General features: G+C 40.9%; 3 protein-coding genes and 1 long non-coding RNA gene across 4 annotated transcripts in view; 1 reads left to right on the top strand and 3 right to left on the bottom strand.

The window, feature by feature from the left end:
• Positions 1-4,254: 4,254 nt before the first annotated feature.
• LOC138978630 (N-alpha-acetyltransferase 38, NatC auxiliary subunit-like) lies at positions 4,255-10,168 on the bottom strand. Its single transcript, XM_070351395.1, has 5 exons — positions 9,972-10,168; positions 9,744-9,849; positions 9,214-9,285; positions 7,225-7,585; positions 4,255-5,468 (listed from the first exon to the last, which is right to left on the bottom strand). The coding sequence occupies exons 1-4, from the start codon at positions 9,987-9,989 to the stop codon at positions 7,482-7,484; spliced, it is 300 nt and encodes a 99-aa protein (XP_070207496.1). The 5' UTR covers positions 9,990-10,168; the 3' UTR covers positions 4,255-5,468; positions 7,225-7,481.
• Positions 10,169-10,250: 82 nt separating this feature from the next.
• On the top strand, positions 10,251-13,454 carry LOC138978627 (cytochrome b5 domain-containing protein 1-like). Its single transcript, XM_070351390.1, has 4 exons — positions 10,251-10,454; positions 11,229-11,305; positions 11,838-12,056; positions 12,614-13,454. Exons 1-4 carry the CDS (start codon positions 10,334-10,336, stop codon positions 12,842-12,844), a joined length of 648 nt encoding a protein of 215 aa, XP_070207491.1. The 5' UTR covers positions 10,251-10,333; the 3' UTR covers positions 12,845-13,454.
• Positions 13,455-13,635: 181 nt separating this feature from the next.
• LOC138978623 (uncharacterized protein C01G6.5-like) lies at positions 13,636-51,733 on the bottom strand. Its single transcript, XM_070351386.1, has 8 exons — positions 51,324-51,733; positions 42,691-42,877; positions 35,728-35,844; positions 31,045-33,377; positions 29,504-29,577; positions 29,216-29,338; positions 28,263-28,975; positions 13,636-25,408 (listed from the first exon to the last, which is right to left on the bottom strand). The coding sequence occupies exons 1-8, from the start codon at positions 51,404-51,406 to the stop codon at positions 25,301-25,303; spliced, it is 3,738 nt and encodes a 1,245-aa protein (XP_070207487.1). The 5' UTR covers positions 51,407-51,733; the 3' UTR covers positions 13,636-25,300.
• A 17,215-nt stretch (positions 51,734-68,948) lies between these two features.
• The window catches only part of LOC138978631 (uncharacterized), a 6,941-nt gene continuing 3,800 nt past the window's right edge, over positions 68,949-72,089 (bottom strand). The window contains exon 5 of the long non-coding RNA XR_011459749.1: positions 68,949-70,753. This is a non-coding gene — a long non-coding RNA (uncharacterized lncRNA). The remainder of the gene's footprint in view (positions 70,754-72,089) is intronic.

Below are 72,089 nucleotides of genomic sequence, written 5' to 3' on the forward strand. Positions count from 1 at the left end.
TCCGCACGTTCTGGGCAAAGGAGATCAGCAGCAATATCTTCACCGCTGTCCACAAGAACATCATAGAAGACATCAAATGCATGGTTCCCTCGTTTGGGTAGTATGTCCAGGATGGCCCGTAACTGGTCTGTGCCATGTTTTGCTTTCTGTGAGAAACAAGAAGAGCAAACGCTCGATCGAGTCACTTTCGCAGTTCTGAATATTATATGAGGCATCAGATGGACAGGAAGAAATTGCTATTCACAACACAATGAGTCACGTTCACATAAAATTTGAGCCCGGTCACTTTTATAGTTTCCGAGAAAAGCCCAACGTTAAGTTGTGTGTTGCCGAACAGAAAAGGCTAGTTATCTCCCTTGTTTTTCTGATAACGTTCGTAAAAGGCTACAGATGTAAATACTTTGATGTAAAGAATAATCCTACAAAGTTTCAATCACATCCGATGAACTTTGTCAAAGATATAAAATGTCTAATTTTTCCTTTGACGCTGACCTGTGACCTTGAAAAAGGTCAAAGGTCAACGAAACCATCGTTAAAGTGTAGAGGTCATTGGAGGTCACGACTAAACAAAATATGAGCCCGATCGCTTTGATAGTTTCCGAGAAAAGTCCAACGTTAAGGTGGTGTCTACGGACGGCCGGCCGGACAGACTAACACTGACCGATTACATAGAGTCACTTTTTCTCAAGTGACTCAAAAAAAGGGTGGGGAATGATTATCATGCTGTCTTGAAAATGCTGCCTCCCTTTAGTTTCATTAATGACATTACCACGAGCAACAATCTGACCGTAAAAATATATACTCAACCGAAAAAAACACCCCAGCTCAAGTGCCAACATACTGAGTGGATGAGGTAATGTGCACTCACCAGGGTTTCATTTACTACTACTAGTGCGCCTTGCGTCGTTGGCGCATAACATCTCAAAATATCCCATTGGAATTCCCTTCAGTGTGTCAAAGGGCATACTGAGATTACGTACCACTGCGCCACCCCATGTACACTTTTCACGAGAGTACAGTGTTCGAAATCACCTGAGCAAAAATGTGCGCCAAGCCGAGCAACTTGCGAGTTTGTGAAACGCGCTGTGATTGGCTTTTAAATTGTAATTCATTAGCATTCAACTAACTCTGCGAACTATCTGTGCTTGCACGTTTACCTCTGTGGAAACTGTCAACAGAAGTGATATCGAACGAAACACAGACCCACACACTAACCTCAGTGATACCCTGGCAAATTCTCATATCATCATATGGCACCAAATAGAACTACTTTGCATCTTTCGACAAGCATTTTCAGACTGCCTAGCCTGCTTTGCGCTTTTTTGCCTGTGATTATGTAATGTCCCATCAGAATTTGGTTGAGGGGGACAAATGTCCCATTGTCTTTTTCTTCCAGGCTAAGCCCTGACTCACTATAACCAAATTAAATGGGGATTCCACCATAAGATATACAGTACTAAGGGTCTGTAAATGGGGGTTCAACTGTAACCCAAGTAACACGCATATTGAATTCCCACTGGTTTCCCAGTGGTGAATAAGTGGGAAGAGGATGGGAGAGTGGGCCCACTCCCATCCCACAGAACTCCCACAGTCAAAGCTATGGGAAAAAAGTGGTGTAGACCTGGGCTGTCCCTTAGTCTCTGAGAAACAAGCTTGCACTTCGACAGAAATGGGATAAAAGTGGGAATTCCCTCTTCGTTCCCACACAGCGTGCGAGGAAAATGTTCCGACGCTGCGAGCGCGAGCCACGTCGCGAGTCTGCAAGTTGCCCCATCGAGATCGTTGACGTCACAGCACACGCTGTTTACACTAGACTCGTTTGAATCGTAGCAAACGTTGAAGAATACTATCATTCAAAATACACCGAAGTATTTTATGTGTGTGTAATTATTGCAGTTCTCTTAATAACAACTGTTGTCTCTAGAATGGTTTATTTACTCACGTGATGACTAAATATTTTCAAGGATTTTTGTTTTCACTGCGGGACTATTATTCTGCCCTGTTCAGTTCCGCGTTGGGCCTGCCGATTGAGAGTGTTTGAAATTTGCTACAATTGCCGGCGAATATTCTGTGAATACGTTCCGTGCGCGCGAGTATTGCATGTGCATGGATCAAAGATTACATCTGAAGAACACCGAGTAATATAATGGCGGCTTCATATAATGATATTCAACAAAGCGAAGACGATTAGTGGGATTACTGTCAAACTCGAAGGTTGATGAACGCATCAACACGGCTTTCCCACGTGGCTGCGCGCGCGCTCGTAATCCAGCATCAAGTTGATTTGAGTGATTAAAAACTAGTGTGTGTGTGCTTGAATATGGATCTGTGTTTATCAGTTGTTCTTGGTTGGTTTTTTTTTTATACATTGATGATTTTTAAATTCGCAGGACTCTGAGACGTTCGCAAGAACCCAGTCCTCTACGAAAGTCAGAAGAAGAAGAATTAAGAAGTCCCACACGTTTCCGATATAAACCCCACTTGTTTCCCACCTGAATCCCACTTGCTTCCCACCTGAATCCCACTCGCTTCCCACCTGAATCCCACTCGTTTTCCACCCGTGAATCCCACTCGTGCCCCACCCTGATCCCACTCGTGCCCCACCCGTTTCCCAGTCGTGTCCAACCCGTTTCCCACTGGTGTCCCATTTTCTTCCCACTGGGCTCCCACTGGAAGTCGTAATCAAATCCCACATGGCGCCCATGTGGGATTTCCCACAACGTCACCATGTGGGATCCCACTTGGGGCCCACATGGGATTCATGTGGGAAGGTTACTTGGGAATACATGCCTGACAAAGATCAAATAAGATGAAAAAAGAATCTTACACATGTACACGTTGTACTTACAACTTTCTCTTTCATGGGACCAGTCAGAACATCGGCTTGGAACAGACCATCAATGATACGGTCATACTCTGTCACATTCTCCAGGAGCTTTACCCATAACTGCTGGAGACGTTTCCGACGAGCTGGTTCCATCGCCATTTTGTCAGCTCTGTAAAAGACATAAAATAAAGATGTGTATAGCAAACAACAAATGTTTTGAACATTACAACAATAATAAGAATTTACATGCATGAGCTGCTCATTGAGAAATTATAAATTACAGTATGTGTACATTCTCATCGACAATTAACCTCCAGACAATTGAGAAACTTTATCTGTTCAAAAGAAAGCAAGTGTCAAAACTTGGAGTTGTTTTTCAGAGTTTGTCAATTGTTATAAACCTACATAGATTTGTGAGAAGTCTTTTTCATCTTGTTGTCTGGGGAACACACTGATCAAATCACCACCAACAAACATAGCCTAACATGACAGAAATAAGTCTGACAAGGAAATTAACAGATTCAGTAAACCTGTTATCACTTCAGGGGCATACTTGACAATCCTTAGAAACCATTGATTCTGCCTATTTTAGGAAGCAAACGCCAAATAGTTGGTGTAGTCAAAATTATGTGTACTCGATCTTTGCAATAATAAAAGTGACTTGTATCAAATATAACTCAGTAATGACACTGGATTGTGAGCATTGAATTTACAACGCTAAAGTTTAACATTACCAACTGGCAACATTACTCACTTGTATTGACCACTTTAGCTGGATAGGAATTTCCTTGAGGCCAGAATTAGATCGCAAGGCGAGAAATCTTGAGAATCCTCATGAGGTCAGTGACCGTAAACAGAAAGTAGCCATGTAACACGCGTTTCCTCTCGACGATTACCTGCTAGAGTCACTGTGATTATGCTAAGATCTACGATAATTCTTGCATGTTGTGAAATTGTACACGTAAACTCTTTTGTTTGAGATCAGAACTGTGTCAATCTTTTGGGTTTTTTCAGTGTCCTTCTGACATCACCCCGGAAGTGACTACCATATATATTTGATAGAAACCGTATGCGGTTTGATCCGTTTGAGAATAAGAGCCACTCATGCCTCTTAGCACACTAAACAAATAAACATGGAAAATGCAAAATGATTTGCTTTTATATGCGACTGTTTTCAAAAAACTTTTTTCATATTACAGTACTTCTTTCTGTTTTATATGAGTTCATATGTTGCTTGTACTGTACTTCATGTACTGAACATTATTGCTGTCACCTGTGGGTTTTTTTCCACAACAGATGTTTTCGTACTTTATTCTGTTGTTGATTCCATAAGCTCTCCCAAAAACAACAAATGAATTTTCAAAAAAAAGAGTGGGTTGAGAATCAGACAGAAAGTGCAGAAAAATCAAAGAAGAAAAAAGCGAGTAAAATGTTAAAAAATTTTTTTATTCAATATAATCCACAAAATTCACTTTCAGCTGACACACATGTCCATAATAACTGATCTCAGTATAAAGCACGAACTCACAAGAACCATACAAAACGTGTTATAACTCTTAGCTCTTGTAGCTGTACAAACTTATAACCAAACTTGTGTGACAGGGAGACTACCGTCGCCCTTCACAGCAGACTCTGCAGAGTTGTTCGCCTTTGAAGTAGGCAACACCTGTGGATTGTAGAGTTCTGTTTGTGATGGGGTCTGGCGGCTTTTGTCTCTCTGTATGTTCATGGATTCCTTTGCGAATGCATAACAGTTTTTATAGGGCTTAGAAATAAGCTCTAAAATTCTCAATCCTGTTTGATTGAACTTCGCCGCCAAAGGTGATTGTGGTGTTTCGGCACTCGGTTACACTTGATTACACATACATGTACACACACACAAACACACTTTCTTTCTTTCTTTATTTGGTGTTTAAGGTCGTTTTCAACCGTTCAAGGTTATATCGCGACGTGGAAAGGGGGGGGGGGGGGGGGGGGGAACACAAACACACACGCTCTCTCTCTGTCTTGTAGAAACATCCTTCATTGACACAAAATTAAACTCAATCAGTTTAGGATTTGTTTGTGCAAAGAATTAACAGGTAAGGTCATTGACAATTCTGCCACTGAGCAAAATTGTTGGTTTGTTCTATCTTTGATGATAATAATAATTAAAAACTTAAGTCTATTATAACTAGGGTCATGAGCTATCTGATGCTAACCTCTTAATGTTGCTTCCTTTTGTTTGACTAGAAGATAACAAAATCCAGGCACTATTAAAAATGCAGTCTCCATCCCGCTGGACTATGCCTCATTGTTTCCTTTGTATCCTGGATCCAAGATGTGGAATGGAAAAGAATAAGGGGGTGGGGTGGGGGTGTGTGCTTTGATTGTCCTAAATCCTGTGGTTGATCAATGCACACGGTTGGGATGAAATAATCAGGTTTATCTACCACATTTTCCAACATACAGCACAAAGGGAGGTTGTTGTTTGTTGGTGTGTTGTTGTTGTTTGTTTTGGGGTTGTTTTGGGGTGTTTTTTTTGGGGGGGGGAGTGGGTAGGAGGAGTGGGGTGGTCTACGGGGCCTGTATTAGGATTGTGTTGAATCCTGTGGCTAGTCAATGCACACGGGTGGGATGAAATGATTAGGTTTATCTACCACTGTAGGCAGGTTTCATGGTATTAGGCCATTTTGATAGTCTCAGATTTGCTTAGTCTTTTAAATCTGTGAGAATCTGCTGTATTTGTTGTATTAACATGCAAACTAGTTGTTGTTTAAATACTTTTTTGAAAATAAAAGTTGAAATTTTTGATAATGTGTTTATTTATGCGCGTGTGAATGGTGGCGATCGTCAAAATACGGACGGATGAATTTACTTTTGCCACAGCATCACTAAACAAAGAACTAAATTCCAACACATACATGCACAAGTATCAATGCTGTGGTGGTTGAGAGTGCTAGAACACATTGAAATGATTGTTTTTCAACAACATTCGATATCCATAACACAAATTCTAACTTATACTAGCTCCGCAAAAAAAATGTATGGGGATTCGGATCTGTCCGTCCGCATAGCGATATCAAGAGCATCGAAACTAATTGTGATTTCACAGGACAAAAACACAAGTTTACCTAATTTTGTATACTGTAAATACAAGTTTGTGCACCCTTGAAGTGAGTTATAATGTTGCCGAGGTCAATTTGCCCTTGATCGACGCACGGTGACCCGAGTTTCAAAGTTGCGATCCAGTCCGTCTAAACAATGTAACGATCGCCACTTTTTTCTTTTCATTCAAAAACTAACCGTTTGGGGAGGAAGTGACCTCACGTTGTTTTACGTTGACGCTCGCGCTCGACAAAAAAAGACCGCAACAGTTTTTCAGTTAAAAAAATCGCAAAGTAATTACATTTTCTGAGGTTTTCTAGTGTCCGTCTAGTAACAATCGCCACTCTAGTGATCGCCACTGAGTGTTGAAGTCACATTTAACTCCATTTTCGACTGTTTTAAGAAACTATTTTGACGCTCAATCGTCCCGTTTCAGTGTCGAAACACGTACTGTGCATTTGCAATCAGCCGGTGTGTCCAAACCTAAATGCGAGTGATGCCTCGATTTGTGGCGATCGCTCACGTGGTTGACGGACAGAAATACCTTCTTAGGGGGTAGGGGAACAGTTACTCCTCCATACAATAATGGTGTTTACAAATGATTGCAAACTTGTCTCTTTATAAACTGTTCAGACATGTCTTCTCTTCAATAATTTTCAGTTTTGCTCGGTTTGTTAATCAGGAGCACCCTGCAGATAATTTTTCATCTGTGACAATGCTCGAAATGTTGACGTAATTCCAATGCCCATATCCTTCTCTTGTTACCTCATCTAGCCAAAACCATTGAAGATAGAAAGACATTTATTGAACAAACTAGATGCACAACACCAGTCTTAACACGTTTTGTTCTTACATGTATATGAAAATATTGATGGCCATGGAATGGTTTGAAAAAAAACACGGTTTTTTCCTTCAAAACGGTCCAGGTCTGCCGGAAGTCGTATTTTTTCAAACCATTCATTTGAAGATCAATATTTTGATATACATACAAGAACAAAACTTGTTAAGAATGATGTGGGGCATATTTTTTGTTCAATAAATGTCTTTCTATCTTCAACGGTTTTGGCTATATGAGCTATATGCATGCATAGGATGACCGTATTGCTTTTTAGCGTTTTCAGGGTATGCCGCTTTGCGCCTGGTTTTTAGATATAAATAAGGACCAGGACTATAAAAAAAATTACTGTTTTTAGTTGTAACAAACTCACTTTGTTGGAAAAACATGTCCTTTGAATTGTGTGCCAACATTTATTTTGTAGAATTTGAGTGTGTAAATAGTAAATTGTTGAACACAATACTGTGAAACCTGCCTGTACAAGATACCATCTGTTTTTAAGTTCTAACATACAGCACAAAGGGAGGTTTCGGGGGAGAGGGGGTAAGAGGAGTGGGGTGGTCTAAGGGGCCTGCGTTAGGATTGTGTTGAATCCTGTGGCTGGTCAATGCACATGGGTGGGATAAGATGACCGAGTTTATCTACCATATACCATGTTTCTAAAATATAGTACAAAGGGATGTGGGGGAAGGGGGGAGGGTAGGAGGAGTGGGGTTGTCTAAAGGGCATGCGTTAGGATTGTGTTGAATCGTGCGGCTGGTCAATGCAGATGGACAGGATGTGGTGGCCAGGTACCATCGCCAGGCCCAGTACCCTTGGTTCTTCATCGTCACTCTCTGCAACAATCATCATGGCTAATGAAAAAGACGATAAATTCAAAGCATCAGATTTACACACAAAAAGGAAGAAAGAAGGAGGGAAGGAAAAAAGATGGAAGAAAAAAGACAGCCTCACATCCCAATAGCTGCAGAGTACATTGTATTGCTATCAGTAACCACCCATTCACACACCACCAGCTCCTAGCTTCCACAAGCAAAAACAAATGTGTTCAGTAAGGTAAGGTGAGGCCAAGCAACCATATATAGTGTCAGAGTGGAATCCTCTTTTTAAGACTCCCTTCATTTGAACTTTTTAGACAATATTTTCTCAGACTTTCTGTTCAGAACCTCTGTAAATTTACCCCCATTTTAAGACACCCCCCCCCCCCCCCCCTTTTAAGACCTGATTTTGTACGTGTTTTTTAGGTCTTAAAATGGGGGGTTCCACTGTATATGGTTTGACAGTGACACCACCCTTTTTTTTACTCCTTCTTTGCCTGGGTGTTTCTGTTTTCCTAGCCTTGAGACTATCGCTGTGACTGTGAGTGTAATTTTTCCCACATGCACATGTACAAACAGGGATGTTCTTCCACTGATAAGAGTCTGCACAGAAAGCTAACTCTGGGAAATAAATCCACCACCAAAACCTGAGATCAAAACAGAAAGTACCGATAAGAGCTAAGACTAAGAGGAGGTATCAACTGAGTTGTTTCCCTTGTAAGTATAACAGTTTTGACTTCCCATCATGCATCCTGCTAATGCCATAGGTGGAAGTCTACAGACTAACCAACTTTGAAGACACCAGGGTCGAGGTGCACGAGAAAGTTACCAACCGGGTGGGGACCCAGCCGTGGTGTTGGATAGGTTGAAATCATTGTTGTGATCTCAATGAATCAGACCCCACGGTTTTTTCTCTCCAGTTTGGGTGGCACCCACTTTTGCTTTGCGCACCTGCTGTACTTCATTAGGCCAAAAAAAAATAGGTCTGTTTACGGTAACATAGGCCAAAAAAATAGGGTCGGTAGGTCGGGATTTTTTTTTTCTTTCCAAAAACCCATATTTTTACGTTGTTTTGCAAAATTTTTTTTTTTCTCCCCCAAATGCCAAAAAAAAGTCTAGGGTCGCGCGAAAAAAATAGGGTCGGTCGGGTTACCGTAAACAGACTATTTTTTTTGTTGGCCTTAGGCCATTGGCATACAAGGGTATACCGTAACACAGGACTTGGCTGAACATGCAGGATTGACTAGACTCTAGAGCTAACTTCTGTTCCAATTTCTACCTCCCTCAGTTACGGCAAGTGGTAAGGTATCTTTTAAATTTAACAACATAGACATAGTTCACCAAGCCACCATACAGGTGGGATTGCAAAGCTACGGCAAGTGGTGAGGTATCTTTTGAATTTAACAACATAGACATAGTTGACCAAGCCACCATACAGGTGGGATTGCAAAGCTACGGCAAGTGGTGAGGTATCTTTTGAATTTAACAACATAGACATAGTTGACCAAGCCACCATACAGGTGGGATTGTAAAGCTACGGAAAGTGGTGAGGTATCTTTTTAACAACATAGACATAGTTGACCAAGCCACCATACAGGTGGGATTGCAAAGCTAATTGCTCCATTAGAGTGACTGCTGTATTTTACCTGGTCCATGAATGTATTCCTCACAGGTGCCTAGAATCACATTTCCATCTCTGTCAGTGCACAGGAACACACCTGAAAAAGGCGAATAGTTCACACATCATTTCATGAACACATGAATTTACAAATAAATAATGCTGAATATTTTCATGATTTTATAACCCACCCAACTCTGACATGGATTACAGGATTTTCTGGTGCATACTTGATCTTGTGTGTCCGTGTACACTTGAACTTTGAAGGGGGATAATTAAGGCACTAGCACTGAGTAGCAGCTAGATCTGTACATAATTAAGTGGACCAAGGTGATCGGGAAAATCTCCACCCTTAACCCACCAGGCGGGGCTGACCAGGATTTGAACACTAAACCTTCTGCATAGGAGACCAGCGTCTTATCTCCTGGGCCAGTGTACCCATGTGTGTGTGTGTCACTGTGTGTGTCACTGTGTGTGTCAGCGCTCTCTCTCTATCTCTCTCTGTCTCTCTCTCTCTCCAATCATCTGGACTCTGACAAGAGACGAAAGGAATGTTACCGATCAACGTTCTGCCGTCACTCATCTTGATCCTCATGCTTTTGTTGAGCCATTTCTCCAGCTTCTGACATCCCAGCAGTTTTTCAGCGGAGTCTTTTGTCTCAGCCTTAAAAAAAAATTTTAAAAAAAATCAGCGCATGAAGATGAAATCACTAAAAATGCCGTAAATGTTGGCAACCTTTAACCAAAGCTTAAGACCAGTAAATGTATCCAAAACCGAAACCTCACCTGCGTTTCTCCGGCCATTTTGTCTTGATCACTCTCTCCTTTTGAAGTCAACTTTGGTCTTTCTTTCAAGAACGATAATTCAACATTTCCGAGGTAGTTTTACGAGAATTTTGAAGAATATCGCGGAAAATATTTCCTAGAAAGTGATTTAGCACGAAAGTGGATTTGTGCTAGATATGTAGGCATGACTCCATTTTTGTATAATCAGGATTTAGATCAGTGAGATTAATCTAATCAAGAGGGATAACTCTTGTTTATTGCATTTGCATTGGAGCTTCCGGTTGTCTGTTGATATTAGCAACCGGGTCATTTCCTACTTCCAGTGTAGTTGTTCTGTGGTCGAAAGTGGACTACAATTCACAATGGCACGGCCAAAATACTTTACACCAAAGGAAGTGTCAGTTCACAACACTGCCGATGACCTTTGGGTTTCATTCCTTGGAAAGGTGTACAATTTGACACCTTTGTGTAAAAAGTACGAAGGTAGGTGTATGCTTCTCAATATGGACTGATGGATGGTCTCCTTGTTTTCAACAAGAATTACTCATACTCGTTTGGATCCACATTGTACCTGATATAATTTGCTCTATTTTTTTAGCATAAAATCGCAATGTGGATGATCATTTTTCAAAAACACTCTTTACAAAACAAAACCAGCCGTTTATAACTATAAGTACCTTCAAAATCAAGATTTCATAAAGGCTGCTCTATTAAAGATCTATATTATGGGCTTTTAACTTCAATCTAAGACAAACTGCAAACTGTACATAGTATAAATATCAAAAATTGAATTTTGCACAGAAGTCTGCTTGCAAGTTTGTATTCAGTTATGAATATGAATATATGCTTACTTATTTCATTACACACAGGAATGCTATGTATGAGTGTCCTAGAATGTGTGTGTGTGTGTTTGTGTGTGTGTGTGTGTGTGTGTGTGTGTGTGTGTAAGAGAGGAAGAGAGAGAAAATGTTTGAGTGCTCAATCTTTGTGTATATATATGCATATATGTGTATGCATGTGTAAATATATAAAATCCAAAGCATTTTCCCCCTGTTTGCAAGGCAAGTAACACATCACATTTTGTTCACAGAATTACAACCCTACCAATGTTCAAAGGCCGCCATTCCGTACTTTCATCATACTATCCTGAAGAAGGCAGTTTGTTGCTGCCAAAATATTGATAAAGAAAGTACTAATCTTGTTACTGCTGTGTCCTCGCTTTTGTTAAAATGCCCTACCCATGTTTTCATGTTTCAGGCGATGTGCTACTGAAGCCTATCATTGCTGCGGCTGGGAAAGACATATCCCACTGGTTCAATGCAAAAGCCAAAGATGTAAGTCAGTTAGTGTGCTTGTATATTTCTGTTTGTCTATGTTTATGTGTGTTTGTAGGTGACAGTTAAAGGAAAGGTTGCATTGTGTGAGTGTGTGTGTGTGTGTGCGTACGTGTGTGTATGTTTAAATGAAAAAAGCATTATATTGACCTGACACAGTGACAGTGCAGAAAGCATAGTTTGGAGGTAATTCTCACTGGGATGTCAGTCATTTGTATGATTTCTCTTGCACAGGTTGCAGAAACATGCTGCTCACTACTGATGGAATGGCCTACAATGTAACGTGTAGCTTGCCTCAGTGTTTCCAAATAAAAGCAAGAAAAGGCGACTCTTCCACAAACCAAAAAAGCTTGACAGAGTTATTTCTGAAATGTTTCTATTCAGCACTCTCCCAGTCCTGAAACACCATTCTCTATCTCTGTCTGGGCACACAAATCCAACAAATATTTTTTAATCTTTGTTATTATATCCGGGAAAAAATGATTTTGCATAGTGTGTTTGCCATTACTATAGCTATCTTACTATATTACAGATCAGAACACACATAGACCCACAGACAGGCTGTGTCATCCCATACTGCCCGAACGGCCGATTTGTGCACATCCCACCGCCCTACCCAGACACAACCTGGGCCAACGATTTTGGCAGACCGTGGTGGAAGGACGACGGCTACCTTGTGGGGATCCTGTCAGCAAAGACGCGCTCCATCAAGATCATCAACACATTGACGTCACAGGAACAAGTCATTGAGGTATATAGAGTGAATTATACTGAGTGAATTGAAGTTGGTTAAACCAGTCGTTGTAGCAGACCTGAGAAACCCTGTTTTGCACTTGGAGTATTCTCAAAGAAACTTTGTGTATTTTCAGAAACAATTAGTGTACTCCACACAGCATTCGAACATCCAAAATACTGGGTCGACTTCGGGATGCGGTTGTGAAGAAAAGTAGTCTAAGGACTTTTTTGATCGTATTTTTTTCAACGATCGTACTAATCATATTTGAGACAATAAAGCGTACAAAATACAGCAAAATCGTATTGGTTCCCAGGTCTGTTGTAGCAATAGGCCAGCTGCTTTGGAAGAAGAAATGTCGTTCTGTGATTCATAGAATATGGTCTTGTATAAACTGGTACACACACCGACTCTCTGTCTTCTCTCATTCTCCGTTACATCATTCTCAATTCCACTTGGTTGTTCGTCTGTTACGACTTGCTATCAACAGGAAATCCTTTCTTTCTTTCTCTCTTTCTGCCTCTCCCTCTCCCTCTCTCTGTCATCAATCATTTATTTCAACCTGTTAACTGCAGGTATGCTCAGAGGAGATCATGACCGAGATCAGAGATCGTTACCTGAAGTATAACGCCCATGCGGCCAGCTATACCTGGAAATACGACAAACGCAACCTGGACATGATGAAAACTCTGGCAGACAACAGCATCGCTGACGATGATGAGGAGTTTTATCAGCTGAGCATGAACGACGATTCCTACCTTCAGGCTATTCATCTCTACTTCAACGATGATTTGACGGAGGCGTAACGTCCGTCCTTAATTGAGCCCGAAGTCGACTTCGCAAAGACTTCACAAAGTCTTTTTACACAAAACCCAGTGCTAAAGCTTCGTGCGGCCAGCTTCGCGACGTACACTTCAAGCAGTCGACTTCGCCCAGTTAAGGACATGGGTAAGCTTCAGCTGTGACACCTGCAATGAACATTTACTTTTACGTCCATGTCCAAAGAAAATATAAGCTTTTTGTAAAGTTATGTGAAGACTGAAGTTTCCATGCAAAAGAACAGAATCTGAGAAAGAAAATATCACTCTCTTCTTGTGCTTTGTTGAAAATTCAGTGACACAGATAATACTGAAATAATGGAAATAGTTTAAATTGTATAAATTTGAGTGCTCTGAATGCAAAAATGACACATGCACACACACTCACAAGCAGGGACACATGCACACACACACACACGTACACGCACTGCTAAAGGTTTTCTTAGTGTTGCAACATCTGGTAGTTTTTCCATGACATTATAAAGCATAAATGTCAGGCTGTGGTGAAATGTGATACTGTACAGTACAATAATTATAATCTATGTTGTATATTTTGGTTGTGTTCAAGGTGAAGACATAATAAACTCAAACCAATGTGCTTCCTGACTGTATAGTGCACACACACACACACACACGTAATACACACACACATACACATAATCACACACACACACACACTCACACACACAAGTAATCACACAATCATGCACACACACACACCACCACCACACACACGTAATCACACACACACACACACAAACATCACTTCCAAGTAGCAATGAGATGGTGAGTATTTTAATGATTGAAATTCACTGAAGCTCAACACGAGAATAAAAGTTGTATCAAAAACAACAGTACAAAAAGGTGAAACACAGATGTTTTCATCAACTATACATGTATTATGCACATTTACATCCAAGAACACTCGCATCTCTGTAACAATCTTTCTTTATTTGGTGTTTAACGTTGTTTTCAACCACGAAGGTTATATCGCGACGGGGAAAGGGGGGGAGATGGGATAGAGCCACTTGTCAATTGTTTCTTGTTCACAAAAGCACTAATCAAAAATTTGCTCCAGGGGCTTGCAACGAAGTACAATATATTACCTTACTGGGAGAATGCAAGTTTCCAGTACAAAGGACATTTCTTACATACTGCTTGACTAAAATCTTTACAAAAATTGACTATATTCTATACAAGAAACACTTAACAAAGGTAAAAGGAGAAACAGAATCCGTTAGTCGCCTCTTACGACATGCTGGGGAGCATCAGGTAAATTCTTCCCCCTAACACGCGGGGGGTATCTCTGTAACAATGTCAAGCTACTGAAAACTTTAATTACAATCAACAGGAAATCCAAAAACAGATTGACTGCTTCGAACGTTCCAAAATTAACACATAAAAACAAGAATTGTAGGTTATTACTAGAACGTTTAATTATTGACAAAACAATATGTTACATTTACAGTACCTCGACCCAGTAGTCTTTTAAGTAGGCAGACAGACAGACAGACAGACAGACAGACAGACAAACAGACAGACAGACAAACACTAATGATACAAATAATGAACTTATCTGAAAATCGTTGACGGGCCGACGTACTATATTATATATATAAATGTAACGTTTTGTTTTGTCAATAATTCAATGTTCCAATAGCCTACATTCTTGTTTTGTGATTACGATCAAAAGGAGAATTGATGTTCTTTCTTTCTTTATTTGGTGTTTAACGTCGTTTTCAACCCGAGAATTGATGTACAGTAACAACAAGACAAGAAATGCAATGTATCACCGACATGACATTCTTTCTTTCTTTATTTGGTGTTTAACGTCGTTTTCAACCACGAAGGTTATATCGCGACGGGGGAAGGGGGGAGATGGGATAGAGCCACTTGTCAATTGTTTCTTGTTCACAAAAGCACTAATCAAAAATTTGCTCCAGGGGCTTGCAACGTAGTACAATATATTACCGTACTGGGAGAATGCAAGTTTCCAGTACAAAGGACTTAACATTTCTTACATACTGCTTGACTAAAAATCTTTACAAAAATTGACTATATTCTCTACAAGAAACACTCAACAAGGGTAAAAAGAGAAACAGAATCCGTTAGTCGCCTCTTACGACATGCTGGGGAGCATCGGGTAAATTCTTTCTCGTCCAAACCAATATGGGACTCCCCCTAACCCGCGGGGGGTCTGACATGACATGAAGAACGTGAAAAAGTAGCTTCAAATGACAATTTGATTTCAAGCAAGTTTGAAAGACAAAAAAGACATTTTGTAATTGATGCTCAAAAGTTCTTAATTCTAAAAATACCACAAAAGAGACTCTATTGCTTTAAAAAAAAGTATAGTTTCACTTTTGCAGAATAGGCTGATACATAACAGAAGCTACTGCATTGTTTTGGGGAGGGACTGGAAAGTAGATATGTGTATACAACTCTCCTGTGTTCACTTTCAAGTGAATAACTATCGTTCTGATATCATTTTAAAGTGAAGCTAAAGAAACCTGGTATCGGCACTGCTGTGCATCTCCTATGATCTCAATGGTATCAAGGCACGGGTCATAGCCCTTTGCCGCGACAAGGTTTGCCGATACCGGCACTTGTCTTGTCTAGACAGTGACGTCATTCATAGATGACGCCAATCATAAATGACGTTTGTCAAGGGAACTTATGCTTTCAAGTGTTGCTGCTTCCAGTGACAGGAAGGTATAGAGATTGATCATTGTATACACAAATTACACAAACGTCATCTTGTGAGGGACCAAAAAATATTGAAACTCTCGGATGATTTTTTTGTGTGGTATCAACCTCGACCTACGGTCTCGGTTGATACCACAAAAAAATCATCCTCGAGTTTCAATATTTTTCGGTCCCTCACTCGATGACGTTGTGTAATCTCTATGTCTCACATACCAGTTTGAGCCTTTACTTTTCCTGCATTAGTCACATTCAGCCCTCTTGAAGAATGTCAACCTTTATCAATACAAATAACAAAACAACAAAGAACAGCCTTTTTTCTGCTACCTTCTTTGTAGGGCCTTGAGTCGCCTTGTGGTGAGATATGCGCGCGTCATAAATTCTCGTATATAGTCTATGGACCATTTCGAAGCTGGGTTGGGAGAGGGGAGGAAGAGATGGCAGACTCTCTGTTTCAGCGCACCGCGTGACACCACTAGATGTGTGAAGATTTTCTAAATGGTCGCTAGGCTATATTATCATTAAAACAAATTCAGTCTTGGGTATGTGAAACAGAATTTTGTTTAATACTGTCTTAGCAATTAACCTCCTATCCCACCTGTTGCTTCTTCCAATTAAGGACAAAATCAATGAATCATTTCATAACAGCTAAAGATTACATGCAACATATGTCACACAGATTTGGGTTTTTGCAGAGGTTTGAGTAACATCAGTTTGATCGTAAGCTCACCCATTTTGACTTACTGCTACAGTGGAACCCCCTTTTACACCCCCCACCCCCCCTCCACCAATTTAAGACTCCCTCCTTATTAAGACCCTGCTTTTTGAGATGTTCTATTCAAAACATCAGTAAATTTACCCCCATTTTAAGACTCCCTCCTTTTTAAGACCTGTTTTTCTTAGATTTTTGGAGGTCTTAAAATGGGGGTTCCACTGTATCTTTCTTTATTTGGTGTTTAACGTCGTTTTCAACCACGAAGGTTATATCGCGACGGGGAAAGGGGGAAGATGGGATAGAGCCACTTGTCAATTGTTTCTTGTTCACAAAAGCACTAATCAAAAATTTGCTCCAGGGGCTTGCAACGTAGTACAATATATTACCTTACTGGAAGAATGCAAGTTTCCAGTACAAAGGACTTAACATTTCTTACATACTGCTTGACTAAAATCTTTACAAAAATTGACTATATTCTATACAAGAAACACTTAACAAGGGTAAAAGGAGAAACAGAATCCGTTAGTCGCCTCTTACGACAAGCTGGGGAGCATCGGGTAAATTCTTTCTTGTCCCAATCAATATGGGACTCCCCCTAACCCGAGGGGGGTGTTCCACTGTATACAAAATGCGAAATCACAGTGCAACAGTGTGAGAAGTTCTACAAGTCTAAATGGTAAGAGTCACTAGTGAGGATAACCATGTACACTTTTTACAGGTATGGATGGCAAAGACTGAAGAAAATGCTTCAGAAAAATAAAAATAAAACATGAAGAAAATGCTTCAGGAAAATCAAAATACTGTACCACGAAAAACAAATTCTTTAACATTTTTTGAGCATACAAAAACACGATCAGAAAATTGATGGTTTGGTGTTTTACCGTCTAGAAAATGATTTTATATACCACGAATTCAAAGAAATTCAGAAAAAAATCAATTCACTTGTTAATTTTTATTATTAGAACTGAACTTTACCTTGCTAACCACTATGCATTAAGGCTGCTGCATCGATTGAATCTCAAGTAAACAGATAATGAAGATATAAAAGTTAATTTTTTTGTCTCATTTTGAGCATGTTTCATTGCTATAACTGTTGAAGGCTGATAACTGTAACAGTAAGTGAATCAAACATAACAACAATGAAATGGACAAAGTAATATTAACAGGGGGAAAAGTAGATAATAAAGGAATATAGAAACAAACAGCAAAAACACCTCATTTATGCAAAACAAGCTAACAAATGAACAAAACACATAATGACTAAACAAATACTGAACAATAATACAAGAGTGCCTATCTTATGGTCTCCAAACCTTTGTGTAGCTTGTTTGCCAACCGTGACCGCAATCAAAATTAATTTTCCTGAGGGAAGGACCAAAATGTTTTCTGTTTTTGTGTGTTTTGTTGTTGTTGATTTTTAACACAAAAATAAGAGGAGACAAGAAGAACTTTGACCTCTCTCTACTGAAGGCGGTACTCCGATTCCGCCACTGGAGGAGCTCAGCGAACAAACACTCTAGGATCATGCTCGGATAAAAGAAGTACATGTACTGGTACTGCTCGCGCATGATGAGTATAGTCTTGGTTAGCCAGACTTTTTCTTATTGCAGCAACTTTGCATAATTCTCCTGTATTCACAGGCAACAGTTGTTGCTAAGCACCCTAGGAGTGTACATTTGAGACACAGTACAGCTAGTATATTGTGCAATAAAAAAAAAACAAGCAACAACTTTCTCTGAAAAGTATGTTACCTTTTTACCTTACTTTTTACATTTAGTCCAAGTTTTGACTTGCAGTGAATCTCTATTTCTCACAAAATGTACAAAACAATGCTTTATCTATTGTCCTCTTTTTCCATTTTTCATTTCTTTGGCCACTGTTAAATAAAGTGCACATCTTCACACATGTCATGGCTCAGGACTTTCAAATATTGGATTTTTCAAGGGTCAGAAGGTTGCATAAAGATCATCACGAAAGCTCATCTCTTCTTGAGGGCGGTGTGATTCAGTGATTGTCAATAATGGGGTACAACCCGGGTTTTATCAATTCAATTCTTTCCTTCTTTATTTGGTGTTTAACGTCGTTTTCAACCACGAAGGTTATATCGCGACGGGGAAAGGGGGGAGATGGGATAGAGCCACTTGTTAATTGTTTCTTGTTCACAAAAGCACTAATCAAAAATTTGCTCCATGGGCTTGCAACGTAGTACAATGTATTACCTTACTGGGAGAAAGCAAGTTTTCAGTACAAAGGACTTAACATTTCTTACATACTGCTTGACTAAAATCTTTACAAAAATTGATTATATTCTATACAAGAAACACTTAACAAGAGTAAAAAGAGAAACAGAATCCGTTAGTCGCCTCTTACGACATGCTGGGGAGCATCGGGTAAATTGTTCCCCCTAACCCGCGGGGGGTATCAATTCAATTAAATTCAATACTTTGTTGTCTGAATGTGTGTCTCTGTCCCTTCTAAGGATCCTAACACAAACTTTACACGACAAGAGTAAAAACTAAACAACAACAAAATCAACTAAATAACCAAAATAGAAAGTTAATGCAAATCATCATGAAAGGTTCACTCCAATTCACTTGAATTCCGGAAATAACTCTGTCGGGTTTGTATGGGTTGTGAAAGAGTGAGTTCCCTTGCTTTACTCAGACAAACATCACATGGTTCCTGTACACTTGCTTGATACACACCCTCTCGCTAGTGACTGGCGTGTAATGTCGTGTTTCACAAATAGGAAGAAACTGATGTTACGTTTGCTTGCAGAGCATCGACTATCAGAATCGCACTTCTTATAAGAGCAACGCATAATGTTTGGGCCGATTTCTCTCCTCTCTCTTTGCTTGTCTACTTCTAGCACGTGTTGTTTGGAAGCGGAAGTCGAAATATGTGTCCGAGCTTCAAGCGGCATAACTAACGGTCATGTAGCAGTGACAGTTATTTTGTTCAAATCGTCTGTTCTGATGAACACTGAAGCTGAGAGTACTGTAAAAAATCATTGGCAAACAAGCTGTGCATGACAAGTTTTGACACTTGATCATTGACGCTGACTATTTCACTGAGAAAAGTTTGTCATATTAATGAGACAACCTGACACCTAACCAACATGTTTTAGCAAGTATGAGGACAAAGAAAAGCTCTTCATCAGAGCGCCGGGCGGGGATGTAGCTCAGTCGGTAGCGCGCTGGATTTGTATCCAGTTGGCCGCTGTCAGCGTGAGTTCGTCCCCACGTTCGGCGAGAGATTTATTTCTCAGAGTCAACTTTGTCTGCAGACTCTCTTCGGTGTCCGAACACCCCCCCCCCCCCCCCCCTGTGTGTACACGCGCAAGCACAAGACCAAGTGCGCACAAAAAAGATCCTGTAATCCATGTCAGAGTTCGGTGGGTTATAGAAACACGAAAATACCCAGCATGCTTCCTCCGAAAAAGGCGTATGGCTGCCTAAATGGCGGGGCAAAAAACGGTCATACACGTAAAAATTCCACTCGTGCAAAAAACACGAGTGTACGTGGGAGTTTCAGCCCACGAACGCAGAAGAAGATCAGAGCGCTAACAATTTGTATACACTTGGTATGGAAATTAGATGGAGATCAGCTAGAACTAATGAAAAAATGCCACATGTAGGACCAAACACATTAACACAAAATTAATGTCTTTTATAAATGGTAAGGTGAGAATAGATCTTGGAAGATTTGTAGGCTACTTGTTTCTAGATGTTACCTGTCATTAGAAATCTTTTCAAAAAGATGTATACAATTACACACAGTGGGATGATGAAGCTTTAGTCTGCAGTATGAGACACAATTAAGGTCTCTGATTCAAAATCATTTGCAAAGCATGACTAGTGTCATACTGTGAATAGTCATGCATACCATACCTTACAACAGCACAGTTGCATTTTCATCTTGACAATGATAATGATTAAAGTCAGTTGCAACAATATGATGTAACAAAATAAACCAGCGGTTCAAATAGTTCCTTCTCACACACAAAAATGTTAAAAACATAACAAAATACGAAATACTGTGACGGCAAAAATGCTCCACTACACATACTTTTCAAATTGCGGAACGCATCTGATGCAATGCTACATTTGCAAAGAAATTCAGTGTTTGAATGCAAAACTAAGTAACAATAATGCTTAACATTTTTAACATTGAAATACAACCATGAGATGACGACTATAAAAACACTTCCACAAAGAGCTTAGAAACATTCGGACCTTCAATTCACCTTACATACTCACAGCCGAAGTCATGGATGTTATGCATGAAAAACAAAGTCATGAAAAAAGTAGATATAGAAAAAAATAACAAACAAAAAAACGAAAAAAATCTGTATGATCATTGTTTTGGTCAGTACATATATACTATACTGTCATATGTTGAACACAAAACGATCTATTGCACTTTTAACAGCTTGCGGTGAAACGATATCTAGATATTCAGTTCATTTGGAAAAACAGGCAAAACAGTGTATTAGCTCTCATGATCATAAGTGCATGGTGTGCTGAGAAGGAATGGGGGGGGGGGGGGGGGGGGGGCTGCTACATTGAATTTGGTGAAAAAGGCAGAAGGAGGCAAGTAAGACAAATGCACCTCATTTTAATATATTCTCTTATACTCCCTGCAGCACAATCAAAATGCAGAAACTCTCCTTTGGCACAAACTCATGATGAAAAAAACGTGCATGATTTAGTTTTCCAAGCATTTTACTAGCATGTCTAAGCTCATCCAAAAACAAAGAGACTGCCAACGTTCCAAAATTCAGAGTGGGCGAAAACTGATTCTATCAAGATAAGTTTTGTGTGAATATTTGTTTGTCTGTTCACTTAAAAGACCGTTGGGTCGAAATATCTGTGAATGTATTGTTTTGTCAATAACAAACGTTCCAACAACCTACCTTTTTTGTTTTTTGATTTTGTCTAAGCTCAATCAAGGTATATTTCAGGAGCATTTTTCAGTCCAATGTAGCTGTTCTTAATACATGTTTTGATCAAATAAAATGCGTTTCCAGCTGATCACCCACAAAAAGCCTGAATTATAACAGTGAAGGGAGAAATTTCAACCAAAGCCAGAAAGTACAAACCAAAACAACCAAAACAACACAAGACATTAAATAATAATGCACTGGTGACGCTTTCATCTAGTTCAATGACAATTTCAGTTATATTTGTGCTGTAAGACTTTTCTTGGGAAATACCAAAGCTACAATTAAAACCATTGTTGCCGAAGAGAAGGAAACTTTTCATCATAAACCCTTGTCAAGCACTCTTTAAAGAAGCCAAACAGCATAAGTACAGTTCAACCTGCCCTGGCGACCACCACAAAGCATCCCTGACAAATGTTTTTTTCTTTCTCTCTAATTCACCTATAGCAACCACTTTAAGTAGGTGGCTCGTGTGGTCGTTATAAACAGGTTCCACGTATATATGTATAAATGAACAATGTCGAAATATTATTAGCTTGCATTTTTCTTTAACATCACACATCAGATAAAAAAAGCTTAGTGCACGTTGAGATTTAAACATTTTGTTCTTGATAAGGACACCTATATAAATATATGAGGGCGTTAACCTTACTCTTGGAAAAGGGTGAATGAAATGGCAGCTTCAATGAGAATAGTGCTTGAACAGAGGTAACAATATGATCCTCATTCGCTGCAAAAGTGCTTACCCTGTACACAAAGAAGGAGACAGGATGTTAAGTACTTTGCGCACAGCTAAGCAACGTTATATCGATGTCACACAAAAACAGACATGTATAGACAGTGATAGTTTATCCCCGAGTACGCTAGTACAAGGGTCCAGCAGACTTTAATTGTCTGTCTGTGTGTCTGTGTGTGTGTCTCGACTTAACAGCTTATTGCTGGGAAACTACTGGGCGCAGTTCGTTCAAAAGTTGATACACTAACTTGATAATAGGTCCGATTGATCGTATTAAAACTTCATAATGTTACCTTGGACCTAAATGCGAAATAAACCACAAAAAACCGACTTGGCGGTGGGAGAAATTCGCGGTGCAACAGCCAGCCAGGCAGTCTGATAGAACGGTGCAAGGTCTCGGCAAACCAAGACTATGCCATACTCGTAGCAAAGCCGCCGAATGGTACCGTAAACCAAGAATAGTGACGTAAGAAAATAAAATGTCGTCTTTTGATTTGGAACGTGACGTGTTTTAGAATGGAGATGTGGTAGTGTGTGTGTGTGTGTGTGTGTGTGTGTGTGTGTGTGTGTGTGTGAGAGAGAGGGAGAGAGAGAAGGAGTGAGGGAGAGAGTGTGTGTGTGTGTGTGTGTGTGTGTGTGTGTGTGTGTGTGTGTGTGTGTGTGTGTGTGTGTGTGTGTGTGTGTGTGTGTGTGTGTGTGTGTGTGAATGTCTGAAGAGTACTCGGGTCCAGCGCGAGCGTTTTTTATTCCTTTAACGGCCAGGGTGAAGGGGTGTATTACGTCACAAAAGACTTCATGGATTGAAATGACATTAAAGAGACCTAACCTGTTGCTATTTGGAGGTCTGTTACAGTGCGAGAGGCATTCGACAAGACAATCGGTTGGGAAACCGGCGGTTGCTATGGGAGGTATTACTGTACAAGCCTTAAATAACTCGGTCTAGAAAGAATATTTCCGAATAACAAATAACCAGTGATAGTTTCCAAAGTATAAACTAGACCCCACGCAATGAAAATCAAAGAGAGTTTGAATATTGATGACATCAACATGGCAATCAAAATCACTCTAATGTCAACAAGCTAAATAAGCCAGCAATACTGTACAACAATTATACTGAGTAACACACTATGTACATCTTTCGGCAGTACAAAATAAAGCATTTTTTAGAGCAAGTCCATTGTCTGTTATAACACTTTTCCTGGTCCCCTTTTTTCCAGAATGCACAGGTGACGTTCCAGACCATTAGAGCGTCAGTCATTCCATATCAACAATATTGTAATCTTTTAAAGAAAACTGATCCCATGTCGCATGAATTATAATACAGAAAGTGTCACATACCAGCACACCCCACTTTGTTCACTTCTGACTGCGGAACAACACAAACTTACCACAGGCAGGACTGAAAATTATCAATACCTGTCCGATAGGCAAAACTTCACACATATATATCTCATACCTCATTACAGCAACACTGCTGACAAGTTTCTTGGGACTATAGGCTAGTAGTAGTACTTGAGAACTGCAAAACGCTGGCATGCTTAAGCTGCACGAGGCCAAACGTTTGATAGTTTTGAGTGATGCAACAAACGTAGACTACACAACCACACTCACAGAAAGCGTGCTTCTTCCGTGATCTTCCCTCACAGTATAATGAGACGTGATGACAATGGAAGTATGCAAATAACTTCAGTTATTCTGCAGGTGGCTGATTACACCTAAACACGCACAGACCTGGGTAGCGCGACTCTGTTGCTGCTAGCTTTCCACTGGGAGGAAGTGACTCGAATTTCCCAGCGATGGGACAATAAAGTTATGAAAATGAAAAAGAGCGCTTTCAAAGAATACTTAGCTAACACTCACTCGATAGCACCAAACGAGAGTTGAAGGTAAGTTTTCAAAAGGGCTAAAGCTCAAACCAAATAAAAAATTGATTATGATCAAGCAACCAGCACTAGCGCACACCTTAAAATATGAAATGATGCCAACACTGATACAATAATGCACATTTTATTTCACTGGAGGATGGGTCGGGTTCAGTCATCCGTGCAGACACAACGGTAGTCCAGGACTCAGAAGTCCTATTCACTTTGAGTGTAAAATATAAGTTTCTTTTTCTTCTTCAGCGTTCGATGATGGAAATTTAAGATGATGTTGGTGTTGGTGGCTATCACTGTGATAACCAAAGCGCTCTAAATTCCGATTCTAACTGCTATGCACCTTACCTATTTCGAACGTCTTTAGCTATCAAGGTTGTTACCTTCATTCAGACCTGGGAACCCCTGTTTTGGACTTTGAGTATTCTCAAACAAACTTGGTGTATTTTCAGAAATTAGTGTACTCCACGCAGAATTTGAATATCCATGATTCAAACATGCTTCAAACGCACCGTTAATTAAGTTTACCAACACCTTCAAAACAAATTCTTTGTTCAATGTTTATTGAAAAAAATGTGATCTTGTGTCAAATACTGGATCGGCTTCGGGATGCGCTTGTACAGAAAAGTAGATTAGGATTTGTTCTCGTCGTATTTTTTTCCACTGACCGTACCGATTGTATTGTAGACAAGCATGCGTACAAAATACGGCGAAATCGTATGGGTTCTCAGGTCTGTTCATTGTCACCTTGTCTTGCTCTGTACGCATGCGCACATAAACCCTTATCAAAGGAAATCTCCGCCACTCGACGTTCCTCTACTAGCAGAGAGATGCACGGTCACGAGGCCCCCTATTGCATAAGACCACATGCCGACACAGCCATCCAAACATCAATAGAAAACCCACAGTCTCACGCTGCTAGAGATTGTAGCGGCGAGAGGGGGGTCCGTTATGCTTACAGCCGTCACGTTACTTTGGCGTGTGAAAACTGGGTTTCATGAATGGCATTTAGGGCGACAGTGCCACCATGTGGTCAAGTGCCGCTAATCAGGTAACGTGAATTGGACTGAGGTGCACGAACCGAAGTGGGTGCCACCCAAACGGGAGAGAACAAACCGCGGGTTCTGATTCGTTGAAGTCACAACACAGCTCAGTTTCAACCAATCCAACACCGCGGGCGGCTCCCGCTTAGGTGGTAACTTTCTCCTGCACCCCAGCCCTGGAAATGCGTTGTGTTCAGTCATCCGTGCAGCCACAGTGCTAGTCGTGAGGATGGGTTGTGTTCAGTCATCCGTGCAGCCACAGTGGTAGTCCTCATGATGGGTTGTGTTCAGTCATCCGTGCAGCCACAGTGGTCGTCCTGAGGATGGGTTGTGTTCGGTCATCCGTGCAGCCACAGTGGTCATCAAGAGTATTGGTTGTGTTCAGTCATCCGTGCAGCCACATGAGTGGTAGTCCTGATGATCGGTTGTAATCAGTCATCCGTGCAGCCACAGTGGTAGTCCTCGTCTTTCAGGTCTTCCAGGTTGATGATTCCAACACACACTGTGTGGTACCACTTGTCACAGTCATCGCAGCACACCTGCAACCGTAAGGAGCCCGTAGTATCAATGGATTTTATTTTTAAAATGATCAAACATTGTAGCCCAAAAGTCCATTGAACAAGTTTATAAAATGGTTCTATGCTAAAATTGATATCATAGACAATAGTGTAGAAAAAAACAAGTCGCGTAAGGCGTAATTACTACATTTAGTCAAGCTGTGGAACTCACAGAATGAAACTGAACGTAGTCCGCCGCTAGTGCAAAAGGCAGTGAAAGTCTGAGAAAATGAGGTCTTAAAAAGGAGGGAGTCTTAAAATGGGGGTACATTGACAGAGGTTATTCAACAGAAAGTCTGAGAAAACAGGTCTTAAAAGGGGGTTTAACTGTATCTATGGATTTTATTTAAGAAATGACCAAAAACTGTAGCCCCAAAGTCCTTTGAACATATAAATGGTTCTATGCTAAAATTGATATCATATTCATAAACAATAGTGTAGAAAGCCCCACAAGAGTTAAACAGACAGAAAGAAAGCCACACACATATAAAGGTAAACATAGACACACACCACAAACATGCATACATAGTCACATCCAGGACACCACAGACATGTTGAACACTATAGACCAGTGGAATAACCAGCACGGACCCTTTCCGGAAAACACTAAACTAGTCACGGTTGATGTTGTTGGATTGTATACTAACATTCCTCACTCGGACATGAAGACAGCTATCAAGGAAGAGCTAGATTCCAGACCACAGGGTGATCGGCCACCAACAGAGACTATTGTGAAAGTTGCTGATCACGTACTAACTAACAATGTCTTCACATTTGAGGAAGAAGTGTACCAACAGATTCACGGAACAGCGATGGGGACACCAATGGCACCATCTGTGGCTAACCTGTTCATGGCCGCACTGGAAAGAAAACTATTCCAACAAAGTCCAGTACCTGTTAACTCTGAACTATGGAGAAGATACATTGATGACATCTTTATGCTTTGGACAGGAACAGATGATGACCTAGACACATTCCTAAAACACATCAACTCCCTTCATCCTACCATCAAATTCACTCACCACTCATCGTTAGAAAGAGTCTCCTTTCTAGACATTTCAGTCAGTCTGAAGGATGGATACCTTCAGACTGACCTGTACTCTAAACCTACCGACAGCCATGCCTACCTGTGCCAAAACTCGTGTCACCCAGCTCACGTAAAAAGAAATTTGCCATACTCACAATTTCTGAGACTCAGAAGACTCTGCTCAGAAGAGGAGCAATTTCAACAAAGGTGCGATGAGATGGAGAGACAGTTTTTTGCCAGGGGGTACAGCAAAAAGACTGTTAAAGATGGCAGGAGGAAAGCTACAGCTAAAATCAGAAAGGAGACTCTTTCATATCGCAAAAAAACTCCCACAAACAGAGTCCCTTTCGTCATCAATCATAACCCACTCAACCCTCCCCTCGGCCAGTGGTTGCATGGTTTGCAGGAAAGCTTGATCAGCGAGAGTGAACACATGAAAAACGTTCTGCCTGAAACGCCCATTTGTGGGGAGAGAAACTGTAAGAGCATACGCAATATCCTAATGCCGACAGTTCTTCCTCCTAAACACGACAACAACCCTGGGTGTTTCAGGTGTGAGCGTAAAAAATGTGTCATCTGTGAAAAACACTTGATTGAGTCCACCACATTCAATTCATGTAAAACAGGTGAAACTTTCACTCTCAGAGAACACTTCTCTTGTGACACCAAAAACATTATCTATCTCATTTCGTGTAAAAAATGCCACAGTGCCCAGTACGTGGGGCAGACTCAAAACAGTCTCAGAGAAAGGTTCTATCTCCACCGCTCACACATTGGGAAGAACACAGGTACTCTTCTCACAGTGCACTTCAACCAGCCCGACCATTCTCTCGGTGATATGGAGTGCATTGTGATCGAAAGAGTCTTTTGTTCGACCCGGGATGAGAGGTGGAAAAGAGAGTCTTTCTGGATTGCAAAATTAAAAACTTTGGTGCCGAGTGGACTCAATTCTGATCCGTAAACACTCTATTACAGCTTTCGTTTAGACCATGCAATGTGTGTGTGAGTGTGTGTGTGTGTGTGTGTGTGTGTGTGTGTGTGTGTGTGTGTGTGTATGTGTGTGTGTGTGTGTGTGTGAATTAGAGAGAGAGAGAGAGAGAGAGAGAGAGAGAGAGAGAGAGAGAGAGTAAAAATTTGTCGTCGAAGAATGTTTTGTCGGAATGTTATCAAAAGTTCATGAGCATGAAGATGTCTAAATCTTAGTGTATCTTCTCTATTGATCTTCGAATTCATATAGTTGAGATACATATTGTTTATGTATTCTGTCCGAAGGGTTAAGTGTTGTATCTTTATGCAAACCTTTGGCATAAACAAATGTGTTAAAGTACTTACGCATTTAATTAAAGAGACATCAGAATGATACTTTTGCCTGTTCACGGCACGAATAAGTATCCATTTTGTTCGAACTTTGAAATTACGTCATCAGCGACGAATACGTCACTACAAGATACGTATACCTTTGACGTAATAACTTTGGAATTCGCACGTGTACATTTGTTTTGATTACAATCAAAACGAAAGTAGATCTAAGCTTGAATGTAAATTTTATTTTTGAAATATTTGCTTTGTGATTCGTAACTAAAATAACCATGGTATTGTGTTGCTTAGTAATTAATGCATGAATTGGCGTCTCGCAGAATTACACGCCCCTGAGGAAGGCCTGGCAACAGGTCGAAAATTTGGGCTGCCACTTGACATTCTTTGTTTGGCTTTTCTTTTCCTTGATTTTGTTATATATATATATATATATATATATATATAGGTCTTAAAAGGGAGGGGGCTCCACCGTGTATACACTAGATTACTCACCCACTGCACACGGCGATCAGCCGGGCGAAAACAGGCCTCAGACTCACAGGTGTCTTCCTCGTACCACACTACCCCGTCTTCCAAGCATTCATCGTCGTCTCCCTTGCCGCCTTTGGTCTTTGATGTCATCTTGCGTCGTTGTCTCGGCTTCTTTCCTGATGAACGGCCAGGCTTGCTCTCGTCTGGATCACGACCAGGCTTGCCCTCGTCTTGATCAGTATCATCCTTCACCTGTCGTGGCCTCCTCGTGGCTACTTTCCGCCCTGGCTTTAGTTTTTCAGATTCGCCGGTAGAGAACGAAGGGTCCGGTGTCACACTACGAGAACTCACACTTGCCGCTCTTTGTTTTTTTCTCTCACTTCGTCTTTCGCTTGAAGCGTGTCTGTCGCCAGAAGTATGTCTGCTTTTCTCCCGACCTCGTTCAGACGTAGATTGTTCTGAGGGAAGCTTTCTTTTCACCTTATCTTTACTTTTTTGATTTTTGGTCTGTGATGATGTAAGCTGCTCATCCTTCGCAGGCAGAGTTTTGTCCCTTGGCGATTTGTTTTTCTCCTTTCGTTGCACGGTGCTAAGGCGTTCCAACTCTTGTGCAAATAAGGACGTGTCTGTTGACAAACTTCTCCGCACTTTGTCCCCTCCGCTGGCCGTCTTTTCCTCTTTGGAGGGATGGCTGGGTTGCTTGTTCTGATCCCGGTAAGTACCGACGCCATCTTCTGAAAAGGTCAAGATTAAAATTTAATGCATTGAAAATGTATTATCACTTGACCGATGATCAGTGTGGTTATGATACTCGTTCAAGTGATGATGATAAAATGATGTCTGTCTGTCTGTCTATCTATCTGTCTGTCTGTCTGTCTTTCACATTTATACACACACACACACACACACACACACACACACACACACACACACACAAACACACACACACACACACACACACACAGCTTTCATACCTGCAGCAGATTTGCTCTGAATCTGTTTCCTGTCTGCATCTGTGCCTCTGTGTTTGCTTGGGCCTGTTCTGTGTACACCAACTCGTTGAACTGACACTCGGACGTCCTTCAGCAATTTTCCATCTGAAGACAAAACACAGAACTTTGTTTTACCTACAGCAGGGCAGGCATAATCATCATGTGAGCATGTGCATGTTTGTCTGTTCTTTTTTGCACTCATTATGCACATGAACAATCATAATAACTGAAGAATTAATAACATAATGATTTCAACAGAAATAAGTGTACCTGACTGCAGCTTGTCCCTGTTTCTATCAGCGCATCCTGTGTGGTTGCTCGAAGACTCCTTTCCTGGTGTGGGTCTGGAACACATGTTCATTATCTTTCATCAAACATTAACATATATATAATTATATATATATTAGATGAATACCCGCTTCGCCGGGTAGCCGGCTTTGCCGGGAAGAAGTAGAGCCGAATACCCGGCTTAGCCGGGTGAGTGGCACACCGTACGCGATTGATGCCACACGAAGGAAGGGAGATAAACGCGCAAAACACTGGAGAAGATAAGGAGCGTTGTGGACAGTGACCTTCTAAAAATAGTAACGGGAATATGGATTGAGCGTTGTGGACAGTGACCTTCTAAAAATATTAACTGTAACGGGAATATGGATTGACGCCACACAAAGGAAGGGAGATAAACGCAAAACACTGGAGAAGATAAGAAAGAGTTACTGGGAATGGATGAACAGAAAAACCAAAATCGGTTCAGCGCTGCGCGCTGAGAGCACGTGTTGAAATATCTCATCGATGAGGTTGTGTCCGGGGTGTAGCTGAATACGGTGTCCAAATTTGAAAAAGATCCACCGAGAACTTTGGCCGTGCATCGCGAACAGACAGACAGACAGACAGACAGACAGACAGACACTAGTCGTATATATATATATAATATAGATAGAAGATAGATACAGTGCATTACGAAGTTTTAAAAAAGATTAAATATATAAAGGAATTTTACAAAAAATCATGCAAAACAGATGATCCCCATGGAACATTGAGGCCTGCAGAGACACTGTGAGTGTGATATATCGTAAGCAGATCCTGATGCATAAAGATGTATACAAAACATTAAAAAAAAATTTAAAAAAAGAACTCCAGACAATAACAAGAAGAGCAAACGCTCGATCGAGTCACTTTCGCAGTTCTGAATATTATATGAGGCATCAGATGGACAGGAAGAAATTGCTATTCACAACACAATGAGTCACGTTCACATAAAATTTGAGCCCGGTCACTTTTATAGTTTCCGAGAAAAGCCCAATGTTAAGTTGTGTGTTGCCGAACAGAAAAGGCTAGTTATCTCCCTTGTTTTTCTGATAACGTTCGTAAAAGGCTACAGATGTAAATACTTTGATGTAAAGAATAATCCTACAAAGTTTCAATCACATCCGATGAACTTTGTCAAAGATATAAAATGTCTAATTTTTCCTTTGACGCTGACCTGTGACCTTGAAAAAGGTCAAAGGTCAACGAAACCATCGTTAAAGTGTAGAGGTCATTGGAGGTCACGACTAAACAAAATATGAGCCCGATCGCTTTGATAGTTTCCGAGAAAAGTCCAACGTTAAGGTGGTGTCTACGGCCGGCCGGCCGGATGGCCGGCCGGACGGCCGGCCGGACAGACTAACACTGACCGATTACATAGAGTCACTTTTTCTCAAGTGACTCAAAAATGGAAGGGAAAAATCACCCAAGGAAAACCCAACCTACTCCCTCTCCTCCCCCACACATAAACACATAAATACATAAACACACCGACACACACTTACCCATTCTCTTTCTCTCCAAAAGACTTGTATGGTTTTGGGTGTGGTTTGCTTGACTTGAACTTGGACTTGGAGGAATCATCACCAGAACTGTTCCGTCTTTTCTTGCCTGAAGAGTGCAGGCCAGAATCATGCCGATCTGATGACGTGAATTCTTCAAACACATTTCTCCCAACCGCTGTGGTTGGTAGAGGGGAGTCTTTACTTTTCTCTTTGGTTTTGTTCCTGTAGTCGTGATGCCTTCCGTCTCTGTCATTGGACCTGCGCGTTGGTGCTTTTTTAGTATCATTCTCCGCATCCAGCCCCCCGCTTTTGTTTTCTGAGCACTTTTCATCACTTCTCTCTTTGTGTCTTTTAGTATCCTTCTCCGCATCCAGCCACCCGCGTTTGTTTTCTGAGCACTTTTCATCGCTTCTCTCTTTGTGTTTTTTAGTATCCTTCTCCGCATCTAGCCACCCGCGTTTGTTCTCTGAGCACTTTTCATCGCTTCTCTCTTTGTGATTTTTAGTATCCTTCTCTGCATCTAGCCACCTCCGTTTGTTTTCTGCGCACTTTTTTTCACTCCTCTCTTTGTGTCTTTTAAAACTGTCCACACTATCAGCGTCAATACCATTGCGATCTCTGTGCACAGTTGTTGAATCAGGTTCTGCTCGCTCATGCTCAGTTCTTGACACACTTTTCTTTCTCTTCTGATCCGAGAAACCACCCGCACTTTTTCTTCTGCTTTTGAAAAAGAAATCCCTCTCCACTGAACTGTCTTTAGGTCTGTTGTAATTCTTCTGTGAACGGGACTCACTTCGTTTACCAAGTTTTTCTGTTTGATTCCTGCTGAACTCTATGTCAAGATCCTTGTTTCTGGACTGAAACGTCCCAAAAGGAAATCTGTCATTGTCACGGGTTCTTTCCCACCCAGACACACCTCCCATTTTTGTTTCGGGAGAACAATCTCGCCTGCTGTGATGAGGGCTAGGACTGAGGTCATGCAAGCTGTGACCCGGCGTAGGAGGGACACTGTACAACAAACTCTCTTTGTCAATGTCATTGATATCCTCGTACTCCTCGTCGTATGTACGGTCAATGAAACCGCACGGTGAAGGTGTCTTTACGACATATTCCGGACTCAACACAGGCGGCTCGTCATACACACTCGATGACCTTCTCTCCTTCTTTTCAGGTGACACCGACCTCCTTTCTGACGAATCTGCATCTGAAGAACTTGAGTTATCCAACTCTGGTGAAACTGGCCTCTTCCTTGCAAAGCTTGGTTTTGGTGACCTTGACCTACCTTGCACTAATCTAGATTCACCAGCTGACGGTCTAGATCCAATCTCTGAAACCTTATCTTTCGGAGAAACTAATCTACTCTGCGCTGACTCACCATGAAGAGGTGAACGTGATCTGTGTTCTGAACCTTCTGAGTTCGGCAACCTTGACCTTCCCGACTGTCTCGGTGACTTTGACCTATCTCTGTATCTTGGTGAGCTTTTTTGATCACTTGCACGAGGTGACTTTTTTCTGTCAATTTGCTTTGGCGATTTTGACTTTACGTTATCCAGAGATCCATGAATAGAAGAGCTGACTGCTGACTGTTCTCGTTTAGGTGATACTGATCTTTTAGTTTCTCCTCTGATGGACACAAACCCTGAAGAATCCTGCTTGGTGTTTTGCTGAGCAGAGGCAGGTACACTGTCCTCCGATTGCCTTTTCAATGACCCATTTTGTTCACACTCACCCGGTTTCCTAGGTAACTCAGTCTTTGGGCTGTCACCAGAAAGCCTCCTGGAAAACTCTGTTTTTCCATCACCCTCATCGTCGCGTCTCCTGGACGGAAGTTTCTTCTCTTCGTCCACACTCTTTTTTATCCACGGTGATTTGGATCTGGCTTTGTTCTCTTTGGCTACACCCCCCTCCTCAATTCTGGACAAAACTTCATCCGAGCCACCGTTTTCTTTCGGGGATTCTTTGCTAGTTTCGTTCTTCTGCTCCAGAGATTCTTTCACTGGCACGTTCCTACCTTTCTTTCCAGAGTCACTGTTATGATCAGCCTTGAACGGCTTCGACTTCTGGCTCTCGGTTTGAGGAACCCTTGAGGGTGACCTTGAATGATCTTCAGAAGCGGCGTTTTCACAGAGCAAGCTTTTGTCCCTCTTACGAGAGCTGTCCTTGGCCTGCTGAACCCCCTTGTCTGGTGTGTGGGGTCCGTTTCGACGTGGCGTGTACACGGGGGGTTCTGTGCAATCTCCACTGGACAAAATGGTGTCTCCGCTGATTTCTTCCTGTTGGCGGTGTTCTTGCAGAGGTGTGACCGCGGATTTGCTCGGCTGACGTCTCTCAAACTGTAAACAAGAGAAAAGGCAAATCCCTGAGATAATTTCTTTTCATTGTCACCTTTTTCTTTTGGACTTTGTAAAAAAAAAAAAATTATTTGTTGCCGTGGTTTTGTTCTGTGTATGTGAAAGTCAGTGACCTTGACTTGTGTGACCTTGCCCTTAAAACTCGACTTCGGTGGGTCATACTTCTCGTTTGTTTGTTTGTTTGTTTGCTTAACGCCCAGCCGACCACGAAGAGCCATATCAGGGCGGTGCTGCTTTGACATTTAACGTGCGCCACACACAAGACAGAAGTCGCAGCACAGGCTTCATGTCTCACCCAGTCACATTATTCTGACACCGGACCAACCAGTCCTAGCACTAACCCCATAATGCCAGACGCCAGGCGGAGCAGCCACTAGATTGCCAATTTTAAAGTCTTAGGTATGACCCGGCCGGGGTTCGAACCCACGACCTCCCGATCACGGGGCGGACGCCTTACCACTAGGCCAACCGTGCCGGTCATACTTCTTGTGTGTTACACTGCAGCCAGTCAATCAAATATTTAATTAACCCTCACAACAACACACACACACCTAATTTATCTGTCCTGATAACTCTAGTGAGTTAAAAAAAAGAACAAGAAGGGCAAAGCCCATACGACTCACATGCTTGACCTTGACCTTTACATGACCTTGACCTTCAGCTAACCCTAGCAATGACATCATACACTAAGAACTGCTTTACACATTTTTCCTACCAAAATACATGTGACCTTGACCCAAGGTCAAGGTCATCCAAGGTCATGCAACACAAAGCTGTTAATTCAAGACATAGGAAGTACAATGGTGCTTATTGGCTCTTTCTACCATGAGATATGGTCACTTTTAGTGGTTCACTACCTTATTTTGGTCACATTTCATAAGGGTCAGTGACCTTGACCTTGATCATATGTGACCAAATGTGTCTCATGATGAAAGCATAACATGTGCCCCACATAATTTTTAAGTTTGAAACAGTTATCTTCCATAGTTCAGGGTCAAGGTCACTTCAAAATATGTATACAATCCAACTTTGAAGAGCTCCTGTGACCTTGAAGCAAGGTAAACCAAACTGGTATCAAAAGATGGGGCTTACTTTGCCCTATATATCATATATAGGTGAGGTATTAAATCTCAAAAACTTCAGAGAAAATGGGAAAAATAGCTGTTTTTTAGACAACATTTTACATTTATGGCCCCTGCAACCTTGACCTTGAAGCAAGGTCAAGATGCTATGTATGTTTTTTGGGGCCTTGTCATCATACACCATCTTGCCAAATTTGGTACTGATAGACTGAATAGTGTCCAAGAAATATCAACGTTAAAGTTTTTCGGCCGGACGGATGGCCGGCCGGCCAGACGGACGGACGGAGGGGACGGACGGACGGACGGACGACTCGGGTGAGTACATAGACTCACTTTTGCTTCGCATGTGAGTCAAAAAAGAATGAAGGCGGAGACAGACGCACAACACAAAACCATGTTTTCGACAAAAACACCATCTCAAAACGTCGGGGAAACACATGTTTTTAAAGAGGGGATGTCACATGCGAAACACACAGATGAAGCGCGGTGCTTGTTTTCACAGAACTATCGGTCAGTGTCAGCTTGACCCGTCCAGCTACCACCCTGTGTTCGGGTTAAACAACACGCCGGGCTGGCAGTGCCCACCGATACGGTCAGTGTCAGCTTGACCCGTCCAGCTACCTCGTTGTGTTTGGGTTTGTAAACAACACGGCTGGGAGCGCCAACTGATATTATTGCCACTCTTCAATCGTGACAGGCTCCATAGACTCTAGTTAGGATTCATGGGTCCGATACTGCCCTGAATTGGTACCACATCTGAGTCGGCCATTTTTTTCTATCTCCGTGGTGCCGGAAACCGCGTCACGTGAGTTGATCGTCCGCGTTCATTGGCTGACTACCAAAACGTGTTTTCAGATTTTAGAGCATGCTCTAAAACCCAAAACACGATGCGAAAACACGAAATAGTGTTTTCTGAAACGCGTTTTGGGGGATGTCACACAGGAAACACGCTGTTTTGTGTTTGTTTTGAAAGAAAACACTGCTTTGTGTTGTGCGTCTGACATGGTCTTTACTGTCTTTTGAACGCGATTGAATGACTGAAACAGCTGGGGATGACACGATTTTATGTTTGCAAATCAAAGCAAAACAGCAGCTGTGTCTAATGCTTTGCTTCCAGGGACAGCAATTCTTTTTATAGTCCCCAGGATTTATACGAACAACAAAAAATATGAATCTTGTGTAACCCTTGGAAAAACTCCATTAAAAAGGGGGTTCCACTGCATGAATATGAAGTGGCACATGACACTTACAATAAACTGAAATTCTGAGTCCGGCTGCTCTGCAGTCTCCCCAACCTTGACCTTGTATCCATTTTTATGGCCGAAAATGATCTTGTCGCCTTCTTGCAGAGGATGGATTTTTCCAATCTGAAAGAGGAAACACAAATTGAACATCTGTTACAAACTGTGATCAAGTGATACATGTATCTTGCAAAATGCTTCTGATGTGTTCTTCGATCCATTACATTTTAAACAAAAGCGAAAAGACAGCTCTATCCTATTCCATCGGCCGTGGTGAAGATCTTGTGCAATGGGATTTTGTTCTTTATTAGGTGTTTAACGTCGTTTTCAACTACGAAGGTTATATCGCGACGGTGCAATGGGATGACATCCTCACCAACCAAAAGTACTTGCACAACGAGCATTTTGTAAAGCAACGGAGTGCATGGTCCTCAAAAGCACCACAATGGAGTTACCGATCAAAGCATTGTACACAAAGCATTTTGCAAAGCAATTGAGTCGGCTTCAAGAATCAGCCTTAATAAATACTGTCCGATGCAGGCCTTTTTAAATTAACATTAAAAAAAAAAAAATATGTTTTATCAAAGCAATGGAGTGTGCTTTAACAATCAACCTAATGAATACTGTCCCCATTGCAGGCCTTTTTAAATCAACATTTACAAAAATAAAATAAATAATCATCAATCTTAATCAAGAAGTTCAGGTTCCAATCTAATTCAGCAAACTTCTTTTCACTTCATTGAACACATACAGTAAAGCCCACATGTCTTTCTTTATTTGGTGTTTTACGTCGTTTTCAACCACGAAGGTTATATCGCGACGGGGGAAGGGGGGAGATGGGATAGGGCCACTTGTCAATTGTTTCTTGTTCACAAAAGCACTAATCAAAAATTTGCTCCAGGGGCTTGCAACGTAGTACAATATATTACCTTACTGGGAGAATGCAAGTTTCCAGTACAAAGGACTTAACATTTCTTACATACTGCTTGACTAAAATCTTTGAGACAGTGACAAAAGGTCAGGTGTCATGTCTACTGTCCCGAATGACACACGATTGCTGACATTTCACCATTGCCAAAAGAATAAACAAATAAGAAATAGGTAGAAAATGAATGTGAAAACTGACTTTAATTGGTGATCAGTATTTTCTATACCACTAACAAATAATCTACTTACACATAGCTGTTTGGCAAATGTATGTTGCATGGGACACACTGACATGAAAGTGGAAGATTTGTTTCCCTCTAGAAAAACTACATATCAAGTTTCAATTTTTGTGCTCTTCCATTCCAGTTGGCAATCAATTGTTAACGCATGTTATAAGAAAAAATAGAACGAAAACAGATTAGATAGAATGAAAAATGTACTGGTGATGTCATTTGGGACATACTGACATGAAAACGTCACCTTTTGTCATTGTCTCCTTTACAAAAAGGACTATATTCTATACAAGAAACACTTAACAAGGGTAAAAGGAGAAACAGAATCCGTTAGTCGCCTCTTACGACATGCTGGGGAGCATCGGATAAATTCTAGTAAAGCCCACAAATGTCACGCTTTCAATGAAGGAGAGTGTAATTTGACACCTTTTACATTTCCGTATTTACATGCAACAGCAGTGCAGGGTGTAAAAGCAAATTGCAGTCAGAGCAGGAAGAGCTTTGAACGCTACTACAAAGTACAATCTTGCTGAACATCTTGTGTGATGATGATGTATTGTCTGGACGATTTAGAAGTGATAGGGCTAGACATATTCCAAACCTGTATATATTTTGACAAATACAGTGGAACCCCCCCTTTAAGAACCCCCGATTTAAAACTTCCTCCGTTTTAAGACCCTGTTTTCTGAGATTTTTTGTTCATCACCTTTGTAAATTTACCCGATTTTTAAGCCTTCTTCCTTTTTACATTTAGTCAAGTTTTGACTAAATGTTTTAACATAGAGGGGGGAATCGAGACGAGGGTCGTGGTGTGTGTGTGTGTGTGTGTGTGTGTGTGTGTGTGTAGAGCGATCGATCTTTATGAAATTTGACATGAGAGTTCCTGGGTATGATATCCCCGGACGTTTTTTTCTTTTTTTCGATAAATACCTTTGATGACGTCATATCCGGCTTTTTGTAAAAGTTGAGCCCTCATTTTTCATTTAAATTGATTGAAATTTTGGGAAGGCAATCTTCGACGAAGGCCGGGGTTTGGTATTGCATTTCAGCTTGGTGGCTTAAAAACTAATGAGTGAGTTTGGTCATTAAAAATCGGAAACTTGTAATTAAAATTATTTTTTTATTAAACGATCCAAAAACAATTTCATCTTATTCTTTGTCATTTTCTGATTCCAAAAACATATACATATGTTATATTTGGATTAAAAACAATCTCTGAAAATTAAAAATATAAAAATTATGATCAAAATTAAATTTCCCAAATCGATTTAAAAACTATTTCATCTTATTCCTTGTCGGTTCCTGATTCCAAAAACATATAGATATGATATGTTTGGATTAAAAACACGCTCAGAAAGTTAAAACGAAGAGAGGTACAGTAAAGCGTGCTATGAAGCACAGCGCAACCGCTGCTGCGCCAAAAAGGCTCGTCACTTTCACTGCCTTTTGCACTAGCGGCGGACTACGTTCAGTTTCATTCTGTGAGTTCCACAGCTTGACTAAATGTAGTAATTTCGCCTTACGCGACTTGTTAAGATCTTATTTTTGCCGATTTTTGGAGGTCTTTAAATGGGGGTTCCACTGTACGCATCCTGGCTCTCACAAAAAAACACCCACTTACCTGGATCACTATACATGTATAGGTTATATCCCCGGTGGTGGCTTGTACTCACTTTTATCCAAACTAAGATATTCTTACACTGTGGATACATGGATTTAATGAAATGCAAACAAGCAGCGGCGATGTCATCTTGATAAATATCCCATGGGCGAAACACGGTTTTTTACTGTTTGGGAAAAAAAGTCTGGATTTCAGATTTTTTTAAAAGTTTTTCTGACAGTACGGATATATTATTTCATCAACAAGGCCACATAAGTCTATAGACACGTCAAGAGTCTGTCTGTCTGTCCCAAGCCTCTAAAAGAAAGAGACCACTTCTCTTCTTCTTCGTTCTTGGGCTAAAACTCCCACGTACACATGTGTTTTTTGCAAAAATGGGTTTTACATGTATGACTGTTTTTAACCCACCATTTAGGCAGCCGTATGCTGCTTTCGGGGGAGAAAGAGACCACAATCTCCAGTGTACATGCATTTCTGTGCAATTGCAATAACATTTTGCACCCTAAAATTACAGAGGCAAAGAAATGAGTCAGTTTGTTACACAATTTGGACACGTCATGTGTTTCATTCAGTTTCACCAAAGCTGTGACATGTAAGTCATCATCTGTCAGACAAGGTGTTACAGCAAAGAGAAAACTGCATTACCATCAAAATGTCAATAATACCTACAGCTGTGTACTGGAATTAAACTTAATGCAAACTTTCATCTAGACCTCTCTCTCCCATTTACAGTAAAAGCTTGATGCATACAGTGGAACCCCCTTTGGAGACACCCCCCCCCCCCCCCCCCCCCCCCCCAATTTTGTAAGATCTTGTTTTCTCCGACTTTCTGTTCTTAAGGTCTGTAAAATTACCTCCATTTTAAGACTCCCTCCTTTTTAAGATCCAAGTTTCTCAGATTTTGTGAGGTCTTAAACGCATATGAACGCATTCTTCCATGCAAAATGGCCTGATCCTGCCTGTCATTGTTCAATTCAAGTCACTGATTGTCTAGGATTGTCTAGGTTGGCTACGGCATTCTATGTTCTTCAAATAACCCAAAAGGTAACAAACTGGAGGACTAAAATTAGTTAGTTTGGCTACTTCTCAATTTCAAGCTGTTTTTCGAAAGAGCACAAAAGTCAGACCATTTGACCCGCAAACCTGCCACTTTGTGGGCTAGTAAATATGTGCACCAGTTGTAAAGTGACTAGGTCGTTGGATGTAGAAGTTATGAGCATTTTTGTGGATTGCATTTGGGGGGGGGGGTCACCCTGTGTTTTGTTTTCTTTCACACCAGTGTGCAACTCTCTCTGTGCCATTCTCCTCAATTATAATTCATTACTCACACTCATACACTACCCCCCCCCCCCCCCCCACCTTGATCACGTCTTCCAGCCCCTCATAGCCACACAATTGGAAGCGTAGTGCAGTGAAACCCCCCCCCCCTTTTAAGACCCTCAAAAATGGGAGAAAATTGGGTCTTACACAGGAGGGAGTGTCTAAATGGGGCTACATTTACAGAGGTTATGAACAGAAAGTCTAAGAAAACAGAGTCTTAAAATGGAGGAAGTCTTAAATTGGGGTGTTTTAAAAGGGGGGTCCCTCTGTAACAGGGACTGTACCAGCTTGCATACAAGAGCAGCCTTGCGTAAGTGCAGTAGGATCCAAGAGTAAAGCCAGATTTTTGTTTTGCAATATATCTAATACAACAGGTGAACTTTGTCTGGTTTAAAACGGTCTTCTCTGCCACTATAAACTAAAGGAATGGATGGAAAGGATCCTATCAGATTGCACAGCAAGCGGCGAGGACAAAGAGGCTAGGTTGGCATCAGATTGCACAGCAAGCGGCGAGGACAAAGAGGCTAGGTTGGCATCAGATTGCAGAGCAAGCGGCGAGGACAAAGAGGCTAGGTTGGCATCAGATTGCAGAGCAAGCGGCGAGGACAAAGAGGCTAGGTTGGCATCAGATTGCACAGCAAGCGGCGAGGACAGAGAGGCTAGGTTGGCATCAGATTGCACAGCAAGCGGCGAGGACAAAGAGGCTAGGTTGGCATCAGATTGCAGAGCAAGCGGCGAGGACAAAGAGGCTAGGTTGGCATCAGATTGCACAGCAAGCGGGGAGGACAAAGAGGCTAGGTTGGCATCAGATTGCACAGCAAGCGGGGAGGACAAAGAGGCTAGGTTGGCATCAGATTGCACAGCAAGCGGGGAGGACAAAGAGGCTAGGTTGGCATCAGATTGCACAGCAAGCGGCGAGGACAAAGAGGCTAGGTTGGCATCAGATTGCACAGCAAGCGGCGAGGACAAAGAGGCTAGGTTGGCATCAGATTGCACAGCAAGCGGCGAGGACAAAGAGGCTAGGTTGGCATCAGATTGCACAGCAAGCGGCGAGGACAAAGAGGCTAGGTTGGCATCAAATTGCACAGCAAGCGGCGAGGACAAAGAGGCTAGGTTGGCATCAGATTGCACAGCAAGCGGCGAGGACAAAGAGGCTAGGTTGGCATCAGATTGCACAGCAAGCGGCGAGGACAAAGAGGCTAGGTTGGCATCAGATTGCACAGCAAGCGGCGAGGACAAAGAGGCTAGGTTGGCATCAGATTGCACAGCAAGCGGCGAGGACAAAGAGGCTAGGTTGGCATCAGATTGCACAGCAAGCGGCGAGGACAAAGAGGCTAGGTTGGCATCAGATTGCACAGCAAGCGGCGAGGACAGAGAGGCTAGGTTGGCATCAGATTGCACAGCAAGCGGCGAGGACAAAGAGGCTAGGTTGGCATCAGATTGCACAGCAAGCGGCGAGGACAAAGAGGCTAGGTTGGCATCAGATTGCACAGCAAGCGGGGAGGACAAAGAGGCTAGGTTGGCATCAGATTGCACAGCAAGCGGCGAGGACAAAGAGGCTAGGTTGGCATCAGATTGCACAGCAAGCGGGGAGGACAAAGAGGCTAGGTTGGCATCAGATTGCACAGCAAGCGGGGAGGACAAAGAGGCTAGGTTGGCATCAGATTGCACAGCAAGCGGCGAGGACAAAGAGGCTAGGTTGGCATCAGATTGCACAGCAAGCGGCGAGGACAAAGAGGCTAGGTTGGCATCAGATTGCACATTAGCATCTAAGGCTGAGGACAGTGAATAAACTGAAAAAAAGGTCAGAAGAAAATAGCTAAGTACAGTCAGAACTTTGGGACAACAATGAGGTCAATCAATGAATCATAGAACGTTCTCGTAAAAGAATAAGCATCTGTTCTGAACAACAGCACATTCAAAAGTCACAACCTGTAAATTATCAGAAATGTCTGACGGGCGCAGTGGCCAAGTGGATAAGACACCGGCCTCCTGTATTGAAGGTCGCGGGTTCGAATCCCGGCCACGCCTGTTGGGTTAAGGGTGGATATTTTTCCGATCTCCCAGGTCAACTTATGTGCAGACCTGCTAGTGCCTTATCCCCCTTCATTTGTACACGCAAGCACAAGACCAAGTGCACATGGAAAAGATCCTGTAATCCATTTCAGAGTTCAGTGGGCTATAGAAACAAGAAAATACCTTGCATGCTTCCCTCGAAAGCGACGTATGGCTGCCTGAATGGCGGGGTAAAAACAGTCACCAACTCGTGCAAAAAGATGAGTGAACGTTGGAGCTTCAGCCCATGAACGAAGAAGAAGCAGAAGAGAATCAGAAATCTCCAGAAAAACTAAGTTACACTGTAAATGGTTCGACCACTCTACAATGCAATTTCTTTCTTTATTTATTTGGTGTTTAACGTCGTTTTCAACCACGAAGGTTATATCGCGACGGGGAAAGGGGGGAGATGGGATAGAGCCACTTATCAATTGTTTCTTGTTCACAAAAGCACTAATCAAAAATTTGCTCCAGGGGCTTGCAACGTAGTACAATATATTACCTAACTGGGAGAATGCAAGTTTCCAGTACAAAGGACTTAACATTTCTTACGTACTGCTTGACTAAAATCTTTACAAAAATTGACTATATTCTATACAAGAAACACTTAACAAGGGTAAAAGAAGAAACAGAATCCGTTAGTCGCCTCTGACGACATGCTGGGGAGCATGCATCGGGTAAATTCTTCCTCCTAACCCGCAGGGGGTGGGGGGGGGGGGGGGGGGGCGGGAGGTTTACAATGGAATGCACAAAACAAACAAACATTGGGACGAAGCTAAGAAAACTTGAAACAAAAGCATGCACAAAGGAACTCACCCTAACATCGTTAACATAGGTTCCGTTTAGACCGTGATTGTGCAAGAGGAAATGGAGGTGACCGTCGTCGTTCCTCTCCCCCACCACCACCGCATGGCACCGCGAGATGAAGTTGTGCAGCAGCAAGGAGTCGATGTATACGTCGGATGACCCACCTCGACCGAAAGCTGTAGCTCCCTGCTTTAATCTGGAAAATGATAAAGAGAATAAGTTATTGAACACAAAAGTTGTTTCCCAGAAAGTGGCGTATGGCCGCCTAAATGGCGGGGTTAAACCAGTCATACACGTAAAAACCCATTAGTGCAAAAATCATGAGTGTTCGGGGGAGTTTCAGCCCATGAACGCAGACGAATAAGAAGAAGAACACACACACAAAATTCAAACACATGCAGGTTGGGATTTCCAGCTGAAGCAGGATATCAAAGTATTAGCCTTTTCTACCTGTCTTTGAACCTCAACTATCATGCAACAATGTTTTTGAAGAATCGTTTCAAAGAATCAAAATGAGCCTTTTGAACATCTTCAATGCCTTCCAGTGGCACTAATACACTACAAGTACACCACAATAAACACCACGCTTTCCCATTCATTTCAATTGTTTTCTTCTTTATTAGGGGGTGTGTGTCCATGCTTTTTCCCTTTTGTTACACATGCATGCACAAACACCCACTACATACTCTCTCTCTCCCTCCCTCTCTCTCTCTCTCCCTCTCTGTCTGTCTGTCTGTCTGTCTGTCTGTCTGTCTGTCTGTCTGTCTGTCTGTCTGTCTGTCTGTCTGTCTGTCTCTCTCTCTCTCTCTCTTACACAAAAACAGTGTACTTCTAACTCTATACGATAAGCACCCTCCGACCTCCGACCGTGCGTATACAAATTCCCCCCACATGCTCATCTTCAAAAGCAATCCTTCAAAGTATATAACCTGGTCGGATCTGTGGAACAACACTAGCATGGGACTGTCAGTAATTGTTTCACTTCAAGGTTATCAAGACACAAAAGTTACAGGTCTGTCTTAAAGCCTGCACGTGTGACACAATCGATGCCTCTCTTTCTTTACTTTATTTGGTGTTTAACGTCGTTTTCAACCGTTCAAGGTTATATCGCGACAAGAAGGGGGGGGGGGGGGGGGGGGGGGGGGATAGAGCCACTTGTTAATTGTTTCTTGTTCACAAAAGCACTAATAAAAAAATTGCTCCAGGGGCTTGCAACGTAGTACAATAACCTTACTGGGAGAAAAGAACTGGGTAATGAATCAATACTTGTGCCTTGTAATGCTTACAGTGTTTTGTATGAAGGCAGGCCAGCTTGAAAACAATCTCATTTGAGCTTGAAAACAATCTCATTTGAGCTTGAAAATAATCTCAATTGAACTTTGAAAACAATCTCATTCGAGCTCAAAAACAATCTCATTCGAGCTCAAAAACAATCTCATTCGAGCTCGAAAACAATCTCATTCGAGCGTTAAAACAATCTCATTTAAGCTTTAAAACAATCTCATTTGAGCTTGAAAACAATCTCATTTGCTTTCATGTCAGGAGACTGACCGACTATAAAAATTTAACATCCTCTTCAGGATAATCCAATAAAATCAATAAATCAGCCTATAATGGGCCATGCGCTGGTAATATGCAGAGGATAGGATCTGATATTTTTACTTAAACAAACCCAGTTGGATGGTTTTTTTCTTCTTCAATTCACTGGCATCCAATCAGTTCATCTCGTTGAAGTACAGTGGAACCCCCCTGTTAATACCTTCAAAAATGTGCGAAAATCAGGTCTTAAAAGTTTGTCAAGATTTTAGTCAAGCAGTATGTAAGAAATGTTAAGTCCTTTGTACTGGAAACTTGCATTCTCCCAGTAAGGTCATAGACTGTACTACGTTGCAAGCCCCTGGAGCAATAAAACCTTCGTGGTTGAAAACGACGTTAAACACTAAATAAAGAAAGAAAGAAATGTCTTAAAAAGGAGGGAGTCTTAAAATGGGGGTACATTTAGAGATGTTATGAACAAAAAATCTGAGAAAACAGGGTCTGAAAGTGAAAGGGAAGGGAGTCTTAAATTGGGGGGGTCTCAGTGTATCCAGACATGGTGATGAGATGATGATGCATACAATAATGTTCGTGTTTACCAAACTTTGAGACTTTTGTTGTGAGCTTGGGATCTTTATAAGGCCAAAAAGATAAATATGTCTGTTTCCGGTAACCCGACCGACCCTATTTTTAAGCCCCGACCCTAAAGGTTTTTTTCGCTTTTCGCACACACACAAACAAAACCAAAATTAATATGAAGTCAAGTATACTTTATTTATTTTCAAAATATCTAGGTCAAAAACATGTGCTAAATAATTGTAAGTAAACTAAGGAAGCATTTAAAAAAAAAACAAAAAAAAACGTCAAAAGACGGTAACAAAACGTAAAAAAAAGGTTAAAAAAATAATTTAAAAAAAAAAATTTAAAAAATTAAAAAAACGACCGACCGACCCTATTTTTTTCGCCGATGTTACTGGAAACAGACATATTTTTCTTTTTGGCCTAAGTTTATTGCGTGCATGTGCGCACAATAGTAATAGGATGTTCAGACAGAATAACCTAGTTTTCTGGGTAGTTATTGAAGTGACTTATAAAAATGAATGAACAAATTGTGAATATTAATGGCCACAGATTGCCGTTGCTATGGAAACAGCCGCCATATTGGATTTCTAGGAAACGGTTTTACAGCGACATCATAAATAAGAAATGCTTAATATTTGGCACAAAGATACACCAGACTTTTATAGTCATATAGAACGATATTTTGACAACAGACTACAGTTTAATTTACATTAATTTTTGAAATAAGGATTAATGAATTTTTAACAGCATATTCATAAATCCTTATTTCAACAAGAAGAGCAAACGCTCGATCGAGTCACTTTCGCAGTTCTGAATATTATATGAGGCATCAGATGGACAGGAAGAAATTGCTATTCACAACACAATGAGTCACGTTCACATAAAATTTGAGCCCGGTCACTTTTATAGTTTCCGAGAAAAGCCCAACGTTAAGTTGTGTGTTGCCGAACAGAAAAGGCTAGTTATCTCCCTTGTTTTTCTGATAACGTTCGTAAAAGGCTACAGATGTAAATACTTTGATGTAAAGAATAATCCTACAAAGTTTCAATCACATCCGATGAACTTTGTCAAAGATATAAAATGTCTAATTTTTCCTTTGACGCTGACCTGTGACCTTGAAAAAGGTCAAAGGTCAACGAAACCATCGTTAAAGTGTAGAGGTCATTGGAGGTCACGACTAAACAAAATATGAGCCCGATCGCTTTGATAGTTTCCGAGAAAAGTCCAACGTTAAGGTGGTGTCTACGGACGGCCGGCCGGACAGACTAACACTGACCGATTACATAGAGTCACTTTTTCTCAAGTGACTCAAAAAGTAATATAAATTCAACTGTAGTCTTTTGTCAAAATATCGTTCTATATATGATTGTAGATAAAAGTCTTGTGTATCTGTGTGCCAAATATTAAGCATTTCTGATGTATGATGTTGCTGTAAAACTGTTTTCTAGAAATCCAATATGGCGCTGTTTATGCAAGTTTCCATAGCGACCGCTATCTATGTCCTTTAGTTTTCGCAAATTTTTCATTTCTTTATATGTCACTTCAATAACTACCCAGAAGTTACTCCATGTATTTTTCAAGTTTTATTTTGGTAATTTTAGTGCCGCACATTGCCTTAAAGAGTCCTGACTAAGTTGGCTCTGGGAAAATAAATCCCTTCTGAACTCTGGTTCAAAAGCAACTAACTCAGTAACTGGTTACAAAACCTGTTTGCTACGGAGTGGTGTAATATAATTATATTTTTGTGGTCAAGTTTGGATAAAGAACTTCACAATACACACACACAGATCAAGAAGTCTAAAAATAATAGACACATACATACAAACATACACACACACCCACACAGTGTCATACAAGGCTACATTACATGTATTAGATGTGTCACGCTTTAATCCCTATTTGGCTTAGCATCAAAAAATGAACTGGAAAACAGCCAGTCAATTATCAGTGATCTAGTATGATCTAGATTGACTCATTGAGTATAACCTCTTGTGTTTGACAGTCCGACAATGTCAAACCCAAAGTCAAAAGACTTCACTCATAGCTCTGATGACAGACTCAGGTGTTTTATTTTACTACAGCTCATCAGTTCTTAGGAACAGAAAGTTCTTTGAATAACTCATGTGATACATAGTCAAAAAAGATGCCAAGCAGGAGAAAAAGAAGAAGGAACAAGTCGCGTAAGGCGAAAATACAACATTTAGTCAAGTAGCTGTCGAACTCACAGAATGAAACTGAACGCAATGCCATTTTTCAGCAAGACCGTATACTCGTAGCATCGTCAGTCCACCGCTCATGGCAAAGGCAGTGAAATTGACAAGAAGAGCGGGGTAGTAGTTGCGCTAAGAAGGATAGCACGCTTTTCTGTACCTCTCTTTGTTTTAACTTTCTGAGCGTGTTTTTAATCAAAACATATCATATCAATATGTTTTGGGAATCAGGAACCGACAAGGAATAAGATGAAAGTGTTTTTAAATTGATTTCGACAATTTAATTTTGATAATAATTTTTATATATATTTAATTTTCAGAGCTTGTTTTTAATCCAAATATACATCTTACAGCGATGTCCCTTACTAGATGAGGGACGAAAAGAAGTGTGGCCGTCACCAACTCCCTTGCAGACCAAACTATACGGCAGTCGACAGGAGTTGGAGAAAACGACAACATTTATCACCAGTGCTGGACTGATTGTGTAACCTCTGCGAACGCCAAGAAGAAGAAGAAGAATCCAAATATAACATATTTATATGTTTTTGGAATCAGAAAATGATGGAGAATAAGATGAACGTAAATTTGGATCGTTTTATAAATTTTTATTTTTTTTTTACAATTTTCAGATTTTTAATTACCAAAGTCATCAATTAATTTTTAAGCCACCAAGCTGAAATGCAATACCGAAGTCCGGGCTTCGTCGAAGATTACTTGACCAAAATTTCAACCAATTTGGTTGAAAAATGAGGGCGTGACAGTGCCGCCTCAACTTTCACGAAAAGCCGGAAATGACGTCATCAAAGACATTTATCAAAAAAATGAAAAAAAGTTCGGGGATTTCATACCCAGGAACTCTCATGTCAAATTTCATAAAGATCGGTCCAGTAGTTTAGTCTGAATCGCTCTACACACACACACAGACACACAGACACACGCACGCACATACACCACGACCCTCGTCTCGATTCCCCCTCTACGTTAAAACATTTAGTCAAAACTTGACTAAATGTAAAAATGAGAGGAGTCCTGAGAGAACGGAAACAAGTCGCGTAAGGCGAAAATACAATATTTAGTCAAGTAGCTGTCAAACTCACAGAATGAAACGCAATGCCATTTTACTCGTAGCATCGTCAGGCCACCGCTCATGGCAAAGGCAGTGCAGTGAAATTGACAAGAAGAGCGGGGTAGTAGTTGCGCTAAGAAGGATAGCACGCTTTTCTGTACCTCTCTTTGTTTTAACTTTCTGAGCGTATTTTTAATTCAAAGATATCATATCTATATATTTTTGGAATCAGGAACCGACAAGGAATAAGATGAAAGTGTTTTTAAATTGATTTCGAAAAAAAAAAATTGATAATAATTTTTATATATTTAATTTTCAGAGCTTGTTTTTAATCCAAATATAACATATTTATATGTTTTTGGAATCAGCAAATGATGGAGAATAAGATAAACGTAAATTTGGATCGTTTTATAAATTTTTATTTTTTTTTACAATTTTCAGATTTTTAATGACCAAAGTCATTAATTAATTTTTAAGCCACCAAGCTGAAATGCAATACCGAACCCCGGGCTTCGTCGAAGAGTACTTGACCAAAATTTCAACCAATTTGGTTGAAAAATGAGGGCGTGACAGTGCCGCCTCAACTTTCACGAAAAGCCGGATATGACGTCATCAAAGACATTTATCAAAAAAATGAAAAAAACGTTCGGGGATATCATACCCAGGAACTCTCATGTCAAATTTCATAAAGATCGGTCCAGTAGTTTAGTCTGAATCGCTCTACACACACACACACACACACACACACAGACACACACACACACACACACACACACACACACACGCACATACACCACGACCCTCGTTTCGATTCCCCCTCTATGTTAAAATATTTAGTCAAAACTTGACTAAATATAAAAAAAGAAGGAACACACCCTAACCGACCCCCAACCTGAACACAGTTATTACTATTACCCTCAAAGCTTGCACTGTGTTGTGACAATAAAACTGTGCAGTTTTTACAATTCTACTTCTGGCATAACTCCCCAGTCAAGTCACCCAGAGGGCAGCAGAAAGCATTGCTAACCAAAGCTATGCAAAAAGTTTCTTTCAGACAATTTCTCATGCTTACAAAGGTCTTCCCCAACTCCACAGAAATGTCTTCTAGCAGCTTTACACAGACTCAATGGGTGTTTCAGGCCACACCGTCCGAAGTCTTTACAAATACTGTAAGAAGCAGCAGAAAGGTGTCAGGCTAACAGTCAGACAGGGTTGAATTACCGGGGCATAAACTAACAAAAAGAGAAAAATGCTTGCGAGACTCACATTCGTCACATGTCATACTCATAGGAATCAGTTCTACTGCTGGTCTAGATTAGAGCTTCCCCAACGTTCCAATTAGACGTGTGTCTTATTTACTCTGATGAAACTGCACCAAAACTATTTCTATTATTCTAATCTGCACAATTTATATGTGACCAATTCACTGACTCAGTTTTGACTTTTAATTTAACGCGCTGGAATTTGACGGCAGCTGGTCAAATGGCCCATGTATTGCTTTCTCTGACATAAACCCTGTCAAGCTGGCTAGTAACAGTCGAATCTCTGTTCTGAGCTGTGCATAATTAAAAGACTTAAATTGACCTATGATTTTATTGAAAAGTGTCTACAGACACTCAGTTACAAACGTACATGTGTATATTATCCCTGTGAGATTTTATTTACTAGCTAGGTTGACTCCAAAAAATCAAAAGCTTCCCTACTGTTCAAGTTCACGTTAAATGGCTTCCTGTGTGAACGAGGGGAAATCTGTTTAATTAAAGGGCTGCCCTGATTTTAACAAACACTGAAAGTTAAAAAACAAAGGATTACTGTACTCACCAATACAAAGACGACACAAGACGATTACGAATTTTCGCTTCTGGAAGCTTCATCAGGAAAAGAACACAAAAGACAACAAAAAGCAGACGCAACACGGAACAAACAGGGTTTGAAAGAAAATGGAGGGGAAACACGCAAAAAAGGGCTTTTTTTGGTCTGCTTTTTGTTGTCTTTTGTGTTCTTTTCCTGATGAAGCTTCCAGAAGCGAAAATTTGTAATCGTCTTGTGTCGTCTTTGTATTGGTGAGTACAGTAATCCTTTGTTTTTTAACTTTGTTCATCTTACCACAGTCACTTTGTTGTTTAGATTTTTAAACACTGAAAGTGAAACAGGCCAACAGACATCAACCAAGTGTGCCGGTGAAATTCTACTAGGTCAACTCAAAAGCTACCCTGCTGTCAAAGTTCAGGTTCAGTGACTTTCTGTGTGAACCAGGGCAATGAAGCTTTGTGAAACTGGAGTAACTGGATACTTTTTACTTCCTCAGTGTATGCATCATTCTTCATTGCATGTCCTTAACTGAATAAGGCTTTGTACACGATTGCTGGGAAACGGGACATTTTCCCATGACATGAAAAACGGTGACACTGAAAAGACACACAAATACTAAATTGTATATATATATATATATATATATATATATATATATATATATATCTCTAGGCTGGTTACTGGTTTGCTTATGCCACAAGCCTTATATTTAAATATATACTGTATCTTATTTAACACACAAGCACTGGGTTAGTGACAACAAATATAATTGACAGAATGCCCACTTGATCAGCCCTCTTCATCTGTTTGCATTGTGGCACACATTGCAAAATTATACATCCTTGTTCCAACCCTCATCTAGACATAGTATGTCACAACTTCAGTCTTGAGATTATTAGCTGAAGCACTCTTTATGTTTTCATCTAAGCACTACTGCATTATGTGAGTGCAATGTTAATCTAACCCCACCTGCTAACAAAATCTAGGAGTTTATACACACTTGGGCAGCCATGTTCCGTTGGGGGGGGGGGGGGATGATAGTAATGAGGCATACCAAGACCAAATCACACACGGGGAATCCCCTACAAAACGCGTTATTTCCGTGGCCCACTGTCCTTAAAACGGCTCTGAAACTAACTGTAACAATACTACTAGTTAACACTGCCCTGTACATCATGGTCATGCACGCTGCAAACTGTCATCTGATTTATCTTGCTCGCCCTTGACTATTTTTTCGTCGTTTCACATTATGATAACGATCGTTTCAAGCGGGCGGGCGAGCGAGGTAAAGTTCAGACTAAGCCACATGTATACAGTAGTCAGTGTTGGCACTATCAGTGAAACCGAAATGGCGAAAAGCAACGCTGGAGAGAAATCGATCAGTCTCTGCCATCAATCAGACAGTAAAAACGGGTGATAACACAATAAATACTCACTCTACAACCTCCACAGCTCCCGCAATGGTTGGAGGGGGTCCTATGTGTCGAAAAACCCACGAAGTTTGCTCTCTGCTATCCATGTGCAGGGAGGAACGACCCGAAACACATTCCCCTCACTCCCCTTTGAAAACACCGCGCGAAAGAATGGCGGCCGTGCTGGTGGTGTGCGTATGAGGAAGGAAGTACGATCGTTCTCCGTCGCCCCAAAACGAAGCCAGCCAGTCTGCAGTCACTGGAAGCCGATGCTGAGCTGTGATGCCGTTCTGTTCACGGCGGCTGGAAGGGCGTCTGCAAAACCATGGCAACGGGGTATTGATCCAAGAACTGAGCTCACCCCAATCGCTGTCTCGTGCAGCGTGTCAAACCAACACGTCATCAGTGACAGACCTATCATCGCCGACAGCGGAGGCTCTCGAGATTGTTTTGTTTATAAGGCCTAAAAAAAAAATAGGTGTGGTTACGGTAACCCGACCTACCCTATTTTTAGGGGCCGATCATATAACTTTTTATTACATTTGTCGAAAAAAGAAAAAAAAACCAGTGCAAAAAACGCAATGAAAGCGAAAGCGCCCGAGTCGCACACTTATTTCCCTGTCAAGTAGGTTTAATTTGTACACATTAGAAAAAAAAGTTAAAAAAAAAAAAAAAGTGATTGCCTACCTACCTACCCTATTTTTTTTGGCTATGTTACCGTAACCACACCTATTTTTTTTTTTGGCCTAAACAGGCGAGCGTGTTCATGCGGCTGTGCGGGCGTGTCAAAACTAGTGGCATACGCAAACACGTGTGAATAATGATGATGTGTCAGCCTCAAAGAACAAATTGACAAATATGCTGTTAGTGCACTCCAAATCAACAACTGGGTAACAAAAAAACTTGAATGTTCATATTACGTGACACATCGAGGTTGTGAATGATCGAGTTGGTGCTTCAAGTGACTAAATAGAGAATACTACATGGCTGCCTTGCTGTGTCGTACCAGATTTACACGAGTTGTTTTTACATTTAGTCAAGTTTTGACTAAATGTTTTAACATAGAGGGGGAATCGAGACGAGGGTCGTGGTGTATACATGTCTGTGTGTGTGTGTGTGTGTGTGTGTGTGTGTGTGTGTCTGTGTGTGTGTGTGTAGAGCGATTCAGAGTAAACTACTGGACCGATCGTCATGAAATTTTACATGAGAGTTCCTGGATATGATATCCCCAGAGGTTTTTTTTAAATTTTTTATAAACGTCTTTGATGACGTCATATCCGGTTTTTTGTAAAAGTTGAAGCGGCACTGTCACACCCTTATTTTTCAATAAAATTGATTGAAATTTTGGCCAAGCAATCTTTAAAGAAGGCCGGACGTTGGTATTGCATTTCAGCTTGGAGGCTTAAAAATTAATGAATGACTTTGGTCATTAAAAATCTGAAAATTGCAATTAAAATTATTTTCTTATAGAATGATCCAAAATTACGTTCATCTTATTCTTCATCATTTTCTGATTCCAAAAACATATAAATATGTTATATTCGGATTAAAAACAAGCTCTGAAAATTAAAAATATAAAAATTATGATTAAAATTAAATTTCCGAAATCGATTTAAAAACAATTTCATCTTATTCCTTTTTGGTTCCTGATTCCAAAAACATATAGATATTATATGTTTGGATTCAAAACACGCTCAGAAAATTAAAACGAAGAGAGGTACAGAAAAGCATGCTATGCAGCACAGCGCAACCACTACCGCGCTAAACAGGCTCGTTAATTTTACTGCCTTTTGCACGAGCAGCGGACTACGGTCATTGTGAAAAAATGCAGTGCGTTCAGTTTCATTCTGTGAGCTCCACAGCTTGACGGCTAAATGTAGTAATTTCGCCTTACGCGACTTGTTTTAAATATTGAACTGCGAGCGAAAGCGAGCTGTTCACTATTTGAAAAAGCAACGAGTGTAAATCTGGTACGACACAGCAAGCCATGTAGTATTCTGTTTATCCTACATACTGTACTTACGTGTATTTGACTCGAACAGTCCTGCAGTCGAGGCAGCTAAATTGAATACGCCTGTTTTGGAACCTCGATCTCTTCTAAAGCCTCGTGCAATCTATTACGTCAAAGCAAAGACACGCGTCACTCTGAAAATGTGGCGTGACGAGTTAGTTCTAAAAATGTATCGAGGAGATTTAGCGAGCGCAATTTTTTTCCCTCTATAATGACGTTTGTCTTGGTGACTTTGGCATCATAAGCAGTGGAAAAACAGATCCCTGTCAGACTTGCTTGACATGACCTCATTTACATGATATACACACGTGTGATTTGAACGATTATTATCTCACGAGTGTCTCTCAGTCTCACGTATGTAGGATAACGGGGATTTTCAAACTGCAGTACATGTAAAATCCAATTTGACTGTTTTTTTTTGTGTGTGTGGAACAAAAAATATCCCGGTTTTGGAGTCAACATTCACTCCCAAAGACCCAATCCGCAATGTTGATAGTAATGTATTCATTACCCGCGACGACTCATGGTCAATATTAACAAAGCCAGCTCAACAAAAAGTCGTATAACACTTAAAACGCAAAGGCACGTGCTAAATTATGAATTTACGGAAATCACAAATAATTATGATATGGCAGCTCTGTACATAATTTTTTTTTAACTGAACTGGAAGAAAAGCGACGAACACGTCACGTTTGAAGTCACATACAAGTTTGGCGTGATATCTTGAACTACTGACGTGCTTTGGAGCCCAGAATTGCATTCTAAAAATTATGTACACAATATGGTTCCCAAGAATAATAAGTTATTGTGCGTACTTCAACTTTTCTGAAATGACTCCAAAAACGTTTGTCAGTTGGCTCAGTGTTGTCAGACTAACATTTTTGTGTCGGTCCTCGGGGAGCAGCATATCGCCTTCTGTTTGATCTTTATCAACCTCGGCATTCGACCTTGGTCAAGAAAGATGAAACACTAAAAATGCGATATGCTCCCCTCGGACCGACACAAAAAGCTGGTCAGGCTGTCAACATGCCAACGAAATTCTGCCTCCCGGCTACTGACGCACGATCAGTATTACGGTTTCAGCCGGTTTAGACTAGTATACTGGAGTTGGTGTAATTTTACTAATTTACTGGCAAATTTTCATTTTTTACATTTAGTCAAGTTTTAACTAAATGTTCTAACATAGACGGGGGAATCGAGACGAGGGTGTGGTGTAAGTGTGTGTGTGTGTGTGTGTGTATGTGTAGAGAGATTCAGAGAAAACTACTGGACTGATTTTCATGAACCTTTACATGAGAGTTCCTGAGTATAATATCCCCCGACGTTTTTTTCATTTTTTTGATAAATGCCTTTGATGACGTCATATCCGGCTGTTTGTGAAAGTTGTGGCGGCACTGTCACGCCATCAAGCAAATTGATTGAAATTTTGGTCAAGCAATCTTTGACAAAGTCCGGGCTATGGGATTGCATTTTAGCTCACTGCAGCATACAAATTAGTTTAAGTTTATTCATTACCGCGACGACTCAAGTTGTCATTCAAATCGATTTTTTTGCAAACAGATTCAAAATGTATTGCTTCGTATTCTTCATCAAATTCTGAATCTGAAAATATATTCAATATGTCATGTTTACTCTTAATATGTGATCACAATTAATGAAAATAGGCCAATTAGTACCGGCACGCGCCGGTTGGCCTAGTGGTAAGGCGTCCGCCCCGTGATCGGGAGGTGGTGGGTTCGAACCCCGGCCGGGTCATACCTAAGACTTCAAAATTGGCAATCTAGTGGCTGCTCCGCCTGGCGTCTGGCATTATGGGGTTAGTGCTAGGACTGGTTGGTCCGGTGTCAGAATAATGTGACTGGGTGAGACATGAAGCCTGTGCTGCGACTTCTGTCTTGTGTGTGGCGCACGTTAAATGTCAAAGCAGCACCGCCCTGCTGATATGGCCCTTCGTGGTCGGCTGGGCGTTAAAGGCACAGTAAGCCTCCCGTAAACCATCACAGAGCTCCCCGAGCGTCTACATATAGTACAAGCATACTTCCATTTGAACGCTCACCGAACGGGAACATTCTGGCTGCTTTCTGTCGAGCGTGAGAAATTTTCAAAGAATTTATTTTCGTGGACTTGGTCCTCAACAACAATGGCGCCTCGTTTTGGTGCTGGACGGCTGTTATGAATTCCGGAATTCACGCCCGGACAGTAAGCCTCCCGTAAACCATCACAGATACTGTCAGGCTTTTACACACAGTACAAACACCCTTCCATTTGAACGCTCACCAAACGGGAACATCCTATGTGCCCTACGTAAAGAGCGAGCAATTTTTAAAGAATTAATTTTGCAGATTGTCTCCAACACTTTTTGGACCCATCCTGAACTCAGGTCAAACATGAGTTACTTCCCTTCGGGTCTCATTCTATCGATGTAAACTGGCCATAGCCGTGAATCGATGATTATCAACATGCATGTTTTTGGACCGTGGTGCGTTTTTGCGCTAGTCCTAACTTTTAAAATCTAAATAACAAATTGACAGCTTGTTACACAAACATTCTTTAATCATAAAAGAATTCTTTTTTCATCAAGACAAGATCAGTACAATTCGAAGTTGTGAAAGTTTGAAAAAAGAAAAGCCCGGAAGCAGGGTCACGCAAGGGTCGTAGCAGACGACGGTTTATCAGTGCATATCGCCGTTCCTCTCAACAGTCAAAAGCCATCGCTAGAGTTCTTGTGAACCACAGCCGTTTGTTTCGTGCATAAAAACGTGCTATTGTAAATAAGCTCACATCGAGTCGCATTCAAATGACTAACTGACGACTACATTCTGAAAAAGGGAAACTGGATCACACGGGTTCACGATGGCTCAGGGGTAAGATAAACCACACAAAAATAAATTCTTTGAAATTTGTTCGCTCTTTACGGAGCCGGGCACCTAGGATGTTCTCAATCGGTGAGTGTTTAAATGAAAGGGTGTTTGTACTGTGTGTAAAAGCCTGACCGTATCTGTGATGGTTTACGGGAGGCTTACTGTGCCTTTAAGCAAACAAACAAACAAAACAAACAAAAGGTTAATTAGTACTACAATTAAAATTTAAGAAATCGATCCAAAAATGATTTCATCTTAATCTTTATAAATCCCTGATTCCAAAAACATATAGATATAATATGTTGTATTCAGAAAAAGCTCAGAAAGTTAAAAAGAATACAGAAAAGCGCTCTTTCCCGCTTACCGCAATACGCTATTGCGCTATTCTGGTTTGTCAATTTCACTTCGTGTAGCGCGGGAAAAATGAGCGATTTCGGCCTTGCCGCGGGATTGACTGACGGAGCTGTTATGTCTTGGTGAAAAAATGCAGTGCGTATCAGTTTCATTCTGTGAGTTGTGCAGATTGAATAAATGTTGTAATTTCGCCTTACGCGACTTCTTTGTTGTTGTGGTACTCAAGGCCGTTGAAAAACGTGGGTCAATGTTTTGGTAATCGTTGCCACGTCTGTCCGCGCGCGCGCGTGTCACGGAGTGTGTGTGCACGGTGTCACTGTGTGTGTGTGTGTGTGTGTGTGTGTGTATGTGTGTGTGTGTCAGTGTGCGTGTGTGTGTGCCCGGTGTGCCGCGTGCGTGTGTGTGAGTGTGTGTATGAGTGAGCGTGACTGTGTATGTGATCACACTAAAATTCTAACCGTCCTCAAAAACTTCTTCACTCCGAGCTCTGGAACGCGGCGATCGAGATTAGATAAATGACCTTGTGAAGTATGATATGCGGTACACATTGAAACTATATGTTATAAGTATATTTCCGAGTTTCCGTGTGAAACTGTGAGCCAGCCTGGATATTTATAACGGAAACACTATCTAGGCTTACTTGTCACATAACTATGAATGATACTTTTCAGCAGAATCGCACACACACACACGGCACACACACAATACATCACGCATTCACATCGACCAGCAGATCGCAGCCATTTCGGCGCATATCCTACTTTTCACGGCCTATTATTCCAAGTCACACGGGTATTTTGGTCGACATTTTTTTTTTTATCTATGCCTATACAATTTTGCCAGGAAAGACCCTTTTGTCAATCGTGGGATCTTTAACGTGCACACCCCAATGTCAGTAGTGTTCACGAAGGGACCTCGGTTTTTCGTCTCATCCGAAAGACTAGCACTTGAACCCACCACCTAGGTTAGGAAAGGGGGGAGAAAATTGCTAACGCCCTGACCCAGGGTCGAACTCGCAACCTCTCGCTTCCGAGCGCAAGTCAGTGCGTTACCACTCGGCCACCCAGTCCTTGTGGTGGATACGGGCTGTGCTCTCATGTGTTTTTTGGTTCCACGGATTCAGTAAGGTTGCCAACTTTTACTCTATTTTATATGGAGCCGTGTAAACACCTCATAAGCGAGTAAGTTTGATGTTTTTCAAATCACTCTTTGCAAGTTTTGTCATTTTTCCCCAGATGTGACACCCGGTCTAGTGACAGACGAAATGCTTGTACAAACTTCACGTGCACCTCGCTATTTCTATGTGTAACTGTGTTGCTCTTCTGGTCCACTGAACCATATCTGTGACGCGTCACGGCTTGTCTACAGTCACAGTCACAGCTGCCGTGTAAAGGCAGAAGGAAGCAAGACCATGAAACATAGTTTCGAGAAAATCGACATTTTCTGTTTGCATCACTGTTTTGGAATGAAAAGCTTTAAATGATTTTTTTGTTTGCTGATAACATGCAGGGCATTATTGTGCGTTTCTGCTATGAATATTAAAACCCTCACTTCATCACTTAGAAATAATGATTTTTGTGGACTTACTGCCCTTTGCCGAATTAATTCCCCAAACTCATTCACTTAAAAATAATGGTAAAAGGCAGTAAGAGGACATACTGCTTTCTGCCAAATTATATCCCGACTTGTTTGTTTGTTCGTTCATGGGCTGAAACTCCCACGGCTTTTACGTGTATGACCGTTTTTACCCCGCCATTTAGGCAGCCATACGCCGCTTTCGGAGGAAGCATGCTGAGTATTTTCGTGTTTCTATAACCCCGAACTCTGACATGGATTACAGGATCTTTTTCGTGCGCACTTGGTCTTGTGCTTGCGTGTACACACGGGGGTGTTCGGACACCGAGGAGAGTCTGCACACAAAGTTGACTCTGAGAAATAAATCTCTCGCCGAACGTGGGGACGAACTCACGCTGACAGTGGCCAACTGGATACAAATCCAGCGCGCTACCGACTGAGCTACATCCCCGCCCATATCCCGACTTAAATCTTATTTTAAACAAGAAATTCCTCCGAGGTAGGAAAAACACCCCCGTCCTTACCATTCTCACTGCCACCAACTGAGAAGGTTATTTCCCTTTGACCATTAATATGTCCCTCTATAAGTCCTTGTAGAATCTTAATCCACCAATAACTACCTAACCGTGTGTTTGACTGGTCCCAATTTTTGTAAGGACCGTCTCAGGAATGTATAGAACCTGTTCACCAAGTTTGGTGACGATCGGTCCGTTCATTCTTGAGATCTATATGCGAACACAAACACACAAACAAACACATCGACCGAATCCTATACACACCCCTATAACGGGGGTGTAAAAAATGGCAAAAAGCAGCATTGGACTTACTGCTTTCTGCCATATTATATCCTAACGTTATATCTGGCTGAGAAAAAGGCATAAAGCAGCAAGTGGACTTACTGCTTTCTGCTAATTTATTATCTCAGAAATTTGAAAGTTAAAGAAATACACGCAACACTGCTTTTGGAACGTTTTTCAAATGTGACTTTACGTCCAGTGATTTCGTGATTTTCTGAATGCACAAACAACTTCCTTGGTACACACACACCACACACACACACACGCACACACACACACACACACACACACGTCTTCTGTTTCTTTATCCGATCTGCAGGTGTATGCCGGTGAATCTTTTTCCACCTCCCCTCCCCTCCCCCTCTAGCACCTATCTCCCCCTAGCGCCTACCGTCCATCTTAACTCCTTCCTCCCCCCTAGCCCCTACTTCCTACCCCCCCCCCCCCCACTTCCTATCTCTCCCATCCTACCGCCCATCTTACCCCTTCCCTACCCCATTCTATCTCCCCCCCCCCTAGCACCTACCCCCCCCCCCTGGTACCCTCCCTATCCTCCTACCCCCCCCCCCCCCCCCCCACTACCCTACCCCCATGTTACAAGTTTATGCTTTTATTTTCTTATCAAGTAAAGTTCTTCATTTTGTCGATGAAACTACTGATTGAATGCCGTGATTTCGGTTATTGCGACTAGTTTCTCAGTATAATTTTTTCCCTGACTTTTGTCTCTGTCTCTCTGTCTGTTTCTGTCTGTCTGTTTCTCTGTCTGGATGTTACGAAGCGGTTTACTCGTATTTGTGGTAATGTGTATTGTTGTAAATAGAATAGACTATAGCGATGGTCAGACATTGGAAAGGGCTATAGGCTGCATACCGTCGCGTTGACCGCAGTTGAACCTTTGTGTAACTGACAAGGTTTTTCACGTGCAAGTAATGCAGGCGACAGCTCACTGGCAATGTCATAGCAAGAACGACTTTGTAAAATCAGTCGCCGTCAAGGAGCCAAGCTCGACTCATGTTTTTCGTAACACGTTAGCAGACGGGCTCCTGTTTTAGGTATCTGACTGAAGAAGGATGAAGACTGACGAACTTTCCCTATCAGTCTACGTGATATCTTCCATTTTCATATTCATGCCAGGCCGGCGACTGTACTAAATGTTGGCTTTACACTCTTTTGAGTGTTTCCAACTGGAGGGTTTCATCGACGGAGGCTGAACTGAACCAGTCAACTGCAGCTTGGTGTACATGACCATGGCATGGAGAGCTGGCAGGGTTCTACAGTTAGCCGCCGAGACGAACTGGAAGGATCAAGGACTACGTCAAGCAATGGTCGCGGTGTCGTGAGGACTGGTGCATCCTTGTCAGTCGTCTGAAGGACTTACAGCCATACCAACATCTTGAGGGCCGAAAGATGGCAGTAGGGTAACGTACAGTAGAATACCTATTCGTCTTACCTGTTAAGCTGCTTTGTTTGAGCCAAAAGGTGTCTGCGTCTTGGACTGTAGAGTTTCTTGCGGTGTTGTCGGCCTAGGGTACTGGTCGAAGCCGGAAATGATTTTGTGATGTAAAAAGCTTTGTAAACTAATAATAATTAGTCTTGGCAGTGTCAAGATCCATTTAACACCAAGTTCCTTTGCGCGTATGATGAGACAGCTGAAACTAGCAGAATGTGGGAGCGTCAGCTTCTTTGACGACATTCTGGTGTCAAGCGTAGGCTGGGAGGAACACCTGAAGTCGCTAGACAAGCTTTTGACGAGGCTAGGTGAGTTTGGCTTGACTGCAAGACCAACGAAGGTGGAAGTAGGCTTCCAAGAGATCGAGTTCCTAGGTCACATGATAGGGATGGGAAAGATGAGGCCTGTGGACAAGAAGGTCACCAAGATCTTGAAGCTAGAGACACCTAGAACAAAGAGACAGGTGCGGGCGTTGGTGGGACTTGCAGGGTACTATAGAAGGTACATTCCAGGTTTCAGTCAGCTCATGGTTCCTTTGACTGAACTCACAAAGAAAAACAAACCAGCAAAGGTCCAGTGGACTGACCAGTGTGAGACAGCATTTCAGACCGTCAAACAGAGATTGTCAGAACAGCCTGCGGTAGCTCTTCCTGACTTTGACAGACCGTTCACGGTCAGAACAGATGCGTCAGGAACAGGCATTGCTGGGGTGTTGATGCAAACAGATGATGAAGGTCATATCCACCCAGTGATGTACGCTAGCAGGAAACTCTTGGACAGAGAAACAACTGAGGTACTCGGCGATAGAACGGGAATGTCTAGCTTTGGTATGGGCGATAGATAAGTTCTCACGCTATCTGACAGGCAGGTACTTTGTCGTAGAGACTGACCACAGACCGTTGACGTATTTGCAACGCAGCAAGACCACAAACAGTAGGTTGATGAGGTGGGCGTTGGCGTTGCAGGAATACCAGTTCTCGGTCATGCCAATCTGTGGTACTGACAATCTGGAGGCAGACATCTTGTCTAGACTGGGTTGAGGATGATTGTTGTCGCTTGCTGTTTCATTCATGATATTGTTTTGTACACAGCTTCTGAACATGACCCCTGTATATAATTCTTTTGACTTTTTGGATAATCTCTGATCGAGATTCAGAAAATTTCATCGTTTTTTCAACAATTCATTTTCTTTTGAGGAAAGGGGGTGATGTTACGAAGCGGTTTACTCGTATTTGTGGTAATGTGTATTGTTGTAAATAGAATAGACTATAGCGATGGTCAGACATTGGAAAGGGCTATAGGCTGCATACCGTCGCGTTGACCGCAGTTGAACCTTTGTGTAACTGACAAGGTTTTTCACGTGCAAGTAATGCAGGCGACAGCTCACTGGCAATGTCATAGCAAGAACGACTTTGTAAAATCAGTCGCCGTCAAGGAGCCAAGCTCGACTCATGTTTTTCGTAACACGTTAGCAGACGGGCTCCTGTTTTAGGTATCTGACTGAAGAAGGATGAAGACTGACGAACTTTCCCTATCAGTCTACGTGATATCTTCCATTTTCATATTCATGCCAGGCCGGCGACTGTACTAAATGTTGGCTTTACACTCTTTTGAGTGTTTCCAACTGGAGGGTTTCATCGACGGAGGCTGAACTGAACCAGTCAACTGCAGCTTGGTGTACATGACCATGGCATGGAGAGCTGGCAGGGTTCTACAGTTAGCCGCCGAGACGAACTGGAAGGATCAAGGACTACGTCAAGCAATGGTCGCGGTGTCGTGAGGACTGGTGCATCCTTGTCAGTCGTCTGAAGGACTTACAGCCATACCAACATCTTGAGGGCCGAAAGATGGCAGTAGGGTAACGTACAGTAGAATACCTATTCGTCTTACCTGTTAAGCTGCTTTGTTTGAGCCAAAAGGTGTCTGCGTCTTGGACTGTAGAGTTTCTTGCGGTGTTGTCGGCCTAGGGTACTGGTCGAAGCCGGAAATGATTTTGTGATGTAAAAAGCTTTGTAAACTAATAATAATTAGTCTTGGCAGTGTCAAGATCCATTTAACACCAGGTTTTTGCGTGTGTGAGTGCGTGTGCGCTTGTGCCTTGTAAGCTACGGTAGCGGACAACTATTCAGATTACATTCAAGTCTGTAAACAAATACTAAATTTATAGAGTTGTGTAGAGGCATTTATGATTGTCTAAAAACCGGGCTATACCACTCCATAACACTGTGTCTGTCTCTATCTGTGGCACTCTCTCCAGTCTCGCGCGCGCTCGCCGCTCGTTCGGTACACACGTTAAAAGGGTGACGCGCCAACGCTCGTGTGTGTGTGTGTGTGTGTGCATGTGAGTGTGTATGTGGGTGTGTTTGTGTGGAGAGCAATTCCCCCCAAAATAATGGACAGATCATCATACATCTTCACATTCAAATTATTCAAGTTAATATCCTCAACGTGACCTTTTTTTCTCTCTCACTTTTTCGATACATTTTTTGATGGTGTCATATCCGTTTTTTTTATTTTTTATTAATAAAAGTCGAGGCGGCACTGTAACGTCCTTTTTTTCAAGTTTCGCTTCATTGAGCGACAGTTTGCAAAAACATTCTTATAAAAGTCCCGACTATTGGATTACATTTCAACTCGGAAGCCTACAAATTATGTGATCAGTTTTTATTAATTGAAGTTTTCATTGAAGTAAAATTTAAGCTTATTGATTAAAAAATGATCGTATCGAATTATTTATTATCTCCCGAATCCGTAAATATATACATCTATCTTCTATCTATCTATATATATATACGACTTGTGTCTGTCTGTGTGTCTGTGTGTCTGTTCGCGATGCACGGCCAAAGTTCTCGGTCGATTTTTTTCAAATTTGGAGACCGTATTCAGCTACACCCCGGACACAACCTCAGCGCTGAACCGATTTTGGTTTTTCTGTAGATCCACTATATGCATTCCCAGTAACTCTTCCTTATCTTCTCCAGTGTTTTGTTTTGCGCGTTTATCTCCCTTCCTTCGTGTGGCGTCAATCCATATTCCCGTTACTACGTTACTATTTTTAGAAGGTCACTGCACGTTACTATTTTTAGATCTCCCTTCCTTCGTGCGCAGCCTGGTATTCATTTTGAACTCAAAGCCATGACGTTCCCTACACAAGGCTTTGATAACGAACGGATAAGGGGCGTAACTCCTTTGTCATATTACAGTTGAAAATTCAAAGCGGGTCGGCTTCACATACTCAATTTCTTGGCATCAGAGGCTTGACATAAATTAGGAAAACAAATGGTTGGACCCATCATGGACCAACTAAAACGCTGTAGGGCAGAATTAATATTTTGATGGTATTTTTGAACGTAATTCTCAGCGTCACTGTAGGAAGTGGCGTTCTCAGCGTGCAGAAAGTGAGCGTCAAGTCCCTTTGTATCAACAACTGCGAAAATCTTTGCATCTTTGAATGAATCAAAACGCACAAGTAGTAAGTAGATTCTCTTCTGTTAGTCCTTTACATCAAAATGTTGATTCATGTTCTGTGACATCGTCGAAATTGACATAATTCGCTTTAATAGTTTTAAAGAGAGAGAGAGAGAGAACAAGAACAAGAACAAGAACAAATCTTTAATTGTCTAATTGTCCCTTACAATAGTGGTTAAAATAACAGCAATAGTCCCAAGTAAAAAAGTACCACACTATGTACTATAGTATACCATAGTACTTGTACTATAGTATACTATAGTTTACTATGGTACAAGTACTATGGTACATTGAATTGTACTATGGTATACTATAGTTTACTATAGTACAAGTACTATAGTACATTGAATTGTACTATGGTGTACCATAGTTTACTATAGTACTAGTACTATAGTAAACTATAGTACAAAAAGTACTATAGTACAATACATTAGTGTGTACTATAGTACATTGTGGTACATGTACTATAGTATACTATAGTAAACTATAGTACATTTAAATGTACTATAGTATTTTGAGCACTTTTTTGCCAAAATGTACTATAGTATACTATAGTAAACTATAGTAAACTATAGTTTACTAGAGTACATGTACTACAGTTTACTAGAGTAAAGTGTAGTACAGCGTGGTACTTTCGTAGAGTACATTTGTACTATAGTACTTTTACTATAGTTTACTATAGTACAGCGTGGTATTTTTGGCATGGTACATTTGTACTATAGTACTTTTACTATAGTTTACTATAGTACAGTGTGGTACTTTTGTTGCTGTAGATTTTGTACTATAGTACTTTTACTACAGTTTACTATAGTATACTGCAGTACTTTCTTGAAAAAGTACCATAGCCTTAAAAATTACACTGGATGTAAATGTGGCCCCAAGTTTTGCTGAATCAATTGTTTTGTGTGAATTGAATGTGTGTGTGCACGATCAGGCCACTCGCTGCAGTCAATCTGTCACATTTGGTAGGAAAGTAAAGGTTCATCACATGTTTTAAATTTTATTTTCATTTTTCGGCAGAGCATTAATAGTCAAACTTATGTAAGAACCTTTTAAAATATCCACTAACATGTAAAAGACCCAATTAAATAATAATTTTAAATAAGGTGTCCATCTTGCACAGTGAGTAACCAAGCTGTTGATTTTTGGTAAATGTCCCAATGCAGAAACAGCTTTAATGCAATTTTTTTATAACCCTGTTAACCAGAACAAGTAATAATAAAATGCACGAAACAGATTTATTATAGCACTCTTCTTTGTGGGAATTCATCTTTAGCCATTGAGTATAACTGTTTTATCATCATTGCTTTGTTGTTGTTCTTTAGCCATTTACGTTGAATGACTTGTTATACATTGACATTGATAGTTTTATTCTTCTTCTTCTTCGTCGTTCGCTAGTTAGTTTTTATCATAAGAACCTTTTCAAATTCCTATTTATACATAAATGCATATTTTATATTGTAAAGCAGTATGCATTGTTAGAGGATTTTTTAGTAGCAGTGTTTAAATGTCGAAGCTGCTTTTCCCATTTTTACCCAAGAGACCGACTGTATATTGTGTTATTGTATTTGTCAGACTTGATTGTACCAAGTCCCTACACATGTTGTAATGCGCTTAGAGCCAAATATTTTTGTTTTTTGAAAGGGATAGGCGCAATATAAATACACTTTATTATTATTATTTATTATATTTTCTCAAAATTATCTCCCCTACAGCCAAGTTAAATTTCTATGATTAGCTTTGAAAGTGACCATGCATACATCAGTACATGAAAACTCTGAACAATCAAAGGAGACAATGATTGTCCCTATTATTGACCGGAACTCTACCCCAATCTGAACTTGAATAATGCAAACTATCAAGCTGACTTGATGTCATCTAACCCTGTATGTGTGTGACCTTACACAGATAAAGTTATTGAGTTACTTTCTTTCTTTATTTGGTGTTTAACGTCGTTTTCAACCATTCAAGGTTATATCCCGATGGGGAAAGGGGGGAGATGGGATAGAGCCACTTGTCAATGGTTTCTTGTTCACAAAAGCACTAATCAAAAATTTGCTTCAGGGGCTTGCAACGTAGTACAATATATGACCTTACTGGGAGAATGCAAGTTTCCAGTACAAAGGACTTAACATGTCTTACATACTGCTTGACTAAAATCTTTACAAAAATTGACTATATTCTATACAAGAAACACTTAACAAGGGTAAAAGGAGAAACAGAATCCGTTAGTCGCCTCTTACGACATGCTGGGGAGCATCGGGTAGATTCTTCCCCCTAACCCGCGGGGGGTTATTGAGTTACAACGATCTTGCTTCAAACACATTCAAAATAATACCATTTCTCTGTTATTATTATTAATTTCTGTGAACTTAAAAGTTTATGAGGGTCAATTTTACATGGGTCACATCTACAGGTCATCCAACTTCAATAGCCTGTAAAGTATCAAAAATCTAGCTTTCAAAACATTTCAGAAAAATAAGAACACATGCTTTCGCAACACATCCTTGATATTTGTCAAAAATGTGGTTTTGAAAAAATGCCAAATGTGGTCATGTTTGAAATTGATCAAACCATAGCAGTATGTTAACTTTGTAAATTCTATCCCGAAAACCATCCAAGAAAACAACAATGTTCAATTCTGTCTACCAATTGTAAGTCAGCCTAATTATGCTCCCCATCAGTGACATTCTCCTGACCTGGTGAGTCAAAACTCACTTAATGTCCAATGGAGAGTTTTCAGCATGCAACCAGAAAGTATATAGTGTGGTGTTATGTCCCTTTTTTTCAAAACAGGGTTATATATGGTCATGGCTCAGAAAAGGTGTCCAATTTGTGGGACACTTGAGTCACAAATACAAACTCTTGGATTACTTTCCATTTTGGGGTCCAGCAAAACTGTTTATGTGTTTAGTTGTGTCTGGGCAGTAACAATGTATTTTCATCAATTACTGCGGAATGAATTGCATTTTAAATTTTAACTGGAGTGTGTTACATAACACCGTGTCACACATTGTTTTCTAATATACAGTTAACAGTAAACCTATTACACAATAAAAGTTAACTGCATTAGTTAGTATCTACCTTGATCTTCATTTGTGAAAAGTGGCATTCCCCGACAGCAATAATCTGCATATCTAGGTACCCTAGGAATGTGTGTATGTTACATGAACACCAATAAACAAAACAACGATCAAACAAGTACTCAAAGAACTGAAAAGATTACTGTTTCAGCAGTCAATCAATTCTTAGTTCCACACACTTCATACGGACAGTCTGCAAAAAAAATCAAATCAGAACAAGATGTGAAAATGTATTCAAACAAAAATCAACTTTCTGTGTCTCACAACACAGACATTCAAAACTGCTAAATTCCTATTTATTTTACACACACAACCTTAGAAATACATGTAATGGGAAGAGAAACAAGTACATAATAGTAAAGAGTTGAAATGCATCAATGATACCGGACCCGTTATTCCCATTATCAGTTATCTGTCAAGTCATTCCTAAAAGTTTCCAATGAGTGTGTTACATTTCACCAAAAAAATCAAACTTTAGGACACTGTCAAGATATTCACATGAAAAATGCATGCAAAAGAATGAAAAATGAAAGAGCAAAACCATAACAACCTAACAATGATGTCTTATGACTTCTACCATGCTCCAATTCACAATACAGAGAAGATTTTCTCACTTTTAACGCTGAGTGTGTTACATTTCACCAAAAAAGTCTTACTTCACATTATTTTGTAAGGTATAAAGCATATATCCATCCACTTGGTAATGAAAACAATACACTGTGCAAAAAAACTTGATAAACCCAACAAAAAAATCTTAGGTTGAAGGCGGATTTTGAAGTTATCAAGGAAAATGCTGTTTATTCGCCAATGAGTGTGTTACAAAACACTGTCATAACATGAACAAAACGTTGTTCATATTCAGTGCATTCAGTTAATTGTGAAATTAATTATAAGAATGACACCATGGTTGCTACACAACTATTGAAACTATTGTTGACACATTCCGACAGCAATAATCTGCATATCTCGGTACCCTAGGCAAGTGTGTGTGTTACATGAACACCAATAAACAAAACAACGATCAAACAAGTACTCAAAGAACTGAAAATTACCAATCCTTCAAAGTAAATTGTAACAAGAAGGGCAAAGCCCATACGACTCACATGCTTGACCTTGACCTTTACATGACCTTGACCTTCAGGGTCAAGGTCAAATAACTAAACCTAGCAATGACATCATACACTAAGAACTGCTTTACACATTTTTCCTACCAAAATACATGTGACCTTGACTCAAGGTCAAGGTCATCCAAGGTCATGCAACACAAAGCTGTTAATTCAAGACATAGGAAGTACAATGGTGCTTATTGGCTCTTTCTACCATGAGATATGGTCACTTTTAGTGGTTCACTGCCTTATTTTGGTCACATTTCATAAGGGTCAAAGTGACCTTGACCTTGATCATATGTGACCAAATGTGTCTCATGAGGAAAGCATAACATGTGCTTTTAAGTTTGAAACAGTTATCTTCCATAGTTCAGGGTCAAGGTCACTTCAAAATATGTATACAATCCAACTTTGAAGAGCTCCTGTGACCTTGACCTTGAAGCAAGGTAAACCAAACTGGTATCAAAAGATGGGGTTTACTTTGCCCTATATATCATATATAGGTGAGGTATTCAATCTCAAAAACTTCAGAGAAAATGGGAAAAATGTGAAAAATTTTTTAGACAACATTTATGGCCCCTGCGACCTTGACCTTGACGCAAGGTCAAGATGCTATGTATGTTTTTTGGGGCCTTGTCATCATACACCATCTTGCCAAATTTGGTACTGATAGACTGAATAGTGTCCAAGAAATATCCAACGTTAAAGTTTTCCGGACGGACGGACGGACGGACGGACGACTCGGGTGAGTACATACTCACTTTTGCTTCGCATGTGAGTCAAAAAAACACTCTAATTCAAAACAATAAACGCAGACATCATTTTCTGTTTACTTGATTCATTCCTTACTTTGTTCCAGCAAGATTTAATTAATTTTCAAGATAACTGTACAAACTATTGGAGTGTGTTACCTCTCACGATGTGCGAGTGGTGTGAGTAACACACTCAACACTGTTCCTAAAAAAACCACTCTAATTCAAAACAATAAACGCAGACATCATTTTCTGTTTACTTGATTCATTCCTTACTTTGTTCCAGCAAGATTTAATTAATTTTCAAGATAACTCTACAAACGATTGGAGTGTGTTACCTCTCACGATGTGCGAGTGGTGTGAGTAACACACTCAACACTGTTCCTAAAAAAACCCACTCTAATTCAAAACAATAAACGCAGACATCATTTTCTGTTTACTTGATTCATTCCTTACTTTGTTCCAGCAAGATTTAAATAATTTTCAAGATAACTCTACAAACGATTGGAGTGTGTTACCTCTCACGATGTGCGAGTGGTGTGAGTAACGCACTCAATGTAAAAAAACATATATTTCTTTTTCCTGTAATTTATTTCATTAAATTGGCATGAAAACAAAGCACAAGGTGAACTGTATGGAAAGACTATAGAAAAGGCCAGAAAAAACACATGCAATGACATGAACGCTGAATAACTTGGGAAATTGGTTGAATCGTCTCAAACATATGTCTTTAAAAATCAAAATAAAGAAAAATCTTTGTCCTAAAAAATGCAAATTTTATCAAAACAAATCACAATAACACTTCTAACTTTCAGATGAAAAAAAAAGGAAGTAAGTTGTTATTTAGTGAAAATAACAGTGTTTCAAACTGCAGGTGAGTACGTTACATACAACGAAAAACCAGTGGTTTTTATCTTGGCCGTTTACGTCCATCTCCTCCATGCCACACTGAGTTCTGAGTTCGAGACAGTCAATGCAACTTTGTAGCAGACGATAGAACAGTTGTTTCCATCGTTGGAAGTCAGGAACATGTCCATAAACAACTTTGATTTACGTTGTTACTTTTCGCGGTAACACGAAAGTACACAACAACGAACTTAAGACTTATTTTCATTGCTTTGTCTTCTGTGTTTGTGCATATTTTTTGTTTTAAGTAGTAGATTGTTCTTTCTTGTCCAAGTTTATCGCTTAGTTCAACGTCTGTCATCATTATTAAAAGCGCGGCAAAAGCTAAAACTGCCTACGTGACTCCAAACACGAAAAGTAACATACTCACCGTTGGATCTAAACTTGATCTCAGCCGACTGTTGGGGTGAGGTACAGGTTATCGTGCAGTATGTAAACAATAACTAACACCTTCTCTTTCCCTCTCCATCAAGTTCTTATCCAAGCAGTGTGTGTAGTACGCACAAATACGACGTTTCAACACCAAGTAAAAAAGTGTCCCAACTTCCTGCCCAAAAATCGACGTAATTTCACTCTACTATTGCGCCTTGCTCGAAAACAAAGTCATCAAACCTTTCGGTTTCTACCAGAATAGTAACTTTATTCAAATCTGCACCCCGTGTCAGTACTTTCAAAGGTAGAATAAACCACAACTGAGCGTGTGGGGCGTTTAAATGGGGTAAGGGTGGAGTTCGACGCCATTTCTGAGCCGTGACCATATGTGGCAATAATCACATGAAATGTTCTCTGTCCTCCACATCTGTTTGATTTGTGATTGGTGTCCAGATTATTTGCTACAGGCATCTGATTAAGTTTATTGTAGCTGCTGTCCGGTTCCCTTTGCCAGTGATATCTGCTTTCCTGTTCTGTAACTTGTATTTATGTTCGCCGATGGCACCCGCTGAATAGTTTTGGTTGTTCTCCAATGGCATCTAGCTAGCTGCTTTGACATCTGTAAGTGGTATCAAGGTCCTTCACCATGCAGTCATCTGCTGGAAGTGAACAGGAGGCTCTCTTGCTTATGACACCCACACCAGAGCATGGAATGAAACCTGCAATGACACAGCAGTATGACTATGAGAAAGCATGCAGACTGAAGCAAAGAGGGCCAAACTTTAAGAGAATGATAATGAAACCTAACTTAAAGTGCCGTGGCTTTTAGTGCATATATATCTAACTTTTAAAAGTTGTGTCCGTCTGTGTGTGTATTATGATGACTAAAGGCTCCGAAACAGCTGCACCGACTGAGACGGTGGTGGTGGTGGGGGTTTGAAACGTGCTGGTGCGTGTATGTTTGTGCTTGCGTGTGTGCAGGCATGAATATGAATGTCTTTGTCAGTATGTGTGTGTGTGTGTGTGTGAATTTATGAATACAATTGAAGGCACAGTAAGCCTCCCGTAAACCATCACAGATACGGTCAGGCTTTTACACACAGACTACAGTACAAACACCCTTTCATTTAAACACTCACCGATTGAGAACATCCTAGGTGCCCTCCATAAAGAGCGAACAATTTTCAAATAATTTATTTTTGCGTGGTTTATCTTACCCCTGAGCCATCGTGAACCAGTGTGATCCAGTTTCCCTTTTTTCACAATGTAGTCGTCAGTTAGTCATTTGAATGCGACTCCATGTGAGCTTATCTACAATAGCACGTTTTTATGCACGAAACAAACGGCTGTGGTTCACAAAAACTCTAGCGATGGTTTTTGACTGTTGAGAGGAACGGTGATATATGCATAAACCGCCGTCTGCTACGACCCTTGCGTGACCCTGCTTCCGGGCTTTTCTTTTTTCAAACTTTCACAACTTCGAATTGTACTGATCTTGTCTTGATGAACAAGAAGGGCAAAGCCCATACGACTCACATGCTTTACACATTTTTCCTACCAAAATACATGTGACCTTGACCAGGTCATCCAAGGTCATGCAACACAAAGCTGTTAATTCAAGACATAGGAAGTACAATGGTGCTTATTGGCTCTTTCTACCATGAGATATGGTCACTTTTAGTGGTTCACTACCTTATTTTGGTCACATTTCATAAGGGTCAAAGTGACCTTGACCTTGATCATATGTGACCGAATGTGTCTCATGATGAAAGCATAACATGTGCCCCACATAATTTTTAAGTTTGAAACAGTTATCTTCCATAGTTCAGGGTCAAGGTCACTTCAAAATATGTATACAATCCAACTTTGAAGAGCTCCTGTGACCTTGACCTTGAAGCAAGGTAAACCAAACTGGTATCAAAAGATGGGGCTTACTTTTCCCTATATATCATATATAGGTGAGGTATTGAATCTCAAAAACTTCAGAGAAAATGGGAAAAATATGAAAAATAGCTGTTTTTTAGGCAACATTTATGGCCCCTGCGACCTTGACCT

This window comes from Littorina saxatilis, linkage group LG10, assembly GCF_037325665.1.
Source record: "Littorina saxatilis isolate snail1 linkage group LG10, US_GU_Lsax_2.0, whole genome shotgun sequence".
NCBI lineage: Eukaryota > Metazoa > Mollusca > Gastropoda > Littorinimorpha > Littorinidae > Littorina > Littorina saxatilis.

Excerpts from the sequence above, each read along its gene's own strand:
- LOC138978623 (XM_070351386.1), bottom strand. The coding sequence starts at position 51,406 with ATGGATAGCAGAGAGCAAACTTCGTGGGTTTTTCGACACATAGGACCC. Across the intron at positions 42,878-51,323 it reads GGAGCTGTGGAGGTTGTAGA|ATTAAAGCAGGGAGCTACAG; the intron begins GTGAGTATTTAT and ends ATCATTTTCCAG. Across the intron at positions 25,409-28,262 it reads CTGATCGCCGTGTGCAGTGG|GTGTGCTGCGATGACTGTGA; the intron begins GTGAGTAATCTA and ends TTACGGTTGCAG.
- LOC138978630 (XM_070351395.1), bottom strand. Across the intron at positions 9,286-9,743 it reads TGACGGCAGAACGTTGATCG|GTGTGTTCCTGTGCACTGAC; the intron begins GTAACATTCCTT and ends CGCCTTTTTCAG. Across the intron at positions 7,586-9,213 it reads GGAATACATTCATGGACCAG|AGAGTGACGATGAAGAACCA; the intron begins GTAAAATACAGC and ends TGATTGTTGCAG.
- LOC138978627 (XM_070351390.1), top strand. The coding sequence starts at position 10,334 with ATGGCACGGCCAAAATACTTTACACCAAAGGAAGTGTCAGTTCACAAC. Across the intron at positions 11,306-11,837 it reads TCAATGCAAAAGCCAAAGAT|ATCAGAACACACATAGACCC; the intron begins GTAAGTCAGTTA and ends ACTATATTACAG. Across the intron at positions 12,057-12,613 it reads CACAGGAACAAGTCATTGAG|GTATGCTCAGAGGAGATCAT; the intron begins GTATATAGAGTG and ends TGTTAACTGCAG.